The sequence below is a fragment of the Antechinus flavipes genome, chromosome 4 (assembly GCF_016432865.1).
Source record: "Antechinus flavipes isolate AdamAnt ecotype Samford, QLD, Australia chromosome 4, AdamAnt_v2, whole genome shotgun sequence".
In the NCBI taxonomy this organism is placed as follows: Eukaryota; Metazoa; Chordata; class Mammalia; order Dasyuromorphia; family Dasyuridae; genus Antechinus; species Antechinus flavipes.
Genome location: NC_067401.1, coordinates 425,053,970 through 425,126,058, shown reverse-complemented (window position 1 = coordinate 425,126,058; position 72,089 = coordinate 425,053,970). Strand labels below are relative to the sequence as shown.

The window sequence follows — 72,089 nt, the reverse complement described above, 5'->3', positions numbered from 1 at the left end:
TTCTTATATATCACTAATAAAATCCAACAATTAGAGTTACAAAGAGAAATTCCATTCAAAGTAACTGCCGATAGTATAAAATATTTGGGAATCTATCTGCCAAGGGAAAATGAGGAACTATATGAGCAAAACTATAAAACACTTTCCACACAAAGTCAGATCTAACCAACTGGAAAAATATTAAGTGCTCTTGACTAATCAAGCAAATATAATAAAGATAACAATACTACCTAAACTAATCTATTTATTTAGCACTATACCAATCAGACTCCCAAAAAAAATTTTAATGACCTAGAAAAAATAACAACAAAATTCATCTGGAAGAACAAAAGATCAAGACTTTCAAGGGAACTAATGAAAAAAAAAATCAAATGAAGATGGCCTAGCTGTACCAGATCTAAAACTATATCATAAAGCAGTGGTTACCAAAATCATTTGATATTGGCTAAGAAATAGACTCATTGATCCGTAGAATAGGTTAGGTTCACAGGACAAAATAGTCAATAACTTTAATAATCTAGTGTTTGACAAACCCAAAGACCCCAGCTTTTGGAATAAGAATTCACTATTTGACAAAAACTGCTGGGAAAATTGGAAATTAGTATGGCAGAAACTAGGCATTGGCCCACACTTAACACCATACACCAAGATAAGGCCTATGATCTAGGCATAAAGAATAAGATTATAAATAAATGAGAAGAACATAGGATAGTTTACCTCTTAGACCTGTGGAGGAGGAAGAAACTTGTGATCAAAGAAGAACTAGAGATCATTATTGATCACAAAATAGAAAATTTGATTATATTAAATTGAAAAGTTTTTATACAAACAAAATTAATGCAGACAAGATTAGAAGGGAAGCAATAAACTGGGAAAACATTTTTACAATCAAAGGTTATGATAAAGGCCTCATTTCCAAAATATATAGAGAATTGACTCTATAAGAAATCAAGCCATTCTCCAATTGAGATGAACATAAAATTCTCAAAGAAATTGAAACTATTTCTAGCCACATGGAAAGATGCTTCAAATCATTATTAATCAGAGAAATGCAAATTAAAACATCTCTGAGATACCACTACACACCTGTCAGATTGGCTAGGATGACAGGAAAAGATAATGCGGAATGTTGGAGGGGATGTGGGAAAAGTGGGATGCACTGATACATTGTTGTCCAGCCATTCTGGAGAGCGATTTGGAACTATGTTCAAAAGGTTATCAAACTGTGCATATCCTTTGATCCAGCAGTGTTACTACTGGACTTATATCCCAAAGAGATACTAAAGAAAGAAAAGGGACCTGTATGTGCATGGATGTTTGTGGCGGCCCTGTTTGTAGCAGCTAGAAACTGGAAACTGAATGGATGCCCATCAATTGGAGAATGGCTGAATAAATTGTGGTATATGAATATTATTGTTCGGTAAGAAATGACCAGCAGGAGGATTTCAGAAAGGCCTGGAGAGACTTAGATGAACTGATGCCGAGTGAAATGAGCAGGACCAGGAGATCACTATATACTTCAACAACAATACTGTATGATGATCAATTCTGATGGATGTGGCTCTCTTAAACAATGAAATAAACCAAATCAGTTCCATTTGTTCAATAATGAATAGAACCAGCTACATGCAGTGAAAGAACTCTTGTGTGTGAACCACTACATTGCATTTCCAATCCCTCTGTTTGAGTCTGCTTGCATTTTTTATTTCTTTCACAAGTTAATTTTACATTATTTTAAAGTCTGATTCTTCTTGTGCAACAAAATATCTGTATGGATATGTATACATATATTGTATTTAACATATCTAACATGTATTGTTCTACCTGCCACCTGGGGGAGGGAATGAGGGGAAGAAGAGGAAAAGTTGGAACAGAAGGTTTTGTAAGGGTCCATGCTGAAAAATTACTCATGCATAGATCTTGTAAATAAAAAGCTATAATAAAAAACAAAAATAAAAAGCAAGAAGTAAATTGATATAATGATAAAAATAAGGAAACTCATTCTGAGAAGATAGCAGAGTAAGTCAGAAATTTCTCCAAAATTCCTCCACAAACAGAAAAATGAAATGAATGAAGAGCAACAAAAATAAAGGGGTAAAGCAATTGTCTTCCTAAGATAATTAGAGAGATCCTCAGGAAAGACAGGGCCTCCAAGGGCTGAGATATGGCATGAGGGAAATGTAGACACCTCCAGGCCTACTCCACTGAATACATAAATAGCTGCAAAGCAAGACACTTCACTTCACTCAATGCCTCAAGACATTTCACAACATCGAGATATTGCCCTTTTTGGGTTCTTGAAAATCACGATGTGATCTAAGAGGTTAGGAGGTGAGAGGGGAAGAATGTAGTGGGAAGGAAAAGAGAAACATAAACAGTCAGAAAGAATTGGACTGATAAGAGAGACTGAGAAAGCTTATTTCACCATGTCCAAAGGTCTTCTGACCTTTGAAATCCTATCATTTGATCTTTTTACAAATGACGGAGTATAATCAAAAAGCTGCAAGAAAATTCTTCTGATAGACCATTTTTATTTTCAAGAACTTTTCATTCTAGTAGATTTCCAGTTACAACCAAAAAAAGGCTCAATTTTTTATATTTTGTTTTAATTAAGTATAAGTACTTGGCTTCTGGATTTTAAAGAAAAGTGATAAAAACAGAGACAGCAGCAGATCACCTACTTTATGCTAACAAGGTAAGCTTACTGAGACAGTACCTGCATTGTGAATAAATGTTTATATTATTTGGTTTGATTATATAGTGGTTTGATTTCTTAATATTTGGTCTCTTAGGAATGAAAACAAGCAGTTATGATTAGGACTGCTCAGTTTTAACTTATTCTGCACATCAGGGTTATAGCAGGAAATAGAGAATTTCACTAACAGGTGAAAATACAATAGGAAATCATTGTGAAAATATTCATCTGGAAAGAATGTCTGAGTGAAATCACAGAATCAGGATTTCTGCGATTCTCTAGTCACTCTAGGGTCCTATTTTTCTCTCTAGAGTTCTTATGGTGTTTTCACTTGGGATAAGTGTTTCTGCTGGGCTTAGTTGAGTTCCAAATGTGTGCTCTTCTCTGTGACCCTTCTCTCAAAAACTGGAATTAATTTTCTCTGAATCCCCAGTAAGCTCTCTTCTCTAACACCAGATAACTTCTTCAAGTTGTCTCCTTGCTGCCTGTGTATTTGCAGTTGCCTAGAGAGAGTTCCCTGTGTTCCTTGTCCATATGCCTTAAATGTCATTATGTTCTGGGGCCACTTTTCACAAGGAGACTGAGTTCTTCAAGTTATACTCACAAGGGAGTCAAAAAAAAAGCAATACGAGGACATTCTCAAGGTCTCTCTTAAGAACTTTAGTATCAATTGTGTGACATGAGAGATACTAGCACAGGACCACCCAGCATGGTGTGCCTTCATAGAGAAGGTGCTGGGTTCTATAAGCAAAGTAGAATTGAATTAGCTCAGAAGAATTGCGAGATGCTCAAAGTTAGAGATTCTACCCCAAACATTCATTTGTGTTCATTATTTGTATGTGACCTATGGAAAAGCATTCTGAGTTCGTATTGGTCTGATCAGCCACAGATACACTGTAACTAGTCTCTTTACATAGTGATGTCATTTTGGTCCTCATTGAGTATGAAAGAGAAAAACCAACCAAATGCTGATGGACTCAGATTTTTAAAGAGCCTCCAAAAGAATTACAAATGATACTATCTCTTCAGTTCAGAAAAAGCTCCCTTACATTTGGTCAAGGCATGATTTAATAAGGTTACATATCTTTGCACTAATTAATATGTTATTCTCATTAATTGCGTTATCTGATTCCACTTTCTTTTATTAGAAGGATAATTAATTCTGTTATCTGATTCCACTTTCTTTTATTAGGAGGGTAAAGGACTTACCGCTCATGTTGTGATAAAAACTCCTTTTTTTCTTGGACAGAGAAGTCTTGCTTAACCCTAACTTAGGAAATCATGGCTAAACAAGTAGCAATCATTGGAGCTGGTGCAAGTGGTCTGATCGCTATCAAATGCTGTTTGGAAGAGGGACTGGAGCCCATGTGTTTTGAGAGAAGTGATGACATTGGGGGTTTATGGAAATTTACTGTGAGTATATGGTCTCCCTGAGGCTCCTCCCTGAGATTTAATAGGTTAATACATTTCTGATCTTGTTGGATTGTCTACTTTGAACTCTTTAAATGAAGGTCCTTGTCTGTACAGTCTATAAAAATAAGTCTGATTTCTAAATTTGTCACTTACTAGCTAACTGAAGAATTGACCTTTCCAGGGTTCAGTTCCCTTATCTTAAAATGAAGTGACTGGACTATATAATGTCTAAAGGGTCTTCTAACTCTAGCATTCTTTGATTTGGGGATTCAATACAACAGTAAGTTCAGTATGAATTAACAAATAGATGGATAAGTGACATGCAAAAAAAAAAAAACCTAAGGAGATTTCATAAAGTAATAAGAGAAGCATAAAATCCCAAAGGAGGGAGATGATAGTTAATATTTAATGGTAGATAATCTTCCATCCAACAGTTAAACCCTAGAGTTAATCTTCACTGGACAGGTCAAATCTGTAATATTATCTGCAAACCTCTGCTATTAGCCAGGCATTCCAGTCATCAGACTTTCCTTGACTCAGTGCCTCATCAGACACAGGATGGGGAATTGAGTAGACTGGGATCTCCTTGGAGACAGTTTAGCAGCAATAGTAATAATAACAAAAATCATATATTAATATTTTACCTAGATTTTATGCAAAGATTTGGACTACTAGATGGCATATTAGAGTATGTAATGGACCTAGATTTAGGAAGACTCATCTTCTTCAGTTCAAGTCTGCCTCAGACACTTCCTAGTTGTGTCACCCTGAGCAAGTCACTTAACTCTGTTTGCATTAGCTCTTCACTTGTAAAATGAGCTGGAGAAGGAAGTGGCAAGCCACTCCAGTATCTCTGCTAAGAAAACCCCCAATGGGGTCACAAAGACTCAGACATGGCTGAAATGACTGAACAATACTAATCATATGTTAATACTAATAATAGCTAACACATATGTAGTACTTTAAGTTTTGCAAAGTGCTTTATTATTTTATTTGATCCTCACATTTCTGGGAGATAAATTCTACTATTATTCCTCATTTTACATATGAAGAAACTGAAGCAGAAAGTGACTGAATAACTTTTTCCAGAGCCATATATCTAGAAAGTATCTGAGAAAGGAAATGAACTCAGGGCTTCCTAACTCCATGGACAATGTTCTATATTGTATTGCCTCATGTAATACATAAACTTCAAAACTTATAAAGTATTTGGATTATAACAAGTTTATAATATAAGAAAAAAATTCACACAAATAAAGAGTGAACATCCTTTCCTGGAATTTTTCTCTGTTTCCAGGAGACAATATTGAATTCTGCTTTCTCTCTAAAAGCTGACTTTTCCACTCTAGGAAACCTCTGGACATGGAAAGACTCAAGTGTACAAATCTGTGGTGACCAATGTCACCAAGGAGATGAGCTGTATCAGTGACTTCCCCTTCCAGGAAGATTATCCCAATTATATGAACCAAGCAAAGTTTTTGGAATATCTTCGCTCCTATGCTAAGCACTTCAACCTTCTGAAATACATTCACTTAAAGGTAAGAAACCTTAGATGCTGAGAACTGAAGGAACAGATATTACTTCAGTTAGCAGAGCAACCAAGTCATGTAAAGGAAAAAACTGAGGGAGCTCCTGCCAGAATCTCTCTCCATATGAAAGAAGCAAGGAGGACAAAAGGGAAGATGGTTCTCTCAGATTTCTTGTAGGATTCATGCTCAAACTGAATCATTCCTCACCCCCTCTTATTAATTATTTTCTCCCAGAAACCAAGAGTATATATTCAATGCAGGCACTTCCCAACATATCCTCTCTCTCTTGATTTTTTTCTTTTTTCTTTTTTTTCTTGCTTGGTAGACCAGAATTGTAAAGTTTTTATACCTGCAACCCCTTTTCACCTGAGAATTTTTCCACAACCCCAAATATAAAGATATAGAAAAAGATATACCCATCAAACATTTACTGATAATAAATCATAAAAAATGATTTTAAAACAATACTTTGGCATATATACAATTTTATAACTTATTAAAGATGAAAGCAAATTTGCAAATTAAAAGGTGAATTGCTTGTTTATTTTTACATAAAGAATTCAATCTTGGTGGAATATTTGATACTATAGTACACAGAGCATTCAGAAATCTTTTACTGTTGCCCAATTTTTCACAATCCCCTTCCCCATTCAGTTACCCACAGTTTAAGAAATACAAACTTTGGTGTAGAGAACTGAGCACTGAATTCAGAGTGAGAGGATGTGGTTTCAAATTCCAATTCAACTATTTTCTGCCCCTGTAACTTTCTACAAGTCACTTGACCTTTCTAGACCTCAGTTTCCTTAACTATAAAATAACATCCTCTAAAAGCCCTTCAAGTTAGAAATCTATGATCCTATTTATAAATCTTTTCAATAGATACAAGATATCTTTGGTAGTAAACTAGAAGAGATGCTTGTCCTAGGAAAATTACAAAAGATCTCTCCCTTCAGATTTTCAGACAGAATATGCTAGGATTTGGAAGAATTAAAATCAGGGCTACTAGAATCAGGTAAACTGAGTGACTTTGGACATTTACCTTATTCAGTAAGTCACCACTCTATACAGGGAGAGATTTTGATTTCGATTTCTTTCCTTTCAGTAAAATGTCTATAGGAGATGCAGAACTGCTAAAATACTAAAAGATGGGTCAGCTAAATAGCTCAGTGTCCTGGAGTCAAGATGATCTAAGTTCAAGTCCAGCTTTAGAACCTTACTAGCTGTGACCTTGGGCTTAAAACAGTGAAAGGAAGGAAGGAAAGAAGGAAGGAAATGGAGAAAAAGAAAGAGTTTATAAAAGCATATATGTAAGGAAAAGTGCTAATAAATGTTTAACAACTGACTCATGTTTAAAAATTTACTCTTCCTCTAAAAAAAAGGATATAGTTTAAAATTTTAACATGCATTACATTTTCTCCATTAGTTTTTTATGTCTAGATAATCAATAAAGCAATGTCAAACTCTAATTTGCTACCGTTGCCAATTTCCTAAGTGTAAATGATCACACTGAAAATTTAACATTTAGGAGAGACAGCACAAGCTGCCTGCAGCACCACCTTTCTAGTAAATCCCTTTTTTTTTTTACTGAATCCTTGAAGGCATGAAATATTTACATGTATCCATCTCTCAATGTGGCTGTTTTAGTACATTTTCCCTCTTTAGAACATTTAAATTTTTCATGGATATTATGACTAGAAAACATCAGTCAATCTCATGTTTGGCACCTTTTTTTGTATCAATTCCAGTGTTTCGTCCTGAGATCTTACAGGAAGAAGGTGTTTCTGTGCTTCCTTTCAGACAACTGTGCACAGTGTGACAAAGTGTCCAGACTTCTCTGCCACTGGCCAGTGGGAGGTGGTGACAGAGAAAGAGGGGAAGCAAGATAGAGCAGTCTTTGATGCAGTCATGATCTGCACGGGGCATTTGTTGAATCCTCACTTCCCTCTAAAATCCTTTCCTGGTAAGTCAATTAGTGTGGTCTGAGCAGAGGCTATTCTGCCACCTTTTCTAGAGAAAAGCATTTCATTCACAAATATTTCGACCATAGTCATAAGCAACTCCAGAGGCATCAAATACCTCCTGCAGGGTACACATATCCACAATATTTCCAAATACTGCTTGAATTAGACTAAAATGTAAAATTGGGAGATGTTTTACAAAATAAACACCAACAATAGAACATATAATATTAATATGTGCTATAGCAGGATTCTTGGGTATGGCTTAATGACCCATTTCTATTTAATACCATTAATCAATTCTATCATAAAATGAAGGTAGAATGTACCTATAAGGGCTTACAAAAGAATCAATTGTCTTTCAAATGTAAGACACTTCTGATAGTTATCATCATCATTGGAATAGTAGTAGTTGTAGGAATAATAATATTAATGATTCAGAAGTTCTGAATCTTTCCTATTTCCAGGGTATTTGTCTATCATTGTGGACATCTTTAGCCAAATAGACCACGGCAGGAGAGGGCAGTTCTCTACAGGAAAGATTCTCAATCATTCTGTATATACCACAGTTGTGTAGGTAAAATGATTAATTATTGAATTGTAGGAAAATGTATTAATTATTTCACTGTTTGAATCTAAGCAAGCATGGCAAGAAATCAGACTTAAATTGCTTAGAGATCAAACTAGTTTAATGTTTAACTTAGGACTCCAGGTTATGCTGACTCCAAAAAAACTTCAAAGAGCCAAAGACTGATACCTGGAATTTCTAATTTTAATTAATCTAGGCAAAATTTAATTAATGCATGTAAATTATTTGGAAACATTACATGTCAATCAATGAGATGATTATTCCTTTTCTTTAAATCTATACTACAAACAGCAGATGGCCAAGTAACTAGACATGGAGTAGGGAAGACCTGTATTCAAACTTTACTTCCAATACTTCTTAGCTATATGAGTGCTGAATGTGGGATTAGGAAGACTTGTCTTTTGATCCTGCCTCAGATGCATTAGTTGTATGATTGGGCAAGTGACTTAAAGTCTGGGGGGTCTCAGTTTCCTTATCTGCCTGCCTCACAAAGAGATCATGAAGATCAGAGAAGATAATGGATTCAAAGTGCTTTGTAAACATGAAAGCACTATACAATTATGAATTATAATTAATATACTATAGTAATGATATGTTAAATAAATGATTTTCTTTTTGGAGCTTTTAAAGAAAGGTTCTCATATTCTTTCTCTGAGAATTCCTCTTTGGGCCCTAAAACCCTACAAGAGTACCTTTGCAACTTTACAGAACTAGTTTATTAGTTTTGAACGTTGCCCCTTTTTCATATAAGCAGTGCTTAAACTATTTCTCCTCTTTGAGAACAACTGGCAATAATGCTAAGCCAACATCTATACACTATCAACAGAGTCTTTTAAAATTTGCCAGGTTCTTTAAAAAAAAAAAAAAAAACAACTATCAGCTTAGTCAAAAGACAACAAGACATGCGGGACAGGAAGCTGTCCCTCAGATCAGAAACACTGGCATTTAAGCCTTGTCACTCACATACAATAATGGCAAGACCTGGAAAACACTTTATCTTTCACATCTCAGGCAACTATTTAACACCATTAAATGACTGATTTAACAACTTGCCCATCAGTACAGAGAGTTTCCACAAGAAGAGTTCTAGATCAGAGGAGAAAGATCTGAACCAAAAAGAAAAAAAAAGTAATCAAATTTCCTTTGACAAATTCTTTATAGTTAATCCAATCTGTAAGCTGTAGCTTATTTTTTCCTCCTCACTGAAGTTGTCAGTTGTTTTGAATATACTGATTAAAGAAACTGTTTAGTGATATCATTGAACTAATCATAAGACTCAGAGAGTTTCTTATTCAATCTGTCTCATAATAAAGTTCATATTACATATCACTTTACTATTTACAACATGCTTTTTCACAACTCCCTGGTGAGGTAATTGGTTGATTAATAGGGTAAATATTGTTTTTCCCACTTCACAGATGAGAAAACTGAGGATAATGAAATTGCCCATAATTCTTGGATTACTACAAAAAGCACTGAAGCTAGAACTCAAACCTAGCCAGTTCTTGTGGTTCTAAGTTCCTTGTAATTTTCCTCACACCACACTATCTTGTGTGAAATTAAAAGTAATTAGGTTAGAGAGGATTCTGGTAAGATGGTGGAGTAGGTCAGAAAACTTGCAGCTCTCCAAATTTCCTCCACAAAAAATACAGAATGTTGCCTCAGAACAGCCAGAATAAACACCGGTAAAACATTTGTTCTTCTAAGACAATTTGAGAAGACTCCAAGAAAAACTTGATCTCCTGTGGCTGAGGCTGCATATGAGTAAAGTGCAAACATCTCCTGGGTGACTGTGCAGAATTCACAAAGTTCTGGAGGCAGCTAGGTGGAGAGGCAACCTCAGCCTTAGAAACTTTCATTTTGCAAACTGTGTTGTAGTCTACTGCCAAGTAGGGCAAGAGTGAAGGACCTTCTGCTGTGGAGGAATGCCAAGCACAGCTGTGCTGACCAGAGATACCTTAAGCTGGGCTGCAGAAGGGTTAGAAAAACATGGGGATTTCAGTAGTGAGGGATGAGGACCCTGTTGACTGTGAACATTTGCAGGACAGCAGAGTCCCTGGTTTCAATTCCAGGGTAGAGAGGACAGCTGTAGTTTACAGCCACTGCAATGAGTAAAAATCATTTACAGGACAGTGTGACTGGGGGCCCTAGCTGTGGCTTAGGAGAGGTGTGCCCAAGATTCCACCTTGAAGCACACTTCAGAAAATAACAATAAGGACATGAGACTTGGGGCATCATTTTCCATACTTGGGACTACAACTTGATCATACCAATGCTTCTAAAAACAAAATAAAACTAAACAAATAAATAAAAATGAGTAAGCAAAGAAGAACCCAACTATAGATAATTACTATGAGGATAGAAATGTGTATTCACATTCAGAAGAATATAATGGAGCTAAAAAAAAAAGGCACCCCCTTTTCAATGAGAATGTCAACTGATCCTAAGCACAAAGAGTTCTAAGAACTTTAATAAACTTTGATTTATTAAAATAAAGAACTTTTAAAAATAAAATAAGAGAGATTGGGGAGAAATAAGAAAAAAATAAGAGCAATCCAAGAAAATTATGAGAAGTCTACCAACTTTAGATAGAAAATCAAACACTTAAGCAAAAAAAAACTCCTTGAAAACTAAAATTGGGCAAGGGAAAGCTAATGACATTCTAAGACACCAAGAAATCATTTTAAAAAATCAAAAGAATGAAAATTAGAAGAGAAAATGAAAATTTCATGAAAAAATTGATCTGAAGAACAGATAAAAAAGAAATAATATTAGAATAGTCAAACTACCTGAAAATTACAATAAAAATAACTTTGATACAATATTACAAGAAATTATCAAGGTAAAGTGAACATGAAAAAATAGAAACAAAAATCCAACAATCACTACCTGAAAAAGATCCTGAGAGGGAATCTTACACGAACATTATATCTATCTAACTTTCAAAATGCTAAGGAGAAAAATTTTTTATATCATGGATTTACAAAAAGTATTACCCAAGACCTACCAAGTATCATAGTGAAGAAGTGTAGGTCTTGGAATACTATATTCCACAGAGCAAAATAGGTGGGGTTACAACCAAGGGTAACTTATCCAGCAAAATTAAATATAATCCTGGATGAAAAAAAATGTACTTAATGTACTAAAAGACTTTCAAGTCTTTGTGAAAAAAATTCCAGAACTTAAAGGGAAAATAAACATATAATACTGAGAAATATAAAGTAAACATTAAAGACCAATTATGAGCTATTCAGCAAAGTTGAATTATTTACTTCATATATGGGAAAATATTAGTGGTACCCTTATGATTGTCATCATTATTTGAATAGTTTGAAAGAAAGGCTTGGGCTAATCTGAGTATGATGAGGTAATTCTAAAACAAATAAAACTGTAGGGAGGGATAAAAAAGAATGATTATCATACAAATGAGGAATAAAAGGAAGAGTTGACACAGAAGAAGCTATTAAAGGGGAAGGTAGTACTGAAATCTTACTCTCATTGGGAATGGTTTAAAGAAGGAAGTGTGTGTGTGTGTGTGTGTGTGTGTGTGTGTGTGTGTGTGTGTTTGTATTATATATAAAAGTATGTCAGAGAGAGACAGAGCCAGAGTCAGAGAGAAGGGTATAAAAGTCTTCTAAATTCAGAAGGAAATAGGAGGCCAAGGAGTATGGTGGAGGGAGAGGATAAGTGTGGTATTCTTAGAGGGGTGGGGGGTGGGGAGGTTAAGAAATAGAAAGTCAAGTGAGTGAGTAGAAATAAAATAGAGGCATGAGGAGAGACAGATAAATAGGATAAATGGGATGAATTTACCCATAAAATGGAAATGGATAGCAGATTGAAAATTTGAATTCAACATCATGCTTCTTTTAGGAAATATTATAAAAATGAGAGACATATACAAAGATAAAAATAAAGGGCACAAGTAGAATTTATTATGTAAAAACAAGAAAGGATAGTAATCATGACCTTATACAAAGTTAAAATTAAAATACATTTAATCAAAAGTGAAAAATAGAGAAATTATACTGTCAGAAATATTATTCAGTATGGATTCAGACCATTTAAAATACCTTCACAGCATATAATATCTGCGTGTATACCTACCAAAATAGATACAGGAACTATATTAATATAAATATAAAACATATTTTATATGAATAAACTCAAATCTAAATAATTGAAGTAGTATTAATTGTTCTTTGATAAATAAAGCCAATACAATTTTTAAATGACAATTTTATTTAAATAACCTATTGATTTCATTTTATCCCAATTAAATTACTAAAAGAAAATTATTTTCTGTTTTAGAATAAAATAATAATAAAGTTCATTTGGAAGAACAAAAGGTCAGAAACTTAAAAGAAACCAGGAAAAAAAAAAGATGTAAAGAAAGAAGATTCAGCAGTATCAGATCTTATAAAGGAAAATACTGTTGAAGTATCAAAAGGATAATTTCAATTATTTTAAATCAAAATTTTCTTGTATAAATAAAACCTATGTAGCTGAGAATAGAAGGAATGTAGAAAATTGGGAGGAAATTTTCATAGACAGTCTCTCAGATAGCATGTGATTGGGGAATACTGCTGTAGTACACAGCAGAGAACTAAAGAAAACTAACAGGGAAGCACAGTTGGAAAGCTTTGAAAACAATGTATAATATTTATTACTTAAGTTTTCTTGAAAAGGAAATTTATCATTTTGTATTGAATCCTCTATTATTATTTACTGTGTACATGGCAACTTTTTTTCTTTTCTCATTCAGTATTTAAGTTTAAATTTTTTTCATTAGTTTAAAAGTTAGTCTGCAAGTTGAAAATATTGACATTTACATTTTGATAGCTATCATAACTTTAATAGTGTAGAAATTCTTTTAGAAGAATAATTAAACTAGGAAGTCACTTTCCACCCCACGCTCAGCAATGGGCACACAATTTGAGCTCCTTCACCATCCAGCCCTAAGTAATAGCCTCTGCAGAAGTGGCCTCATGTTGCACAGGCTCTCAATCTCTGAGACCCAGTACCCCAGCATCATAGCCTCCTCCCTGCATGATAGTATCCAAGAGTGTCTCTTCATCCATGGTTAATTTGGGGTTCAATTTAGATCTGCTTGGGCAGAAGTACTTGGGTGAAGTAGATAGAGTGCGAAGCCTGAAAGTCAGGAATCTCACCTTTCCAAGTTCAAATCTAGCCTCAGATAGTTAGGAACTTTGTGATCCTGATCCTACTTAAGTGTTTGCTTCCATTTTCTCATTTATAAAAGAGCTGGACAAGGAATCGACAAACCACTCCAGTATCTTTGCCAAGAAAACCCCAAATAGAGTCAGGAAGAGTTGGATACAAGTGAAAACTACTAAGTAACAACAACAATTAGGACCACTTAACCCAAATCCCTTTATAAGGTACTTGACCCATTTGTGACAAAATTGTCCATTACTGCTCTATTGCACAGAATATATATTTGATTCATCATGTCCAACTTAGTACTTTTTTGTGCTTCCACTTGCTTCCACTGATATAGTTCCCAAACTTAATTATGCCTTTTCATTTTCTCACAGGAATCAACAAATTCCAAGGACAGATCCTGCATAGTCAGCAATACAGGAGTCCAGAAGATTTTCAGGGCAAGAAGATCCTTGTAATTGGTCTTGGGAATACTGGTGGTGATCTTGCAGTGGAATTGAGTCGTGTGGCCTCTCAGGTACATTCACCTATTTATAAGCCCTCTAACTCATTTTCCTGACAAGTTTTTGCTTTGGGGTTGTGAAACATACAAGATAATTGTAATTTAAAATGAATACACAGTGACCTAAACTCTGGAATTTCTTAAAGACACATTTAGCTCCAAGCTTTCTGAATCACAGCAAGTCTCCAGTTGCAGAATGGATGTCTCCAAAAAGCATGTTAGAAAAAGCTATTGATACTGGCATTAGGTAGTTTTCAGAGAATGCTATTTTTTTTCCTACTCTCTCATTCCAAGACAAGAAAAAGATCAGAAATTTAGATTGTCCTATGAGCCTAAAATCAAATGTCTAAAGATCTGAGTTCAACTTTCAGCTTTTACTACTAAAACATTAGGATTTTAGAGTAAGAATTCGTTTATAATCCTATCATTTTGCATGTAACATTGAATCTCAGAGAGATTAAAAAATTTGTCCAAGGAAACACAAATAGTAAGTGGCAAAGCCAGAATTCTACTCAGTTGTCTTGGTTCCAATTACTATGTATATATTTTTTCCATTTCACAACTTTGTTTCAAAGCAACAAAAATGAAGATGGAAATCAAAATGAAAAGATTGGACTAAATTGCTTTTAAGGTCATTTCTAGCTCTAAATATGATGATCCCACTCAATTTATACTCATATATAATATCTAGATACACAAAAATAAAATTATATACATATACATAAATTTCCATGTAATTCTATTAAATATTTTCCCAAATGTGGTGTTCTCTTCTTTTTTATATAATATATGATGGTTCTCTGTGAGCAGGTGTCTTGGGGAAGTTTTCTGGAGGCAGCCTTAGTTTCAGTTCAGAGTAATAATCACTCCAAATGATGCCAGGTGTTAAAGTAGTTCTTTATTGTTTCTTCCAAAATAGCCCAGTTAGCTTTCGTTGGTTCTGAGAGCTCTTGTTGCTAGCTTCAGCCTCTCTCTGAATCTTGGTCCTGCCCGACTGCAGATTAGCTTCTCAATCTCTGGAACTGAACTCTCACTCTGTCAGTCTTCCAAAGTGACTTCTGGCTCTAGCTCAACTCCGACTCATGGCTTCTTCTTCTGTCTGAACTGACTTTCACTGACTCACTGAAGCTCTTTTTATGCTCGGTGTAAAAGGTTGACTCTTCCTCCCAGAGTGGGATTATGGGAAGTGTGAATTCACAAAGTTACAAAGTTAACTTTGTGGATCTCCCGTTCTTGTGAACTCCAATGAGTGAGCTCTAATGGATAAACTCTTAAAGGTGCAAACCCAAGCTCACAAGCATTGCTTCCATCAATTCCACTGAATTGTCACCTTGTTTCAAGTTCTGGCTCATAAGACCCAAATCATCATTTTATTAGTAATAGTTCTCATTTATAAAGTGCTTTAATAGGTTAAAAAAAAAAAGAGGGGCACATGGATGATACAGTGCATAAAACACCAGCTCTGAAGTCAGGAGGACCTGAGTTCAAATCTGGTTTCAGACACTTAACATTTTGCTAGCTGTGTGACTCTGGGCAAGTCACTTAACCCCAATTGCCTCAGCAAAAAAAAAAAAAAAAAAAAAAAAAAAAAAAAACACCCATATTCACACTGCTAATAGGTGTCAGGACCTAGAATCAAATCCAAGTCTCCCAACTCAAAGTTCAAACAATATTTCTACTACACAACACTATATTTCAGAACTCTTGAGAATGAAAGGTAGAAATATTAACACTGTATACCTTAAAAGTTACATTTACTTTTATGATGCTAGACCAAAATACATATGTGTGTGTGTAGACAAAAAAGGAAAAGTGGTATAGGATAAAGTGTTTTCAGTTATTCCTTTTCAAGAAATCAGGGAAAAAAATGTGTTGGGAGAAGAATTTGCTAGTAAATGCTTAACAGCCAGCTCTCTGGGGGCAAAAAATGTATGCAGGACACATTTTTAAGTTTAATCCGCATTATTGATATTTTTCCATCACTTTATTAAGTCTAAACAATTGGTGAAACAATAAATAAAATATTAAAGCTTTCAAAGACAAACTACTGTATGGATTATATGTGGAGGAGTAATAAGGAATAATGGATACTTTAACCATCATGTCTTACCTTTTAGGTGTTTCTCAGTACCAGAAGTGGTACCTGGGTCACTAGCCGTCTTTCTAAAGATGGCTACCCTTCTCTTATGATTATCCTTACAAGATTTCATCAGATGATTTCATGTATGCTGCCTTCATCAATGAGAAACTGGATTCTAAGGAAGCGATTTTCAAAATGGTTTAACCACAAGAATTATGGACTGGCTATTCCTAAGGGGTAATCATTTTAAAACACAAAAATTTATTTGTAGAAAAGTTTTAAGTAGCATGACATAATAGGAAATTAAAATTTATATTAAATATCAATATTTACATGATGTTACTATAATTATATTGATCAAAAATACTTGGAGTCAAAAACCTTTAGGGATCAAAAACTTAAAAAGGCTGGTTGGGAAGTTTAGAAGGATACGTGCCAGGAGAATGATTATTGGCTTCATATCAAGTTGGAAAATCACAGAATTTAAATTTTCTTTAAAAGGGACTAAGATATATTGATTCTAGAAGTAATATATGTATGCAAACCAAAGAATTATATATCCCTTGGTAATTAACAGGTATCAAAAATAAAATAAGAGAAATCAAATATTATTAGGAAGGCAATTTGGTACAGAGTTAATTGGAGTAAAAAGATGAATATTCAGTTCCTTTAACCTTATCTCCTTGGTCTTGATTTCTTCATCTATAAAATGAGGAATTTAAATCAGATGGCCTTTAAGGTCCCTTATCATTTTAGATCTATGATCCTATAAATAGAACTGAATAAAGAGAGTATGAATTTCTAAGAAATTGTCTAGTTAAATAGTCAACTATTTGTAATGAGCTCTGTATCACCCAAATGAGAATGTCATCAAAGGAAATGGGAACATTTTTACATATTTTTTTTAATTATAGCTTTTTATTTACAAGTTATATGCATGGGTGATTTTACAGCATTGACAATTGCCAAACCTTTTATTCCACTTTTTTCCCTCCTTCCCCCGATTCCCTCCCCCCTTCCCATGGCAGGTTGACCAATATATGTTAAATATGTTAAAGTATAAATTAAATACAATATAAGTATACATGTCTTAACAGTTATTTTGCTGTACAGAAAGAATCAGACTTTGAAATAGTGTACTATTAGCCAGTGAAGGAAATCAAAAATGCAAGCGGACAAAAATAGAGGGATTGGTAATTCTATGTAATGGTTCATAGTTATGTCCCAGAGTTCTTTCGCTGGGTATAGCTGGTTCAGTTCATTACTGCTCTATTGGAACTGATTTGGTTCATTTTATTGTTGACAATTTTATTGTCACGTCCATCAGAATTGATCATCATATAGTATTGTTGTTGAAGTATATAATGATCTCCTGGTCCTGTTCATTTCACTCAGCATCAGTTCGTGTAAGTCTCTCCAGGGCTTTCTGAAATCATCCTGCTGGTCATTTCTTACCAAACAATAATATTCCATAATATTCATATGCCACAATTTATTCAGCCATTCTCCAATTGATGGGCATCCACTCAGTTTCCAGTTTCTGGCCACTACAAAGAGACCTGCCATAAACATTTTTGCACATACAGGTACCTTTTCCTTCTTTAAAATTTCTTTGGGTTATAAGCCCAGTAGAAACACTGTTGGATCAAAGGGTATGCAGAGTTTGATGACTTTTTGAGCATAGTTCCAAATTGCTCTCCAGAATGGCTGGATGTATTCACAATTCAACCAACAACGTATTAATGTCCCTGTTTTCCCACATCCCCTCCAACACTCTGCATTGTCTTTCCCTGTCATTCTAGCCAGTCTGACAGGTGTGTAGTGGTATCTCAGAGTTGTCTTAATTTGCATTTCTCTGATTAATAATGACTTGGAGCATCTTTTCATATGGCTAGAAATAGTTTCAATTCCTTTGTCTGAGACTCTACTTCTGCCTGTGTTTGTTTTTACCATCAGGATCTAAACAGATATTCAGTTAGCTAATCCTTGGGAAGATCTTGGCATTATCTCTTTAAGAAATATACAATTAAAGTGGATGCCTTTGGGACAGTTGGGGAATGGCTGAATAAATTTTGGTACCTGAATATAATGAATATTGTCCTATAAGAAATGATAAGCAGACTGATTTTAAAAAGAGACTTATATGAATTGATGCTAAGTAAAGTGAGAACTAAGAAAACGTTGTACACAGTAACAAAATTATGTGATGGACTTTTCAACAATGACATGATCCAGGCCAATTCCAATGGACTTGTGATGGAGAGAGTCTTTTGCATTTAGAAAGAGGACCATGGGGACTGAATGTGGATCATAGTATTTTCTCCTCTGTTGTTGTTGTTGTTATTGTTTGCTTGCTTGTGTTTTTCTTTCTCATTTTCCCTCCTTTGATCTGTTTTTTCTTGTGCAACAGGTAGGGAGAAAAATTTAGAACACAAGGTTTTTGCAAGAGTGAATGTTGAAAACTCTTTTTGCATGTATTTTGAAAAATAAAAAGCTATCGTTATAAAAAAAAATTTAAAGAAATATACAGTTACCCTTTCCATATCACAGGAGTTAGAGATGTAGTGCCTCAGTGATCTGGAAAATCCACATAAAATGTTTTGGCTTTCCTTTCATACCAGAGGAGAAATCTGATTTTTTTTCTTTTTCTTTTTCTTTTTTTCCTTTTTCTTTTCTTTTCTTTCTTTTTTTTCCCCAGAGGCAATTGGGGTTAAAAGACTTGCCCAGGGTCACACAACTAGGAAGTATTAAGTGTCTTAGACCAGATTTGAATTAAGGTCTCCTGACTTCAGAGCTGATGCTCTATCCATTACACCACCTAGCTGCCCCCTTATTTTTCTTTTATGTATCATATTGTAAAATTTGGGTTAGGTATTTGATCATAGGCTTGGTGTTTTCTGCTGGCCTTCATGCATTATCTTCAGCTTCTGCAAAATTCCCCCAAATTCCCATTTAATTTCTCATGCCAATCTGCAAGATTATGATAGGGAAAGTCATGATGCAGAAGTGATAACTGTATTCCTGGAGAGGGATTTTGTTTCTAAACTTGTAATGAACAAAGTTCTGAGGGTTTACTGTTAGAAGTAGGAAAAGAAAAGTTAGCTACATTCATCTTAGCCTATGGAAAGTTTACTAGATTGACTATTCATACAAATTTTACTACAGATTACATATATGGAGAATACAATATCCTCATGTAGATAAGCAACTTAACACAGATTTTCATATATCAGTTAAGTGTTTTACTCTCCTCTAGTGCTTAGCACAGTTCCCCAAGACTTAGTGGTGTGCCTGGCACATAGTAAGTACTTAATGAATGTTTATTGATGGATTGATTGACCTAAATACAAAATCAGTAAGTGGACTTTTTTCATTTCTTTGTTACCATACCAAAGGCAAACACCAAATTTTATTATAAATGATGAACTGCCAAGCTATATCCTTTGTGGTAATATCATTGTTAAGCCCAATGTGGAAGAGTTTACGGAAACTTCTGCCATTTTTGAAGACGGGACAGTAGAAGAGAACACTGATGTGGTGATTTTTGCTACAGGATTCACATTCTCTTTTCCCTTCCTTGAAGAACCTACAAGAAGTCTATGCAGAAATAAGATCTACCTATACAAATATGTGTTTCCTTCAAACCTGGAAAAGCCAACAATGGCTATCATGGGCCATATCAGCCTTAAAGGAGCACTCTTTCCAGGCATAGAACTCCAAGGAAGATGGGCTACAAGAGTCTTCAAGGGTAAAGATATTCTCTTACATTTCAAAAACTCTTTAAAAATTACCTAATTCCAGGGGCAGCTAGATGGTACAGTGGTTAGAGCTCCAGCACTTAAGTTGGAAGGACCTGAGTCCAAATCTGACTTTAGACACTTAATACTTCCTAGCTGTGTCATCAGGGAAAGTCATTTAATGCCAATTGCCTCAGAAAAAAAATTGATCTAATTCTACCTAGTAATCACCACTTTCCTGACTATCTAAAACTAAACACATTTTGGGGTCCAAAAATATACAGAGAATATATAGAATCTTCACAGGCTATGGCCAGGTGATTTTTTCCATTAAAAAAAAGTCTTTACATAAAATCTTTGAAGCAATATGACTTTTCTGTGGGTCATTATCTTGGCAAATTATATGTTTTTATAATCCAGATATAACTGAGTAGTTTTAAAGGATTTTTTGGAATATGCGTGATGCGTGGGTCTGAGAAGAGAGGTATGTTTTGTGTCTATAACTGTAGAAATGAAATCTTACTTTGGTAGAAACCTAAAGAGTCTTTCAAACAAGGCAGTTCTGTTTTTAGAAAGAGGCAGGATAATGCAGTGAGAAGAATACTGGATGTGGAGTGAAACAAACTGGATTTCTATCCTGACTTATTTAACATGGAATCCTAGATTTAAGAATTAGAAAAAATCTTAAATAAAAGCCAAACCCTACATTTTATGGATGAAAAAACAGAGTTCCAGAGAACTGAAATTACCTGCTCAGATTCACACATCTACAAAGTATATGAGCTGGAATTTGAGTCTTCTTAATTTCAAGTCCAACCCATTCCAATGTCCTATGTCATTCTTGTGTAAGCTGGAGTAAATCACTTCATCTCATCAGGCTTTAATTTTGTCACTTAAAAAACGGTCTAGATGATCTTGAAGGTCCTTTCCATCTCTAAATCTATGATCCTAAGGTTTTCTATTCTCTCCAATGAATTGATGTGATGTCCTTAAACTTGATCAAGATCAAGGTTCATAATAGTAATGAGGGGTCAGATGGGAATGAATAGAATCTAAAGACTAGACAGTATAGGACAGGTGAAAAAAAAAGGTCCCAACAGCAGGAGAAGGAAGTCTGGGTAGGTGATTGAGGTTTTACAAAAGTGAAGCTTTAAATGGAAAGTTAGGCAAAGTGATATTAAGTGTCAGGGGATAGCTAATGATAATCAGCAAGATTTTGTGTTGACAGGGGAGAGCAGGCAAATAAATTGCATCCAGGTATATCTACTAGCAAATAACAGACAGACAGGGGACCAAATAAAGTAGACTAGCTAGCCCATAATCCTGAAAAAGATTCTTCATTACCAAATAGGGACTCAAAATGAGATTGGAATAAAAGATGGAAGATATTGATTATGATTATACTATACAAGGCAAGAGTCCAGGAAAATGAAGTCAGGGTATAAATCATAAAAGGGCCAGTTTATGGTCTCATCTGATTTGCCTCTTAAAAGTAATTATATTTAGCACGGGGGGAAAAATTGTCTTTGGAATCATTGTTTGATTTCAAATCCTGCCTCTGGTGTCTATTAAATCTTATGACAAATATTCCAACTTCTCTAAGTCCCAGTTTCCTCATCTATAAAGTGAAGAGATTAGATTATATTCCTTTTAAGGTCCCTTAAATCCATGGCATTATTTTATAATCAATGTTAACTGTTGCACAAACTTTAGGGATAATAGTTGTGTGGGCCATGTTTTGCATGATCTAAGAAATATTGAAACCAGAAGGCTTTTAGTATTGACTAACTTTCTCTTATGGAAAATTTATACAAAACATAGGGAAGAGTCATCCAGGATGAGGACACATGAACAGTGTGACTTACCAGAGTAAAAGGAGTGACCACATTGATGAGATTTACTGATTCATTAAAGTATTCAAGTCTAGTCGCTTTAGCAGACATGCTCTGGGCAATTGTGTGCAATTAAGGAAAAGTCATGCATTTTATTCTTGTCATAGGATTGTGTAAGATACCTTCAACAAATCAACTGATGGCAGAGGCTACTAAGAAGGAGCAGCTTATTAAAAGGTATGAATTAAAAGTTATGAATTCAGTGAAATAAAGGATTTTCAAACATTTGTGATAAAAAGATCAGAACTGAATGGAAAATTTGATTTTCAAATATAGGACTCTGGAAAAACATAAGGAGGTAATCAGAAAAGTGATATAGGAACTTAATAAGGTTTGTCTGTTTATATTCCTACTTGGGAGGATGATACTTGTAACTCATTAGAACTTTCTATTATTATGGTAATTAGAAAAAATATATTTTGATGATTGTACTGCTGAGAATAGCAAAGTCGTTCACAGGTGGTGATTCCAGAACATTGCTATTACTTTGTATACAGTACATTTCATTTTGCTTGAGTTCATGGAGAACTTTCCATGTTTTTATTTTTTTCTTCCTGAGAGCATTCTGCTCATCATTTGCCACAAAACAACAATATTCCACAAGTGTGAGCTGATTATGAAAGAATAATATCTTTTTAAATTATAAAATTAAGGGGTGAGAAAGGAATATACTGAAAGGGAAAGGGAGAAGTGGAATGGTGCAAATTATCTGCCATAAAAAAGAGACAAGAAAAAAACTTTTACAGTGAAGGAGGAAAGGGGGAGAAGGTGAGAAAGTAAACCTTATTTTCATCAGAGTTGGCTCACAGAGGGGGAACATAACTATTTAATGGGAGTATGGAGGGCTAAACTGCCCAGCAGAAAAATGAGAAGAAAATGGGATATGAGATTAGAGGGAGGGTGATGGAAGAAAGGGCATATTAGGGGAGGGAGTGGTCAGTATCAAAATACTTTTGGGAAGGGACAGGATGAAAGGAAATAATAAATAGGAAAAATATAGTTAGCTGTTGTTGTAAGAAGAGTTTCTAAGCAAGTTTCTCTGATAGGGCCTCATTTCCCAAACATGAGAACTGAGCCAAATTTATAAAAAATAAGATTCATGCCCCAACTGATGAATGATCAAAAGACATGATTTATGCCCAAAGGGCTATAAATTCATGCACAGCCTTTGAACTAACAACACCACTACTTGGCATGAATACCAAAATAGATTCAAAAATACAAAAAGGAAATGTGTCACATATGTACAAAAAATATTCACAACAGTTATTTTCTCAAGGCAGAAGAATTGGAAATTGAGGGGATGTGGTGTGTGTTTATGATGGACTATTGTTGTTCTGTGGCAAATGATCAGCAGGATGCTCTCAGGAAGAAAAAAATAAAAACATGGAAAGTTCTCCATGAACTCAAGCAAAATGAAATATACTGTATACAAAGTAATAGCAATGTTCTGGAATCACCACCTGTGAATGACTTTGCTATTCTCAGCAGTACAATCATCAATGACTACTCTAAAGGATGAAAAATCCTACCATACCCAGAGAAGGAACTGATTTGTGTCCAAATACAGATTGAAGTATTCTCTTCCTCCCTCCCTCCTTTTTCCTCCTTCCTTTCCGTTCCTTCTCTTACTCCCTTCCCTCCTTTCCTTCCCCCCTCCCTCTCTCTCTCTCTCTCTCTCTCTCTCTCTCTCTCTCTCTCACTCACTCTTTCTTAACTTAATTTTTCTTGAGAGTTTTTATTTTCATTAGGGTAAGAGATCTATTTTTTTCCTACAACTTGACTTTTGTGCAAATGTTTTGCATTTTAGTGGGTAGAGTACCTAGAACTCAAAAATTTTAGAAGCAAATGTAAAAAAAAGAATTTTTTTATTTTGAATGTACCTGAGGGGAAAATATTAAAAAAGAAAAAAAGAAAAGAAAACCCCAAATGGGGTCACAAAGAATTGAATATGACTGAAATGACTGAACAACAATAACAAAGTCCACTAACAGATGCTTTCAAAGATTATGTTAGCATATTCTGAGGGACAGACTTCCCACTTACAGAAGTCATTGTGAGTTGCCAGGGTATTACATCAGCAGTATGGAATCTCAGAGTACCCCAGACTAGAGAGGCCCTAGTTAAAACATACCTGGAACATTGTATTCAGTCCTGACCAATACATTTTAGATAAAATGTGGATAAAATAGAGAATAGCCAGAAAACAGCATCCAAGAGAGTGAAGAATCACAAGATTGCCTATATGACTTTCACTTGAAGGCAATAGGGATATTTCAGCCTTAGGAAGAAGAGCTTTAGAGGGAAGGTAAATTGGGACTTAAATTATAAAACTATGAAATGAGAGCAGGCACACTTGCTCTTTGTGTACCAAGAAAGACTTGATGGCCACAGGAAATGAGGCTTTAATCACATTTTAATAAAGCATAGACGGTGTGGGAAAAAACAACACAGAAAATACAGAAACAAATGGTAAAAGGAGGATTCAGAGGCAGATGGTGTATAGGGTAGAGGAGGAAGGCAGGCAAAAGTGGGAAAGAGAATGGGAAAAGGTAAAGGGGACAGAGAATCTCTCACATAACTATGGATGAGAGTTGGGAGCACTCAGCAATATGGATCAATGGAGGGGGAAAAGGCTTTGGGGGCATGAGTTTGAAGTCTCATTTTTATAGTTTTCATGGTGAAAGAGACTACTTCTTATCTGTTCCAGCTTAGTTATACTGAATATACTGAATAACTATTCATTAATATATCCATATCTTCTCAGAGCGGTCAGTATAACTCCAAAGTTAACATGTTCACAATCATCTCAAAATCAGCAGAACTATTTGATGTTTTACAAGTCTTACTGAAGAGATTTAAATCCTGTCTGAGACCGACAAATAACTAAAATGCCTTAACAGCAAGGCCAAGATCGTTTCCCCTGATTCAGTATACATTACCAGGATGTAATTTTTGGTTAATGTAGGTTACAGTTTGCAAATTATTGTCCTTTGATCTTTGAGAGAGTCTGTATGTGAGTTCTAGGTTCTCCTTAACAATCTTACTTCCTGGTATTGCTGGGTTATACTGGCTATTTGTGAACTGATTACACTGACTGGTGGCAAGGGAGTGGTCAGGAGGACCAAAACAAGTTGGTACATTTTTAACAGTGAAAGTGATAGCTGTTTTTAAGGATTTGAAGGGCTGTGGGAGAAAAGGATTAGATTCTAGACTCCAAAAAACAGAACTGGTACTATTGGTAGAAGGCACAAAAAAAGTAAATTTAAACTTAATATAAGAGAAAACTTCCTAATATTTAGAACTATCCAAGAATAGAATGGACTTCCATAGAAGGAAGGGAAAGAAAAGGAAACCTGTATTTTTTTTAAGTACCTACTATGTGTCAGACTATGCAAAGTGCTTTACAAGCATAATTTCATTTACTCCTTTTAACCCTATAAAGTAGGTACTATTATTATCATTATTTTATAGTTAAGAAAATGGAGATAAATAGATGTTGGCCCAGACTGAGCTAGTAAGTATGTGAGACCAAATCTGAGCTCAGGTTCTTTCCTTATTCCAGAACCAGAGCTCTATCTACTGCATTACCCAGCCACTTTGGATCTCCTCCCTGGAGATCTTCAAGAAAAGACTGGATGTTGTTGTTGTTGTTGTTGTTGTTGTTGTTGTTGTTCACCCTTTGTTCTCTAAGAGGACCAATGATATCACAAGAGTAAATTGTACTTATGTGAGGCAAAGTTGTATCAAAATCCAGTGGCAAGACAAAGATCAAGATGACTAGTGATGGCTGAGAATGCAGTGGGTAATCTTGGCCATTCTAAATTAAGCTTTATAACAAGTCTCAATTTGTCTGAGTCCCTGCCTATTAAATGATTAAAGAATAGGTGATAACAGAGGACAAAATGGATCAATATCCCTTTACAAAGATGTCAGGCTGAGAGAGGTAAATCCTCAGAGTTTGGGCCAGAACAAAAAACAATTGCCATTGTCAGAACCTAAACAATGAGCCACAGTGTTGTTGTTACTATTGCTTTTCCTCCTTCGTTCTCAAAGAGAACCAATGCCTATTTGTAGGGCAAAATATAAGTTCTTTAAAGGGAAAGACTATTGTTCATTTTTTTCTATGTTCAAATTCTGTCTCTGACATACTAGCTCTATAACCCTTAAAAAAAAAAAAAACCACTTAATTTCTCAGTAACCTAGGCAACTCTCCAACAAATGTAGAGAAATTACATATCCACATTGATGGGGTTAGGGGGGAGGGGGTTCTTTATATAGACATTCCCTATGTTTATGAAATCACTTTCCCCTATCCAGTATTTCTATTTGCCCTATATATACTCAGTGCCTTGAACTTGTTAAGTCATTTAAAAATACTTGTTGGGTAGATTGTTATTTTATAACAAGGATTCTTGTGAGTGTGGGGTAGAATTAAGTGACTTCTGAGATCCTTTGTAACATACCTAAATCTTGTATTTTACAAAGCAACTGATTCTAAAATTAAGATCCATTCCATTTTCTAAATTCTTATGTTCAAATCTAGCAAGATTTGAATTAACATTTTTCCCATCAAAAGCAAATTCTTGCTTTATTTGAAGTTAAATAAAAAAATCAGTATTTGGAATTCAAAAATACCCATCAAAACCACACTTTGGATTTTCTAGGAAGTCTTATTCTTCTTTTTGATAGTGATTGCACACAGGTTTATGTCTACAGGGGTTGTGCCATGGTTTCCTTTTATTGTCCTGACTCAATTTCCCCAATGGTCCTGCCTCAGTTTCCCTGAATTGTTCTGCCTAGATTTCCCTGATTTCAACCCCCATTTTTTGCCCACTGAAACTGAGATGATTAGAGCTGTGGAGATCTGACATTCCAGAAGATGAGTCCAGATGTCCTATCTCAGATACCTGATTGGCATTGTTTATACCTCTAAATCCAGACTTCCTGGCTCTAAGGTGGACGCCTCCTTACCTCCCAGTTTGTAAGAATTTGTGGTCCTACCCCCCAACTGGTCAGAACTGGATTGATGGTCTCTGTCTGGAGACTCCCGCTCTCAGTGTCCTGACTCTGCCCCTGCCTCTGTCTACCTGAGCTTAGAATTATATATATATCATTGAGAACTCACGTAGCTGCTGGATGCTTTGGACATCAGCCCTGGGGGCATTATGCCCCCAGCACAATCTCTCCCTTTCAGAAATCCAAATAAGATATTAAAAACTCTCTAATCTCTATCTTGCTTCAGTTTCTCCAGCATTACATAGGAAGAATTAGTTTCTACTTCATGTTTACAGTGGTTGAATTTCCTCTCATACTGAATTCAGATTCCTAAATCAGCACTTGAAATTGCTCTAAAGAGATTAACCTCTTTGCCATTGTCTCTCCTACATTCTACCTATCCCCATTTCTCAAAATAAAATTTTCTTCTTACTCTCTCCAACAAAACAAAACCAATTTATCTATTTTTTCCCCAAGAAAAACTTCCTCTTCATGTTTTGGTTCTTGTGTAAAACAAGTTGAGAAGTTTGGGAAGGAACTGAGAAATGACAAAGGATTTACCATTTTCCTTCTTTTCACTAAGGGGCATCATTATGGATCCCACCAAAGAGAAAATGGACTATATCACCTACTTGGATGAACTTGCTATATGCATAGGAGCAAAGCCCAGCATTTTATCCCTCTTCCTTAAGGATCCCAGGCTAGGAAAGGAAGTTTTCTTTGGTCCTTGCACTTCTTATCAGTACCGGCTGACAGGACCTGGGAAATGGGATGGAGCCAGAAATGCGATCTTGACTCAATGGGACCGGACCCTCAAGCCCTTACAAACTCGAATTGTTGCTGATTTTTCTGAATCTTATGCTGTGCCTCATTGGCTAAAGATCTGGGGTGGAGCATCTGTACTATTTTTTGCTGTTTTGCTTGCTTACAAATCTTCACTTCATGTAAGATTAGTTGGAATTGGTGAAATAGGGAATAGACTTTCCACTTACCTAGCCAGTTGTGATGTTCTCTTCTTTAAAATATAATGGTTTTCTGTGGGAGCAGGTTTCTTGGGGAGATTTTCTGGAGGCAGCCTTAGTTTCAGTTAAGAGTATTAATCACTCCAAAATGCAGCCAGCTGATAAAATGCAAACATTTATTTTCTCCTTCCAAAATAGCCCAGTTAGTTTTTCTTAGGGGCCTATCTTTCTGCTTGATTCCAAGAGCTCTTGCCGCTAGTCCTTTGCCTCTGTTCCCTTCAGCTTCTAGCCAGCACAAAGGTGGAAAAATGGAATGGATTGACTCCTCTAGCTCAACTCCGAATGTCTCCAGCCAGCACCAAGGTGAAAGTTGGAATGAATCTGTCTTGCCTCCGAGAGAGGGCTTCTGGCTCTCTTTCCAGAGAGAGGGTGTCTGTCCCAGAGTGCTCTCTGGTCCTAAGAGCTTCTTGCTTATACAAGCTCTTTAAAGGTGTGAACACAAGCTTTGTTTCTATCAGTTCTACTTAGTACCTTGTTTCAAGTTCTGGCCCATAACATCTCCTCATAGGATCAGATCAATCATACTGACCCATGCTAAATTAGATAATTATTGTCTCTATCAACTCTAATGACTTAACACTTTGTAAATATTCCAACAGCCAGTAATTGGCAAGTGCAAATAACATCTATGCAACAAGAACTCTCTTCTACTTCCTCTCCTGTCTACTTCCTATAACCTTTACCTCAGGGCAACAAGTTTATAGAATGGTCCCAGAATAAAGAGTCCTAGGATTAGATGGAACAATTTGATATCGTTTTGCTGATGTATTTGTTCCTCCTTTTCTTTGCTGACTGAGCTGACTTGAGATGCTTTCTTGATTAGTTTGTTAATCCCCATAATCATTTATCCTTGAGCCATATCCCCTTCCTTGACTTTGTCAACCCGCCCCCCCCCCCAGTTGAGCCAAGACTCTCAGTTCTGACCTTTTCCATTGTTCTTATACCATTAAATCTATAACTCAGAATGGGACAGGATTGACAAGAAAATGTCATTTTCCCCCTTTGATCTATTCTCTGATAATTTGTATCATACTATTTCTCCATCCTCCATTTACTTGCTATATAGTTTCTATTTTCTTGACATGACTAATTACCCAACAATCCATTAGGCTATCACAGTAAGCTACACAAATATTTTTGCCTGATTTTTGAAATAATTATCTTTGTAGACATTCAAGCTATAATAGCCTCCTTATTGACCTCTCTACCTTCAGTTTCTTCCATTTCCTTTCTATCTTCCACAGAACTGCTCCCTTGCTCAGTTTAAAGAACTGAGCCCAAGATTTAAGGCCTTCAAAAATCCCATTTTACCCTAATTTTCCTGTCTTATTTTATATCAAATGACATAAGATAGCCAAAGCATTTTGCAAACCTTAAATTACTATGTAAATTTTAGCTATTATTAGATTTTAGATTACTATCAGTTAGATCAGAAGATCTTAACTTAATATCCAAAAATTTGGAACTTTTTTAACTTACGAAATTTATTTCAACATAATTGCTTAATTTATAATCCCATGTGTTTATTTTATTCACAAAAAAACATGATTCTGGTTTATCAGACTGCCAGTGGAGTTCTATCACACACACACACACACACACACACACACACACTCACATCAAGAATCCCTGTTTTAGGTATTCTGTCTTCCACTCAAATTGAACTACTGTTTCCCAAACTTGGTACTCTATCTCCCCTTCCATGAATTTATGTAATCTACCTGCCATCCCTGAAAATAATTTTTTTCTCATTTCAGCATCACTGTATTTTTGTCATCTTTCAAAGCTGTACTCAGGGATCTTTCAAAATTGTACTCATTTTTTAGTATTATGTATGGTATGTGTATGGAGAGTTTCCCAAGCACTGTACTTTATTGGCTAAGAAACAGACTTGTTGATCAGTGGAATAGGTTAGGGTCACAGGACAAAATAGTCAATAACTTTAATAAACTAGTGTTTGACAAACCCAAAGATCCCAGCTTTTGGAATAAGAATTCACTATTTGACAAAAACTGCTGGGAAAATTGGAAATTAGTATGGCAGAAACTAGGCATTGACCCACACTTAACACAGTACACCAAGATAAGACAGGTTCATGATCTAGGCATAAAGAATGAGATTATAAGTAAATGAGAAGAACATAGGATAGTTTACCTCTCAGACCTGTGGAGGAGGAAGAAATTTGTGACCAAAGAAGAACTCAAGATCATTATTGATCATAAAATAGAAAAATTTGATTATATCAAATTGAAAAGTCTTTGTACAAACAAAACTAATGCAGACAAGATTAGAAGGGAAACAATAAACTGGGAAAACATTTTTACAGTCAAAGGTTCTGATAAAGGCCTCATTTCCAAAATATATAGAGAATTAACTCTAATTTATAAGAAATCAAGCCATTCTCCAATTGATAAATGGTCAAAGGATATGAACAGACAATTCTCAGACAAAGAAATTGAAACTATTTCTAGCCATATGAAAAGATGCTCCAAGTCATTATTAATCAGAGAAATGCAAATTAAAACAACTCTGAGATATCACTGCATACTTGTCAGATTGGCTAGAATGACAGAGAAAGATAATGCAGAATGTTGGAGGGGATGTGGGAAAACTGGGACACTGATACACTGTTGGTTTGTGAATTATGAATTGTGAATACATTCAGCGATTCTGGAGAACAATTTGGAACTATGCTCAAAAAGTTACGAAACTGTGCATACCTTTTGATTCAGCAGTGTTTCTATGGGGCTTATATCCCAAAGAGATCTTAAAGAAGGAAAAGGGATCTGTATGTGCAAGAATGTTTGTGGCAGCCCTGTTTGTAATGGCCAGAAACTGGAAACTGAGTGGATGCCCATCAATTGAAGAATGGCTAAATAAATTGTGATATATAAATGTTATGGAATATTATTGTTCTGTAAGAAATGACCAGAAGGATGATTTCAGAAAGGCCTGGAGATACTTACATGAACACTTCAACAACAATACTATATGATGATCAATTCTGATGGATGTGGCTCTCTTCGACAATGAAATTAACCAAATCAATAGAGCAGTAATGAATTGAACCAGCTACATCCAGCGAAAGAACTCTGGAAAATGAGTATGAACCACAACATAGAATTCCCAATCCCTCTATTTTTGTCTGCCTGCATTTTTGTTAATGGTACATTATTTCAAAGTCCAATTCTTCTTGTGAAGCAAAATAACTGTATGGACATGTATACATATATTGTATTTAACATATATTTAACATGTATTGTTTTACCTGCCACCTGGGGGGAGGGGGAAGGAAGAAGGGGAAAAAGTGGAACAAAAGGTTTTGCACTTGTCAATGCTGAAAAATTACCCATGCATATATCTTGTAAATAAAAAGCTATAATAAAAAATATTGATTATCACATTAGAATCTACTCAAGAAAAATATTAATATTCTTAGCTCAACTCCACCTCCATATGGAAACACCTTTATTTAGACCTAACTAATGAAAATCACTTGGATTTAAATTCATAATAAAGCAAACACAGTTTAATTAAATTAGAAAAATCAGTCAGTTGACAAACATTTATTAAGTACTTAGGGTTTCCAAGTTCTGTGATAATATCAGTGGAAGAAAGAAATTGCTCAATCACTCATGGAAGTCACTTAAGAAGCTGGAGGCAATTCTTGAAGTGTACTGGTTCCACATAAATCAGCACTAGAAGGATAAAGATTTGCCCAGATATTCTAGTGCTTGGCATTTGCGAGACAAAAACCATTGTCTAACCTACTTTGGCCCTGAGGATAGTACCAAACCTAACCCACATTTTAGCCCCTTATTTTCCCTCCTTTTTTTCTTTTTCTAGTCATTTAATTTATCTTCAACTCAACTAATCAATCTGATCTCCATTTCTATAAAGGGTACCAAGTATCCTAAGAAGAATGGACAAATGAAGGTATACTAGAAATGTGCTGGTATTGATAGTCACTGAGAAATACCATTGAGAGAAACCTAGGGTCCTATCTACTTAGATAAGCAAAGCCTGTATTGACTTAGATTTACTGCTTCCATCAATGCTCACTGCCTTCTCAAATTATCTTGTATTTATATACCAACAGACATACATAAATATATATACATTATATATTTCTGTATACACACACACACACACACACAAAAATATACACACACTCACACACAGAAACATATTGGATGCCTTCGTGATTTTTAAAGAGGACCACAGGCATTTTAAGGTAATATCTTGATTTGAGTGTGAATTGGATTTAAGTGCATCAGATTTGCATAAAGTTTTCCAGAGTGATCAAAGTCCAGTGGCAAGACAAAAAGCAAGACGACTGGTGATGGCTTGGGATGCAGTGGACAACCTTGGTATCTTTGATGCTTGACCAAGCTCAAAGCCTTCCACAGTACCAGCTTCAGTTGTCTTCATGGCCATTAGAACAAATTATTCTCATCTTCCCATTCTGCCAGAGAACATCTTCACATGCTTAGGTTAGACATCGCCCTAACTCACTGAAGAGTTTAAGACCTGTCATTTATCCTCAACCTGGTTAGTCCATCTGCGGTGTGGCTACTCCAAATGCTACAGCTTCTTGGAGCCACAGGTAAACTGGGTAAAAGCTGCACACTAAAGGCAGATGAACAATTCTGAAAAGGGCTGAGTTGCTAGTTCTCTCTGAACATTCCATATAGCCTTCAGCTGTAGATATATATTCCATTAATGTATATTACAGCCATGATATGATTTAATAACATAAATTACTGAGGAAAAACAAGATGAACAATAATAATAACTTCAGTAGGTAACCACTGCTCTCTGTTCATAAGATTTTCCAAACATAGTTTAGCTGTTCCTTGAAACAGATATACCATTCAACTCCCAGCCCACACCTGAAACCTTTCCAGTTTGTTAAAACTTAACAGTTTTTTAATTCTACTAGTGTCGTTTTTGAGAATTTAAAAATCATAACTAATCCATACCACAATGAGGTATTAGAATAGTACTAGAGTAGATGTTATAAATATAATATATAAGTATGCATATATATATTTAATTGTACACCTAGACTATATATACATAATATGAATGAAACTCTAAATATGTATATATATAAACATTATTATCTATGTGTGCATGTGGCATATATATATATATATATACATACAGTATACTGGAACTCCAACCAGAGTAAGCCTGCAATGTGTATTGCTCAGACTAAAACCTAGGTCAATAATTTGTAGATCTTAAGTCAAAAGGATAACAATTAAACCTTTCCCTGAATTAGACCCCTTTGGGAGCACAAAAAGATTACAGATATCCAACCTGAGTTGTTCCATAGTTTCTAGAACACAACACTCAATACCCTTTAAAAAAAAAAAAGGTAACAATGGAAATCTATAATACATAAAATCAGCCTAGATATTTCCTCTGGGAGTTTGAAAAGTCAAGCCTTAACATTAAGTCCAAACTCAGAAAGAAGGCTAAAAGAATGAACCAAAAAAAAAAAAAAGAATCACACTATAAAATACTATTATGACAACAGGGATACTTAAGATACACACACCTAGGGTGAGAGAATTACTCCAAAACATCTACAAGCAAAGTCTAAAGGAAAAACAGGCACAAACTCAATTCGAATTTCTAGAAGAGACAAGGCAAGGTTATTTATTTATTTTTTTAAAATAAATGATGAGAACACTAAAGGAAAAATTGGAAATGAGAAAATATAAGAAAGAATTTTGAAAGCAGTTTAGCTTAAGTGATACAAAAATTTACCCCAGTTTCAAATTCCCTGAAAATTAGAATAAATAGAAGATAATGACTACCACATAAGAATTTTTTTAAAGGCAAAAGACTGAAAAATAGTATAAAGTATATGACATTTTGTAATAAAAAACTGATCTGGAAAAGAGATCAAGGAGAAATAACTTAAAAATCATTTAATTACCTAAAATTCTAGATATTATATTTCAATTTTTTTAAACTGCCCAAATCTCTTGGAACCAATGGAAAAAGTAAAAATAGAAACCAATAACCAATCACCTCCTTTAAAAAATTAAAAACTATGGTCAATAAAGGAATGTGTTTTGTTTAACTATACATGGAAAGGAGATGGTGGGAAGTAGATTCATATTAATTGAAAACTAAATTTTAACTTTAAAACTATTTTTAAAAATAGAGGATAACCTTAACAGCTAATTGGCAATGAAAAGGATGTTCTGGCTCATCAGCCCATATCTAAATTATTCGAACAATCATAGGACAATCTATTTCATTTGCCTTTATAAAAATGAACAGTAGAGGCATCCTTGAACTACTGGAGCATAACTTCTTCTTGCCATATAATCTAGAAAATTTCAGTCAGCTTTTATATGATCAATGGACCCTCCACCTGGTATAGAATCAGCATCCAATGCTTTACCATATGGAAGCAACCAAATGACATTCAAAACCTCTTCTTCAATTCGAATTTCAGCTAGAGAGTGATCAGCATTGAATAGTTGAGATGCACCATAGGTCTTTGATCTATGGTGCATCTCAATTATTCAGTGCTGATTCATAAAAATCATTTAAAAATGCTTTGGATTATAACTGTTAACATAAAACTGAATTTCATCCACCTTCTTACTGAGCCAAGAATCCTGCATTTCTCTAAGTTTTAATTGTACCATACTTTTGATGGAATTGAATACCTTCTTGGCTTCTTAGAAATGGATGAACTATTCTGCTGGTATATCATGTGGAGTTCTCGTTTTTTATTTAGCAGTTTATGAATTTCCCCATCATTTTCATTAAACCAAGTCTTGATGTTTGCAAATGTTCTGACCTAGATGAGTAAATGCAGTGCTGTTTACCAAATCTTTGAAAGTTGTCCACTCCTTTTCTGCTCTATTGTTGTCACCTGTATGATGGTTTAATTTATCCTCCAAGTTGGCAACAAACTGCTTGTTTGCTGAAAAGATTACTTTATTGAGAACTCACCTAGAACAAGCACTCACAAGATGGTCAGAAAAAATGATACAAGGACATTCTCAAGGTCTCACTTAGGAACTTTAGAATTGATTGTATGACAAGTGAGACACTGACACAGGACCACCCAGCATAGCACACCCTCATCAGAGAAGATGCTGTGTTCCATGAGCAAAGCAGAATTGAAGTAGCTCAGAAGAACCATTAGATGCACAACGCTAATGTACTACAAATGTTCATGGGGACTATTTGTGTCCAACTTGTGGCAGAACATTCCAAGCTCATATTGGTCTGATAAGCCACAGTTGGATACACTGTAACACAAATTTAACATACTAATGTCATTTCAGTCCTCTTTGAGAATGAAGGATAACAACCAACCAATCACAACAATATAGAAGATACTAAATTTAGACCAACTTCTCAAGCCACATATCAAGATAAGGTCCAAATAGATAAATATACAAGTTTATATAATAAACAGATTAGAAACATATGGGAAAAATTACCTACCACATCAATAGGTAAAACAAAAGATCACGACTAAACAAGAAATAGAGAGGATCAGAAGAGATAAAATGGGTAATTATACATAAAATTTAAAAAAGTTTGCACAAACCCAATACAGCTTTGATTAAAAGGAAAATATATGAAAAGAGAAAATATCATTGCAGAAAGTTGCTCTGATAAAAGTATCCTTTCTAAGAGTTAAGAAACTGATTCAAAATTATAAGAACAATTCCCCAAATGACAAATTACTGAAGGATATGAACAATTCCCAAGAGAAACAACCCAAACTATCTCTGACCATAATAAACAAACAAAAAGCCTTAAATCACTGCTAATTAGAGAAATTCAAGTTAAAGCAAAATGACAAAAAAAGGAAAAGACAAATATTAGAAACTGGCACGTTGATGTGCTGTTAGCAGACCTGTGAATGGATACAAGCATTCTGGAAAACAATTTGGAATTATATAAAAAAAGTTACTAAGCAATATATGTCATTTAGCACATTTATTCCACTTCTAGGCCTATACCTAAAAGGTCCCATATGCACATAAAATATTTATAGCATATATACAAATAAATATTTGTAGAGAAAATAACTGGAAACTAAAGTGATACCCATCATTTGGGAAATGGCTGAATAAAAATAAATTATGATAAATAGTTTATAAATGTAATGGCATAATGTAATATAAGAAATGAGAATATAAATGCTTTCAAAGAAACATGGAAATGCCTATGTGATACAAGGTAATACACTATAACATCAATGTTATAAAATAAGACAATCTTGAAGACTTTAATTGTTATAGAATAAAATAAGCAGAACCAGAACAATTTGTGTAATGACAACAACACAGTAAAGAAAATTAACTTTGAAAGCTATGAGAAATATGATCAATACAATGACCATCTGTGATTACATGGAACCAATGATGAAACATGCCATCCACCTCCTGAAGGAGAAATGATTTAGAGAGCAAAATGAAATATTTATAGATATAAATGTATGTTTGTATGAGTATACATATATGTGTGTATGCATATAAAAATATAAATATACATATTTATGTGTGAGCATATTTCTTTAGCATAGCCAATGAGGGAATGTTTTCCTTGACTGAGTACTTATTACAGGAAATCTGTTATTCTTTTTCCAATGGAACAAGAGTGGGAGTAAAAAGAAAAAAAGATTTTCTTTAACTTAAAAAATATATACCTATTTAAATGAATTTACTTGTTCTAATAGAAATAACGTATGGTTTTTAAATGGTTCTTAAAGACCTAATTAGACTCGGTAAACTTTCCCTATAATTCTATACAAAAATTAACAGTGTCAAGATTTATTCATAGCTAAATTTCCAATTTAAACCAACTCTCCTGAGTTAATCTCCATTCTCTAAAGCATTGTCACTGCAAAAAATATATCATCACTCACTCAGGGCCTTTGTTCAGTTCTTCATATATCTTGCGATATAAGATAAATCAGCAGACAATTTCTAGGACTAGAATAAACCCTAAAAATTATGACACCTGACCACCTTTCTTGAGGAAGTGAAGATTCACTTATTTATACTCCTGCACTTTTTAATCATATGCAGTCATGTCCTTTTGTAGATAATGTCAAAAAGATAAGGACAGGAACCAAACTTATAAGGATAAGGATAGGGAACAGGTTTTCCTTATATAGGGAATTCCCTGGTGAGGAAACTCTCTTTAACAATACAAATAAGTATCTTCTCTGTAATTTATTGTTTAAAAGGATTACCTATATAGCACTGAAGTTACCTGACTTGCCCAGGATCACAGAGCAAATATGTGTCAAAGTTAGGCCTTGAACACAGACCTTCCTAGTTTTAAGATTAACTCTCTATCTACTATACCATACTACACTATTATATAGGGAAGGATAAGGAACAGAGATTGAAAAATATTTTACTTGATTAAATCAGGATGTATGTTTGATGAATTCTCATGCAACAATTGGTTTTATCAGGCAAAAAAGTTACCTTGTACAACTTAATGAACAAATTTCCATTCTGTAGGCACAGCCAATACATTTTCCTCCCTATACAACCTCTCAGTATAGATAAGAGCCTACACTAATGGTCCTGTTTCAAGTGTTTAAAAAATCTTTGCTCTGTTTTTCCTAAGAAGCAAGTACAATGTCCATGTTTCAAATAGTTATTGAAACATGTACAAAGGTCAACCTGTTTGCTTAGTTATTAATTTCAGCAAGAATTGGAAAGATCTCTGTGAGAACTAAGAACTGGCTTACAGTGTCCTCTCTGTCACAGACTAACTGTATGATCTTAGGGAAGTTATAACCTTTCTCAGAGATTGAGCTGTCTTATCTTAAAAAATGGAAAGGACAAATTATATTGACCTCAAAAACTCCAAGTTTAAATATCTGAGTTAATAAGATATAATTTATCCTTCAGACTTTGGGACCTTAATGTGGTAAAGTATCTTTGTGCTTTTTAGAGGTGGGACAGTAAGGTTTGTTTAATCTAGTGATTTCAGGCCTTTGCTTGAGCCAGAAATCATCAGAAAATTCTCCCTCAAAATTTAAACATTGAATGTGCTTCAGTTTAATTTTTCTGATGAATGTGCCTACTATTCTTTTGAATAGGAAAAAAAGGAGCATTATAAATCCAAAAAAGTCTAAATTCATTTAAGTGGTTATTAGCTTCTGATTCTAATATTCCAATATGAGCAAACTAATGGTAGGGATTTTCCCTTATATTTAGTTTATCTAGGTGGCATGTATGTTTACATGTGCATATGTTCCTTCCTCCAAGTGAGTGTATGCTCCTTAAGATCAGGAACAGTTGGATTTTTGTCTTTGTCTTCCTGACAGTGACTGTCACATAGCAAGTGATAAAGGAATAGATTGATTATTCTGTTTCTTATTTCTGTCAAAGGACTATCAATTGGGAGTCACAGTACCTGTGACTTGCCCTGCCACTTAATATTTTTATGAGGTTCTTACTTGGACTGGACAAGTCAGTTTCAGTTTCTCATCTATAAAAAGGAGGGTGTTGGAATAGGTGTTTCCCCCAGGTTTTTTCTGACCTGACTGAGCTTGAGAGCAAAGTGCTGTCTATAACACTAGACAGCCCTTCTTTTTAAAGGAATCCTGCTCCATCTAGCGGCCACATGCAACTCCACAGAAACTCCAGTTTCTCAGAAACCAAAGATAAAGAAGGTTGGAAAAAAGAGAAAAGGGGAGGGCTTTCCCTCATTATCCAATCCTATCATTGACTTCTAAGTCGTCACTTACCCTCCAAGTGGTGTAGGAAGTTTTAAAGCTGGTTCCCTGAACAACTGAAGAAGACACCCTTTCTTTTGTGGAGGCTGCTACGCCTGGTGCATGTTGACATTGTGATTTTTAAACCAGGTTAACCAAAAAGCACTTTGACAAGAGTCTTCATTACACTTCTTTTTTTTTCTGTCAATTAGCAATATGTGCCAGGCATTGGAAGTTTTGATTTTAATCTGAGTTTTTAGTCTTTGAATTTAAAGAAATCAGAAATAATACACAAGCAGAATACAGAACACCGAATACTGTATAACAAGAAGGTAAGTGCTTGGGAAGTTTTCTTAGCGATGGGTTAAAAAAAAATTATTATTTCATTAGGTTTCTTATCTGCTTTGTTTTACTGTATGTACAAGTATATCTAGAAAGGAGGGGCCAGCACAGCTTTTGTCAATTCCACTTAAAAATACAGATAGAACAAATGAGAAGAATAAAAAAATGGAAGCAAGGGAAGCCAAGATGGCAATGTAATTCTCTGTTGGAAAGGAATGGCTGGTTGAAAATGGGGATCAGTGAAATATCACAGAAAAGGAGAACTATGGGAGGAGTTCCTGTTTCTGACACTCTCTGTGTGAACTTGAGCAAGTAGCTTAAAGTACTTGGCTCTCAGTGCATTTTATATGGAAAGTAGTTTGAGAGATGGTAAAGAAGAATTGAAGTAGACAGTCTGTGAGATTCTCCATTTCTGCTATGAAAAGAGGCAGTTAGGCAGATGGGCAGAAAAAAAGTGGCACAGTAGCTAGACAGCTAGTCTAGGATCCTTGAATTCAAGCCTTATCTCTAACACAAATTCTGTGCTTCCATGCAAAACACTTAAGTATTTGATGCTAGGCAGTTCTTGAAGACTTAAGCTAGAGAGAAAGTGACAACTTGTTTAGTTTCCCTACCCAGGAGTTCTCAATATCAAAAAAATCAAGATTCAGTCCCTCTCCCTTTCCCTTTTCCTCTGTGTGTATGTATGTGGGTGTGTGTTTCTGTCTGTCCTGACTGTTACTTACCATGACCTTTAGCAACTATTTGGACCTCAATTTTGAGCCAAGCCCTGCTTCCAGCTCAGAACCCTGTGTACCTATCCTTTATAAAACTAGTCCTGTTTAGAAATGTGCTGTACAGAATATATTATCTGCCTTCCTCTCTATTGTTCAATTAATTCAAGATAAAAAGGTACAATTTTCCAGATTGTGCTGCTCATATCACCCTTAAGAAAATCAGTAAATGATAAAATGATGTGCACACCCTCCCCTCTTCTGAATCCCAGAACAAGAAAGCATTAAAAGCAGGAGGCAATTAAATGGGCTTTTACTCAATCACATGTTAGCTAATTCTTTCTAAACTTCCTTTAACATTTTTATCTGAGATCAATCTCTTGGTCAAGATATGATGACTTGAAACTCTGCCTGAGTTTCAATTTTTACTAAAAATTTGTTTTGTTGAGGATATTTATCCCTGGTATGAGACTGCTACAGAGAAAGTCTACTAGTATTCCTGACCTGGAGGATCCACCAGGGACTTTTGAGAACCTATCTGAGACCTTTAGAACAGAATACAATTTATGTGGGACTGTCTGATAACAGTGTTGAGTCAAATAAAGGGCAAGTTTAAAAAGGATAGAGTCTCAGACTTCTGAGGAATGGGATCTCAAAATCAGATTTAGATTAGAAGATCAGGGAAACCTCTTTCTGTCAGCTTTGCCCTGGGTCTTGGCCAGGCTGAGATATTCTGAGGACTCAGAAGAATGCTAAAATCTCCATTTACTCCTTCCCAAAGAGCATCATTGTATCTTTGGATTTTTTTGCTAAAGCTAGACAGGACTTTACAAATTCTTTTTGTCCCTACTACACAGGAATTCTGATAACTCAGAGAGAAAGATACAAATCAAGGTGTCTTAATAGGATTAAGGACAGAATTATAGACTCCATAATATCTCAAGGGCTTTAAACCATGTTAAACATGACAGTGACAAAGTGCCAGTATGGTATATCATTCACCTATAAGGGCTAAACAGCAACAACAACAACAACAACAACCTGGTTTAGAAAAAAAATGGCAAATTTCCAAAATCAATTAAATAATTATGATCATTATGTATTGGGAGGAGGATGAGGGAAATGGAGGAAAAACTAGATTCAGAGTTCAGAGATCTGGGTCCTGGGCTTGGGTCTGCCATAAGTAATAATTTATATTAATAGTTCTTTTTAATGTAACTGATTTTAAGGTTAATAAATTATATATAAAGTACTCTTTGTGACAATCTTACATCACAATTAAATGAATGAAATGAGGTAGAGTAGACACAATTTTTACATAGACAGTTCTGAGATGGGAATTATATGTTTTTCTCATTTCCAGAGGAAGAAATTAATACTCTTGAGTGCTTGAATAACATTCTCAGGGTTACAGAGGTAATGAATCATGCAAAAAATAAAAGAGGATATACTTAAAACTTCATGAAACTCATTTGTTCTATGTCAAAAGCTTCTTTCTGGCCCTGGGGCCTTATAAAAAAACTAATTCATCTTTTTTTGATGCAGGAGACCATGGTCAAGCGAGTCGCAATAATTGGAGCCGGTGTGAGTGGCCTGACCTCCATCAAAAGTTGTTTGGAAGAAGGCTTAGAGCCCACCTGCTTTGAGAGAAGTGATGACATTGGGGGATTGTGGAAGTTTACTGTGAGTGTAATCACTTTCCTTATTGTTTAAAAGGGAAGATCTTATAGCTAAGCCCTCAGACATCATCAAAAGATTTTTCCTAAGATTAAAAGGGATGCAGTGCTAAGCTCATAGGCCTCAGTGGAAACCCCCAATAGAAAATTACCTAAAAATTCATATATATATACTTGAAAAAAAGACTGACTTTCATGCTCCCTATCATTTTTTCCTCTCATATTTCTGTAGCCTGTCTTATTTTGTTAATAAGTTTTATCAATGTTTTCTTAAAACAATACTACCATAATTACAATTCCCTACTGATTCCGACCTGAAACTGAAGCCTTTAATTTGTGATGAAGAAAAATATTTAAGAAAAAACAATCAATTTTATTAATTTTTCTCACAAAGTATACAACTTTTTAACCATTTCAGCTCAATGTGGGGCTGAAGGCAGCTCATTTCTTTATTCTTCAGCTGGAAGATGGACTATTATAATTAGCCAGAGTTCAATTTACTTTTAATATTGTTTTAATTTATGTTATTATATCATTGTGTCTATTGTTACTCTGGTTCTGTTTACTTCATTATGTATCTATTCATATAATTCCTTCTATTTGTTTAAATTGCTCACTTAAAAAAATATTTTTACTAGGTAATAATATTCCATTACATTCACATACTATAGTTTATCCAGCCATTCCCTAATCAAAGACACCCACTTAGTTTGTAATTCTTTGATGACACTAGAAGCACTGCTATGAATATTTTGGGGATACATTGGATCTTTTTTTTTTTTTTTACCTCATGTGAAACTATTGGATAAAAAGGTTTGAACACCTTTGCTTTTCCCTTTCCTATAGGAAACGACTGGACATGGGATGACCAAAGTCTACAAATCTGTAGTGACCAATATCACCAAGGAAATGTCATGTTATAGTGACTTCCCCTTTCCAGAAAATTTCCCCAACTACATGAAGCATACTATGGTGATGGAGTATCTTCGTTCCTATGCTGAACACTTTGACCTTCTCAGATGTATTCATTTCAAGGTGAGATACCCAAGAAAATGAAAATAAAGGAGATTAAATAGCATCTTTGTCAGCTGGGAAGAAAATGAAAACTGTGGATGAAGAAACTGAATGTATTTTGTAATAATAATAATAATAGCTAACATTTATAGGTAACTGCACTCAAAGAGGCAGCATAGCATAGTGGACAGAAAATTGTCCTCAAAGCCAGGAAGAGTGGGATGCAAGTCCTCTTTTAACATACACTGGCTCTGATGTTGGCCAAAGATCGCAAAAAGGAACCAGGCATGAGTGGGCAGCAATATTCTTTTCTGCCTTCAATAACCAATTTTAATGTAATTGAAAAGTTTTTACAAAGTAAATAAAAATACAACAAAATGTGAATAATGTAAACTTTAGTTTTCTAGGTCAACATGTGGCCTGCAAAGCTCTATTTTTGTTGGAATTAGGGTGTTTTAGACAACTCTTTATAACTACTAGATGCAGAGAAAATGTTAAATTGAATTGGTAGAGGGAATTTCTTTACCTGGAAGGTCCTTAAACTAATAAAATCACAGATCCAATGCCTCCCTCAAGCAAATAAGTAACTCCCTCAAAAAAAAAAAAAAAAAAAAAAAAACTTGACTGTTTCCCAAATTTTCAGATATAATTTCTTGTTTTCATTATTTTTACTCTTCTTCCAAATTTCTTAATCTTCTTTTATCCTGGTGGTAATTTAGTCAAAACTAGGACATGTGCCAATATGTCTTCCACTTCTTGGTTTGTTTGTTTTGTTTTGTTTTTTTCTCTTTTGGAGTGGTTGATTTTCAGATCTTCCCATAGAGAAGATGCATCTTCAGAAGAAGGAAATAGACACTTAAATTGAAGGGATTAAAAAGATCTCTCCTAGGAGTTCCTAATCTGATCCCTGGAAGTTCTTTTCAAACTCTCATTTGGAATAAGTTTTAGCATGTAGATAAACTAACCAGAATTACCAGCAAACTGAACAAATTGTATATATCAGCCAAATCATCAACTGTTCCAGCTATGCTAATTAGCAGAAAGGAAGCTTTATTTCATTTTTTTTCTTAAATTAATTTTTTTTTACATTTTTCTTGATACTTTTTGAAGTCAGTTTCCCAGTGTATTCTACCCAATATAACCTTCATTCATTCAACTAGTATTTATTTATAACAAAGAAAAACAAGTAAATCTGGCTATATAACCTAATCTGATAAAGTATTCAGTATAGTGTTCAAAGAAGATAGTTAAGTGGTTGAGGACTTCAATATAAAACTACAAATTCTGCCTAGAGAAATGTTTTCTCCTAAATACCCTGATATGTGAGATACTCTAGGTCAACTTCATTGTTGCTCACCCAAGTCCTATTTGTCTGGATGGAATTTTCAATAATAATCTGTCCACTGTGACTTAAAAAGTTGCAGATCTAATGTTTGGAGCTTCTTCTTTTACACACACACGCACAAACACAAACACACACACATACACCATGTGCAAACCCATCCATTCATGCTTACATATACATACATACACATACATATACTTGATTTTTTCCCAATAAATAACAAAATTTTTTTTATAAAAGCTGGATAGAACCTTAAAGGTTATTTTTTTCATGCTAATTATAATAATTTTTTAACCTTTCTTTTTAAGTTTTGAGTATTTGGAGACTTCTCTTGAATTGATTCCATTGTATAAAGTGTCTAGCCCTGGATTCCCTGGAGAGAGGTCTTTGTGCTTCCTTTCAGACCACTGTAAGCAGTATAACCAAGCACCAAGACTTTGCTGTCACTGGCCAATGGGACGTGGTAACAGAGACAGAAGGAAAGCAAGATACAGCTACCTTTGATGCAGTAATGATCTGCACAGGACATTACCTGAATCCCCGCTTACCTTTGGAGTCCTTTCCTGGTGAGTTAGCTGGTCAGCAAAGTTTAACATCTATTAAATGCTTCTCCTTATATACCAATATATCAAATTAGACACCCAGGATGCAAAGATAAATATGAAATAATCCCTGTCTTCAAAGTATCTTATACTAAAAGATATTCAATTCAGTAAAAATGTATAAAGCATTGATTATGTGCAAAGCACTGTGCTAGGCCCTAGGAATAAAAGATTTTTTAAAAAGCATAAAGTCAAACTTATATTCTGCTAGGGGAAGATATTGTGAATACTTGGGACAGTAAACATAAAATAGTTTCAGGAGGCCAAAAGTACAAATAATTGAGAGAATCAGAGAAAACATCAAATAGTAAATAGTAACTAAGCTATATTGTGAAAGATGCTGGAGATTAAACTGGAATAGAGAGTGTATGAATGAGCCTAAAATGGAATAAACCTGGTAGGTATGAATCATATTATAGTGGATTTTAAACACCAGGCCAAGACATTTGTATCTCATCAAATTGGAGTCACATAGTTAAATCTTTCTTTTAGAATGAAGTTTGGCAGCCACATGGAAGGTTAACAGACAAGAGACTAGAGAGGGCTGTTATAACAGTAATATATAATAAAGCCTAAACTAGAGCAAAGATTTGTGAATACAAAAGGGGATGAATGTGAGAGATGTTGAGAAGAAAGAATCAGAAATGCTTAGCAACTGATTGGATATGGTGAGTGAGGAAAAGTGAGGAGTGAAGAATGACTCCAATGTTGAAACCTAGGTGACTGAAGGATAATAGTAAATTCTACAATAAACAGGGAATTTAAGAGAAGGATTATGATTTGTTTGGATTTTGGTGTTTGGGTTTAGGTTTTTGGTGGGTTGTAGAAAAGATAATGAATTCTATTTTGGACATATTAACATATCCATCATTAACATGTTGGGTAGTATCATATAGTCCCAGAGATTCCCAAGCTTTTATAAATTTTAGATTTCTTCTGAAAAAAAATGTCAATAGAAAAGATTCATACAGATAAGTATCCAAAGTAAATAATCATGCAAGAAAAATGCTTCACACTAACCCAGTAGAACATATGCAATTTTAAAAAATTCCACACTTGAATAATAACAAATTTGAGCTGAGATAATCACAAAATCTCAAAATCTCTGGGTTAAAAAGTACATCAGATGATAAATAAATTGGAAGAGCATAGGATAGTTTACCTCGCAGACCTGTGGAAGAGGGAGGAATTTATGACCAAAGAAGAACTAGAGATCGCTATTGACCACAACATAGAAAATTTTGATTATATCAAATTGAAAAGTTTTTGTACAAACAAAACAAATGCAAACAAGATTAGAAGGGAAACAATAAACTGGGAAAACATTTTTACAATCAAAGGTTCTGATAAAGGCCTCATTTCCAAAATATATAGAGAATTGACTCTAATCTATAAGAAATCAAACCATTCTCCAATTGATAAATGGTCAAAGGATATGAACAGACAATTCTCAGACGAAGAAATTGAAACTATTTATAGACATATGAAAATATGCTCCAAATCATTATTAATCAGAGAACTGTAAATTAAGACAACTCTGAGATACCACTACACACCTGTCAGATTGGCTAGAATGACAGGGAAAGATAATGGAGAATGTTGGAGGGGATGTGGGAAAACAGGGACACTGATACATTGTTGGTGGAATTGTGAACACATCCAACCATTCTGGAGAGCAATTTGGAACTGTGCTCAAAAACTTATCAAACTGTGCATACCCTTTGATCCTGCAGTGTTTCTACTGGGCTTATACCCCAAAGAGATACTAAAGAAAGGAAAGGGACCTGTATGTGCCAAAATGTTTGTGGCAGCCCTGTTTGTAGTGGCTAGAAGCTGGAAAATGAAAGGATGTCCATCAATTGGAGAATGGTTGAGTAAATTGTGGTATATGAACGTTATGGGACATTATTGTTCTGTAAGGAACGACCAGCAGGATGAATACAGAGAGGACTGGCGAGACTTACATGAACTGATGCTGAGTGGAATGAGCAGAACCAGGAGATCATTATATACCTCAACAATGATACTGTTTGAGGATGTATTCTGATGGAAGTGGATCTCTTCAATAAAGAGAGCTTTAATTGATCAAAGATGGATAGAAGCAGCTACACCCAGAGAACGAACGCTGGGAAATGAATATAAACTGCTTGCATTTTTGTTTTTCTTCCCGGGTTATTTATACTTTCTGAATTCAATTCTCCCTGTACAACAAGAAAACTGTCTGGTTCTGCACAAATATATTGTATCCAGGATATACTGTAACCTATTCAACATGTAAAGGACTGCTTGCCATCTGGGGGAGAGGGTGGAGGGAGGGAGGGGAAAAATCAGAACAGAAGTGAGTGCAAGGGATAATGCTGTAAAAAATTACCCTGGCATGCGTTCTATCAATAAAAAGATATTAAAATTAAAAAAAAAAAAAGAAAAGTACATCAGAAGTCATTTAATTCAATCCAAACCTAAATAAAAATCCTCTATAATAAAATCCCAACAAAAGGAGGCATCTGACCTTTGCTTAAAGGCCTCCAATTTAGAAGAGGGAAAATACCAATCTGAGCAGCTCTCTTCAATTATTGATATTATAAAATAATTCACAATAGTATTCCTTTGAAAAGAATTCTCGAAGGCATATGAATTTAAATTAGATTTATTTTTAGCTGAGTTTCAGGAATATGTCTGTTGTGTAAAGCCAATTATATGCCTAAATGATATCATACATTGGTACTATAGAGCTATACATAAAAGATTTCTTTAAAAAAACTTGCCAGTGGTTAGCCATTAAAGCAGCATTGACCCTTTAAAGTGGTCACTTAGAGAAACTATAAATTTATTTCAACAGTATCCTGACTGCTCAAAATTAATTTCCCTTCCAAAAATTTTTAAAGCACCTACTATGTACTAGGAATTATGTTCAATGCAAAGAAAGATAAGAAATGAAACCAGGTCTTGCCTTCAAGGAGCATATATTCTAAAGGATGGAATACCATGTACACCAGAGGCTTAAACAGAGTGTGAGCTAGCTCATGCCCTGTGAACATCTTTGTCATACTTAGATAGGTAAATATTAAATTTTTAAAAAGAGAAAATAATTTGAGTTAGGGAATATTAACTGAGGAATAAGGAAAGGTGACTCTAGTGGTACTTGAGCTGAGCCTTGAATAGAGTTGAGGATTCCAAGAGACAGTAGTCAGAGTATTCAAAACATGAATTTAGAGAAATCTTTTGCAATTTATCTTCCACCCCTGAGGCATATAGGCTTGTTTTTTTTGTTTTATTTGGCTTCTGGAAGAGTGGAAACTAAAACAAAACAAGAGTCTGATGAAGGATGTCAGGCTTCAAAGATAGTATTTTCTCCATTAATCATTTAGTGAAATCAGCAATCCTGTATCTGTACCTTAGTTTGTCTCTACCTTTTGGGCCACCTACTCAAACACTAAGTTCTCCCTTAGTTAAACCCCACCCTCTGATTTTCTTACAGGAATCAACAAGTTTCAAGGACAGATCCTACACAGTCAAGAATACAGGAGTCCAGAAAGTTTTCAGGGTAAACGGATCATTGTGATTGGTCTTGGGAATACTGGTGGTGATATTGCAGTGGAACTCAGTCGTGTGGCAGAAAAAGTAGGTACAGCCAAGGCAATATCTCTTATTGTTACAAGGGCTATTTTCATATATCTGGTGGTGGTGGTGGTTGTCAAGTCATTTCAATCATGTCTGATTCTTTGTAATTCTTTTTGGGAATTTTTTTGGCAAAGAGACTAAAATGTTTTGCCATTTCCTTCCCCAGCTCAGTTTACAGTTGAGGAAACTCAGGCAAAGTTAAGTGATTTGGCCAGGGTCACACAACTAGCAAGTGTCTGAAGAAAAATTTTAACTCAGATCTTTCTGACTCCAGGCTTGGCACTCTACTCACTGCACCATCTTGCTACTCCATCTGGTCATTATTGGATTGCATAAATCATGGTCAACATAAAATCAAAGAATAGCTATTGTAGGCATTCCCAGCCCTTTCTAAGCAATAAAAATTCCCCACTGATCAAGAGGTAATGTCTTCATTGTCAGGTTGGGAACATTTCACTGATGCAGTGCACTTGATGATTTCCAGTCAAGTGGACTCTTCTCTTCCTAATTTTATCCAGAAAAAAAAATAAAACGTTGAAAGTACTTATTACCTTTAGGCTACTGAGATATCTAATCCATGGAATATGAAGATGAATATTCAAATATAGATGCAACTAAGTCATGTCTGTATATCTTCTAGGAAAGAGTCAACTTAGTCATGGCTATTAGTTATCTATTCATGTTGCCCAAAGAAGATAAATAATAATGTTAAATGTCAGATCAGAATTATATTATTACAGATCCTTTCCATTATATATAAATTATAGGCAGCAATAGAATATATTGTTGTTATTATTGTTCAGTTATGTCTGACTCTTTGTGACCCCATGGATTTGTCCATGGGGTTTTCTTGGCCAAGATACTGGAGTTTTTTGCCATCTCTTTCTCCAATGTTTTCCCATATTATAGTTGAAGAACTGAGGCAAAGAATAGTTGTGATTTTTCCATAATCACATAGCTAGTGTCTAAAGCTGAACTTGAACTCAAGTTTTCCTTATTCTAACTCAGTATTCTATCACTGTACTCTCTAGATGCCCCAATAGAATGTATATATGTATGTAGGTATGTGTGCATGTATTATGTATATATGTATCTATACATGAGTACACATACATAAAAATATACACATATATTCTATACATACATTTATTTTTAATGATATTACTAATATATACATAATGTATACAGGGATTAATATTCAGCAATAAGCCTTGATTTGATAGTAAATACATATATCTCTCAAACCCTGTTGACCTTTTGCAAGTATTTGTAAAACTGCAGACTAGGATTAAGAAAGTGAACTATTGCAGTTTACTTAGAACAAACTAAAGATAAAGAACCATAAAAAGAATAAAATCATGACCTTTGCTTCATTAACATGGTCTTTTAATCACAATCCAGCCAACTTCAGTAAGGAAATTGATGAATTGGCTGGAAAACAAGCCCTAGTGAATTGCTCTGAAGACAGCTATAGTCCGTACGGTGCTACCAAAAAAATATATCACCTTCTAGCAAATAAAGACATTAAAAATGTAATTCATAGCTTTTGAAAATGCTGGTCAAAACCTTCCTTTTATAATTTAGATCATTTACTTTGAAATATTGGGGAAATATTGGAAATATTCTCCACTGACACAGAGTACAATACCTAAACATAGAAAACTGTGTTTATGAATTGCTTTGTAGAAAATAGTTGGTACCTGGAAGCCAAACTAGGCTAGACAATGAGTCACTCCACATTTAGATAGAATAGCTTCAGAAGACAAATTGTATTAGGCCCATATTTAGAGCCTTTCTCCAAGTCTGCCTCCTGCTGGCATAAGCTTCAGTAATTCAGGGTCATCTTCATGACAACATGAAGCTTCGGAGTAGGAATTTAGTGAAGACTTGAATTCAAATCCCAGATCTGATATTTACTATCTTTGGGACTATGTACTGATGTTCTCAGCCAAAGAGTTTTCCTCCAAAAATCATCTTGTTTCTACTGTATGGAAGTAAAAAGAGGGAGAGGTATGATGTGGACAAAAATGTCCTACTTGCTTAGATTATAAGCTCTTTGGGGACAGGAACTATATCAGTTTTCTCTTTATATTCTAAACCTTTAGCACAGTGTAAAGCATCGACACAAAGTAGATGCTTAATAAATGCTTTTAAATTTCTGTTTAATTGAAGTGATAATCAATTTGAGCCTCTATTTTTTTATCTGTAAAATGAGAGAGATGGCTCCCAACATAAAATCTATGATCCCATGAGGATACCATATTCTATAAAGAGTCTAATTCCTGCAGTACTTATGTCACAGAGATATTATAAAATTCAAATGTAAAATTAAAACCCTTAAATAAATGTCTATTATTGTTGTTGCTGTTATTACTCATATCATGTCACTTTTCTCAATGTAGTTCAATGAAGTTCAGAGAAAAATAGTTCTGGAATAGATCACTATCACATTATTCTCTTTTTGTACTTATTACTATATTCTGTTATATTCCTAGAAGTATGATTTCACAGATGAAAGGAAATTAAACTGCCCAAAAGCAAAATAAAAACTGAATACTATGAAATAATGACCAAATTTGGGTCCTAAAGAAAATATATGAGAAGATCCCTTCTCCTGCTTCTTTGTAGAAATGGGGAGTAATAGGTGGGGAACATTGGTTTATAATGTCAATTTTTTAAAAATTTGTTGGTAAGTTTCCCTCCTTCTTTTAATTTTTTTTTTTTTTTACACAGCATTGTGTAGAGCATTGTTTAGAGTTGGGGGAGCAGGATACATTGGGAAATGTGTGTGACATAAAATAATAGATACCAATAAAAAAAATTTAAGCAACATAAGCTCAGGTCAATTTTATACAATGCAAGGCATTATAAGTCAACCATTGTGATCTGAATTTAACTGAATCACTGGATTCAGAGATGTGAGTAAGTGATGTACTTATCCACTGTATTAGATGATGTCAAGAATTGCTGAGTTCAAATCCTACTACAGGCACTTATTATCTGTGTTCTTGGATAAAGCACTTAACCTAATTGTGCCTCAGTTTCCTCAATTGTAAAAATCAATGGCCTCTAAAGTGTTTTCCAGATTAAATTCTAAAATCCTATAAATTTGGACCCAATTGCTTATTTATTAGGTGTCTGACACTGAACAAATCAATTTACCTCTGGGCCATTTTTGCTTTCCAGAAGCAAAAAAAAAAAAAAAAAAAAAAGTGATAGTAATCTGTGCTCTACATACTAATATTGTTTTGCTAATCAAATAAAAACTGCTATGTAACAATAAAAAATTTTATACAATGCCTGAGCTGACCCGTTTTTATAGAAAAATGTTAGATAGATCAAGATTATTTATAAAGTAGTGACTGAAGTGCCAATTCCATTGATAGCCATTGTAAAATCCTTCACTGGATTCCCACAGTATGAACAGAATTAAGGGAAGACCCTTAATCATTGGATTAATGATATAGACGAGGTTTGTGGGAGGATATGGACTAGCATGACACAGGAAGAAAAGGCATACCCTAATTATATGGCATTGGGGGTGGGAGAGTCTACATCAACAATCGCACACAGAGGCCCATTTATTTATCTCTGCAGAAATCCTTCAACCATGTTCTCAGCAGATAAGTATCTGCTTCAGCATCATTAAGAAAACTAGAAAGCAATGAAGGAAACATATCACATCAGTGGGGAAAAGTACAAAAATCTTTAAATGACACATTTATCCATCCTGCCTTACCTTTTAGGTGTTTCTCAGTACTAGAAGTGGTGCCTGGGTCGATAGCCGTCTTTCTGATGATGGCTACCCCACTCATATGATTCAAACAACAAGATTTCTTCATCTGGTTGCACGTTCCCTACCTTCAACCATCGTGAACTGGATGGGGAAGAAGCGCATGAGTAAATGGTTTAACCATAAGAATTATGGATTGAGTAATCCAAAGGGGTACTTTATTTTTTATTTAATGAAAATCTAATTTATGAAAAGAAATCATCTAATTTCTTAAATTTTTTGTGTGAGGGACCCAAAATTTATGCTCACATTCGATGTTTTCATAATGTATGTTTCTATATGTTTCTATTCAAGTTCAGTTCTGCCACTTTGAAAGTAGTGCTAAAGATTTAAGATAGGCCTCACCTAGTTGAATTTTATTTTGAAAGAGATTAAAGTAGTAACTTGGGAAACTGAAAACTAATGAGAGAAAAAAGTAAAATTTGCATATATAACACAAGAAATAACATCAAGAAATTGAAATTTATTTGAAGGCATCCTAAGCTGATTGACACAAAATGTGCATTATATAGAAAGAATTAATGAAAAAAGATGGTCAATCATATCTCATTGGGTTTCTACAGTCATATGCAAGATGTTCCCAAAGTCTTGATTCAGTATAACTCACAACTGCCCCAAGATTTATGGAACATCTTGTCTTTATAGCTGAAAAGGACTTTAGAGACCCTCTGGGCAACCCCATTATTTTATTTGAGACAAATGTGACCCAGAAGAAGTGACTTGGCAAAGATTACCACTTATGAGATCAAGACTCAAGATAAAGTTCTCTCCAAATTCAGTGACCTTTGCACTATATATACACATATATATGCATATGTATATGTATATATGTATGTATCATCTTGCCTCCAATTTGAAAAATTGGAGGTATGATGTGATAACAAAAATAATAAACATATTTTAATATACATCTAATTTTAAAGTACACACTGACAATAGCAGAATGTTCTTGCAGTAACAATGGAATTTCTTAAGAATCACATTTATCATATACTTGAACCAAAAAAATTTGGTGGAAACACCAATCTCTGCATTCATAATGGAAGTGAGGGAAGAAGAATGGTCCAAATGCAAGTGTTTGTTTTATTTATACCCTTAGGATATAAAATATGCAGTAATTGAGTTTAAAGTGGACCAGTATCATATTAAAGCAATAATTATTGGGAACCTGAAAAAGCATAGTATCAAGAGTGGGATTTATACTTTAATTTTAATTCAAAAAATACACTTTTTGTTTGTAACATGTTATTTTTTTAGCCACAAATACTATATCTTTCAATGTCCTGGCTTTTTGTACCCGAGTTGTATGATTGAGTGTTAAAGTCTCCAAAATTACATCTTTGAGGGCTAAGAAAAAAAAAAAAAAGCTTCTATCTATAGTCTTTTAATCATTCATATCAAAAGAATAGGTTAACTGATATTAATAAGTCAGAATCAATTTTTCCCAAAAAATGTTTTCTATTAGCAGTAGGAAAACAAAATGTACTCAGGACAATGGCCTAAGTTTTACCTATATGGAGCTATCAAATGTTTTGGCTAAATTAATTAATCAATTCATTCAAAACAATGTGTGGCTGTTATTCACTAAATTAATCCGTTTGTTAGTTGAATATGACTGGATACTTATTTGTGTATACATAGAATTAAAGCACTTGCCTTTTCTGTACAATATAGGCGACAACAAAAGAGAATTGCAAATGATGAATTGCCCAGCTATATCCTATGTGGTTCTGTCACTATGAAAATCAATGTGAAGGAGTTTACAGAAACATCTGCCATCTTTGAAGATGGGACTGTGGAGGAGAACATCGATGTTGTGTTTTTCGCTACAGGATACACATACTCTCTTCCTTTCCTTGAAGAGCCTATGGAAAAATTCTGTAAAAACAAGATCTTCATATACAAATTTATCTTCCCCTCAAACTTGGAGAAGGCAACTCTGGCTCTCATTGGCCATGTTGGTTTGCAAGGCTCCATTATAGTAGGCACAGAACTCCAGGCCCGCTGGGCCACAAGAGTATTCAAAGGTGAGTAGATTCTTTTAATCACCCAAATTCCTAAGTGGAATTTCCTAGTTGGAAAGTTAAAGCTTTCCTGTGATCTTATACTAAAAAAACTTTTATAATCAAAGGAACAAAAGGCTAATGGCAAGACAAAATTTCAAAAACAATTAAATGGTGTAAATATTATGTTAATAAGCATTTTTCCAGCTTGAGGATAAATTGTTCTCTCAGTCTCAAAGTCACCTTCCTATACAATTATGGAATAAATTGTATCATTTTATAGTTGTGTCTTACTCGTTGTGACTCCATTTTGACGATTTTCTTGGCAGAGAGTGGTTTTCCTTCTCCAGATTAGGAAAATGAGGCAAACAGGATAAGGTGACACCAAGGATCACACAGCTAGTAAGTGTCTTAAGGCCAGAGTTGAGCTCAGGAAGATGAGTTTTCTGCACTCCCTCCCCAGCACACTACATTATGGCACCATCTAGTTGCCCATGGAATAAACAGACAGATAAAACTGCTCAGATCAGGACTCTGTTAAACTGATAATATTACTCTTGTCTGTTCTAATAATAACAGCCATATTTTATCTCATTTGATTCTTACAACAACCCTAGGAAGTAGATGCTATTATTATCCCCATATTACAGATGAAGAAACTAAAGATGAGAGTCAATTGTTTAGGGTCACATAGCTAATAAATGTATGAGATAGATCTTGAACTCAAGTTTTCCTAACCCTAAGTTCACTACTCTTTCCCACCCCCACCACCTACCTGCCTAAAAGGAAAGCAGTTACTCAAGCAGAGAGCTTGATCTGAAAAGTTTCAGCTATTATACATAAGTGAAAATATTTTTGAAGCATCAAAATATTCAGTAATTCAAACTTCCTATATTTCATCTCAACAAAGTGCTTGGCACATAGTAAGCATTATGTAAATCCTAGCTATTGTTATTTTTTTCATGAGGTTTTTACTTAATTCATTATTATGATATTTAGCACTCTTTCCCCCCAACCCATTTTCTTAGGAGTACTCTTTCATGAAAATACTGGAAGAAACATAAAATACTGATTTCATAGAAAGGGCCTGGTGTCTTGGATTCTTAGGACTTTAATTCTGCTTTCAATTATACTGCTTACTAATTATATAACTTTGGAGAAATCATTCCTCTGAGACTTTTTCCCTTTAAATACATAAGGATGGGGTTGGACTAGAGTCATAGAATCATTGATTTTAGAGGAAAAGATATTCCAGACCATGGAGTCCAATCCCCTCTTTTCTCAAGAGGACCCTGAGATATAGAAATGACTGCCCAGAATCACATTTCTAGTAAATGTCAGAGGCACGATATATATACTCCTAAGTCCTTCTGATTTCAATTCTTTTTACCATACTCTTGTCTAGATGATCTTTCTACAGTTCAGCCTAGCTGCCTTCAACATTCTGTACAGTTTACAGATATTCAAAACTGCTATATTGGGAAAAAAAAAAAACATTTACCACTCCCCAAATTTGTCACCCTCAGAAATGTCATGTGAAAAACTGGTCTCTACTAGCCAGATATAAATATGCCTCATTTACTTATACTTGCATAATAACATCTGCTAATTACAACATCACATCCTGACATAGCCACCACCAGAAAGTAATGCAAGCTTTTTTAAGGGTTCATTTGCCCTTAGTCCTAGATTCCTTTAAAGAATAGAATGATTGTCTAGCAAGATTAAAATCTCAGTTGAGATGATACAGGAAAGTGAGTGAAAGCTCAATCTTCTGACTTTCTCCAGGCTCAGCAGCTTGGGAAGAAGTGCAGAGAAATGAAATTATGAGGGCTTTGGGGGGAAAAGGTTAGGAATGACTTAAGATTAGATAAGATAAGCAATGCAAGGGTGTTAGTTTGTAAATCATTAAAGCAGTGAATAGGTGGGTTAAAGGCCATATGTAGAACTCATGAAGACTGAATGGCAAAGACAGAGTTGAAAAAGATGGAGGAATCAAGGGTTAGGAAGTCACAATGAGAAAAAAGAATGAATTTAGCATGAATGAGAAAGCAGGAAAGGTAGAATAGGAAGTCATGATTTGAGAATGAAACTTCAGAGTTAAAATTGATTGCCATTGATTCTATGCTAATTTTCTAGAACTAGTCTACTAAAGTAAAGGGAAGAAATATCAATGGTTTAGGATTATTTTCCTAAGGTGAGATAATTTTTTGCATATTTTTTCATATTACGTGTGTGTGTGTGTGTGTGTGTGTGTGTGTGTGTTTGTAGGAAAAGACTCCATGTAGGTTCTTCAATGAAGGGGAAGGTGTAATGTGAGTCCTGTAGCAATGATTCCAACGACTAGAAATTAGGAAACCTCATACAAAGGCTTATGCATTCACCTAATTAGGATGCAATTTAATTCTTTTTCTACAATCCCTGCTACCAATTCTACTTTATTCTATCAAAAGCTATTATTTTCATATTTCCTATGAAATCCTTCTTTGCCTTTCTCTTCCCTCTTCTCTGCCCCTCTTGTGCCACACATTTTATACTAAGTGTATATTTTCTGTGTATATTATGTAAAGTCAAATAGAAATGAGGGTCACTAAACTGTACATTAGCATCTCCACAAGTCACATATTAACATGGAAAACCAAATATTATTATCTTTGTTCTGTTGTATTTTTATTTATTTTTGTTAAATATTTCCCAATTACATTTTAATGTAGTTCAGGCCCACTTCTGTGTATTACAGTAGTTGGGGGCCTCATTTTTGATAACTCTGCTTTACACAACAGTGTTATAGAGTTAAGGTTTGTTGGGGTTTTTTTTTTCAAGCAAAGTACATGTAATGAAGTGCTAGCAATATTGTGGAACTCTTTTTAAAAATGAATTTCTTTATGTTTTGAAAAAATAAGTACTCCCATCTAATATAACAGTAATGCATGCCCCCCCTTCCAAAAAAAAGCCATCTTTTTGAAATTTCAGAATTCAGATTATTTACTGGTGAGCTCAAGTTTATTTTATAATAGGAATAAAATGTACTGGGAATTCTTAACTTCCTCCAGGACTTTGCTATTAGCTCAGCATAATGAAAAGAACATTGTATTTATCAGACTAAAAGCTGGGTTTAAAACCCAGCATAATACTTATTAGTTGTATGACTTTAGGCAGATCTTGTTTTCTCATATATAAAATGGGTGTGATAATATCACCTGATATGATAATATTACCTTTTCTTGAGTTTTATTGAATCAAGCATTGGAAGAGATATGAAGATACCAAACCTAAAAATGGAAGTAACTACTTCTCACTTGCCAAAGTCCTAGCCAGCCTAGTCACTCCAGAGATGTTGCTAGTCAGAAATTTTCCTCTTCCCCACTTTATTCTTAATAGTACTTCATTTTCAATTTATTTCTATGCATCATTTTGTATTGTAGTTATTAGCACATAAGTCATAATTTCTAGTCCATCATTAGCTCATTGAGAGAAGGTAATATGTTATATCTAATCTGTGTATCAATTTATCCATCAACAACCTCAGTACCAGGCACTGTACTAGGCAGTACAAAAGAAGTAGAACTAGTGTTGTATCAAGAGAGACAACATGTACACATGCAACTAGCTACAAAATAGATAAAAAGTAATAATTCGGAGTCAGAAAGACTCAGCTTCCTGAGTTCAATGTGGCCTCAGAGATTTATTGTGTGACCTCAGGCAAGTCACTTAACCCTGTTTGCCCCAATTTCCTAGAAATGTTAAGACGTTTAGATGAAGAAGAAGTATATTTCTCCCATCACCTACCAGTGCTCATTTTATTAGTGGATAATTAATAAATGCTATTAATTTTAACTAAACTGAAGAAAAAGTCAAGTATCCATTATAGCTGATATCAAATCCTTTTCCCCCCAACAAAGGACTGTGTAAGATCCCTCCGTCAAACAAAATGATGGCTGAAGCTACCAAGAAGGAACAGCTCATAAAAAGGTATAAGAATAATAATTGTATTTATATTTACACTTAAGTAATACTTTAAGGTTTACAAACTAGTTTCCTCTTAACATTCCCCTAACATAAGTGGTACAAAGAGAACTAATTCTGTTTTACAGATAAAAAAAAAAAAAAAGACTTAAAATGATCAATCACATCACTTGTTCATGATTGTATGGAAAATGACAAAGCCAGAATTTGAACCAATTTGAATTTCCAATATACAACGTAATAGGCATCACTTAGCAGAAAAATTCTACAAATAACAATTGAAAAAATAATGGCATCGATAATATTATATTATTGATAAAAATCTAATTGTAATAATTTATAATATGATAAAGAGATCAGAATAAGAAGGACATTTCCATATCCTGGTGAATGTCCCATAGAAATAATGTTGTTGTTGTTTTTTAACTAATACCAAAGAAATGCAAGAAATACCAATCACCCTCCAACTCCCTTCATTTCTTCCCTCCAACTCCTTCATTTCATTATGTATTGGTATTTAGATAACATCCCCCTTCTCCTACTGTATTTAAGTCATTCCTTTGAAAAGTATTGGGATTACTACTATTTCTCCCCTAGACTCTGCAGATGTGATTTGGGGAATTATAGAATCAAGCAAAATCTCAAAGATGGGTGGAATTTCAAAAGCCAGTAATCTAATGAAGACTTGAATGAGAATCCCTTCTGTGTCATACCCTAAAAGTACCTTACAAGTCATTATTCAACTTTTATTTGAAGATATTCAGTGGAAAAAGAGCTTACTGTCTTCTAAGGCAGCTCATTCTATACTGTAAGAGTGCTGAATCTAAGTTTGTTCTTTCAATCTTTCCACCTATTTCTCTTGATTCACAATTCTGGGAGTCAGATAGAATAAGCCTATTCCTCTTTCTTAGGAATATCCTTCTTATTCCTACTAAGTATTTTCTTCTCTATCCTGACCATCTAATCTCATTCATTCATTACCTGATATGGCATTAAGACTTTTAATCAATGTTTGCCCTCATTTGAACATTTTCTAGTGCCTTAAACTGAGCACATTACCTCAGATTTGGTTTGACCAAAGCAGCACAGTGCCATGATAATTTCACTGGTTCTGTAAGTATACTTTTCTTAAAGCAACCTAAAATTGCATTCTTTGTTTCCCTATCACAATTGACTTACAATTTTTTTTTTATTTATTTGGACCACATGTGTGATTCATTCATATTGAGAACTCCCAGTGAGAATATTTCCTTGATAAATGTGAACCAATATCTGCTGTATTACTTATAACCTTAGGGATTTGCTTAGAGCAATGGTTCTCAAACTTTTTGATCTCAAGACTCCTTTACACTCAAAAATTATTGAGGACACTCCCCAAGAGCTTTTGTTTATGTAGATTGTTTCTATATTTATTTAGAAATTTAATTGTCTTAATATTGGGGAAATATTTTTGATCTCAAAGAATTCCTGAAAGGTTCTCAAGGAATCCAAGAGTTCCCCAGACCATATTGTGAATCTGGCGGTGAAAGAATTTTTCCCATTTTACAGATAAGGAAATTGAGATTCAGACATTTAATCACATGAGTAAATATTCATGGTCACCCAACTAATAAGTATTAGAGTTAATATTTGAACTTAGGGCCAGTGATCTTACCACTAAACTGAGAGTTCTATAAGTTGGAGAATTTGTCTTGATCTTAATATTGCCAATTAGCACATAACTTTTTAGGAACAAAGCACTGAACATATTGAAATGTACCTATAAATGGATTTTACGAGTATCCTTCAGATACATCATAGAAAGAACATGTTGATCTGTTTAGTATTACAGTTGTTACATTAAATGATGAAAATATGAATAATCATTGAACCATCAAATGTTATTCAAATGCCTATTACGTACTAGGGATTTTGCTAAAAGCTGAGGATTCAAAGAACTAAAAGAAACAGCCTCTGACTTTAAGGACCTTAATCTCGAAGAGATGTGTATACATAAGTATGTGTGTGTATGTATATATATAATTATGTGAAAAACAAATATGTAAATACAAGATAATGGGGGAGAAGGCACCAGAAATTGGAAAAACAAGAAAGGTCTTACCTAGATGATAAGCTTTGAGTTGATCTTTGAAATGACCTTTGTGATGCATTCTAAGACCACATTAAGTTTTTTTGTTTTTTTTTTTTTTGGCTGCCATACCACAAGCTAGCTTTTAGTCCACCAAAACCCCCAGATCATTTTCAGACAGAATACTTTCTAGCATCTTTTACTTGTGAAGTTGATTGCTAACCCACTTTGGAAACAGATGAATTACAGAATTTAATCTTGTTACCTAAAGTTTATTAAAACTTGGCAATAAAGTCAGGCTTTTGTAGATACCTCTGAGTTTCATCCCTTCATGAAGTGGTTCACCTATGGGAAATAGCCTACTCATCAATTTGGCATTCCAGGTATAATGATGTTGTGTAATAAAGCATAAAAGTAGGGGAATAAGAATTAACAAGAACTATAATGTGTATCTTTTTCCTTTTCTCTCAAAGAGGTGTTATTAAGGATACCACCCAAGGGAAACAGGACTATCTTACCTATCTGGATGAACTTGCGACATGCATAGGAGTAAAGCCCAACATCTTGCTCTTGTTCCTGAAGGATCCCAGGCTTGCAAAGGAAGTTTTCTTTGGTCCATGTACATCTTACCAGTACCGTCTGATGGGTCCTGGGAAATGGGATGGAGCCAGAAAGGCTATCATGACTCAGTGGGACAGGACACTCAAGCCCTTACAAACTCGAGTCATTCCTGATTATTCTGAATCTACCTCAATACCATATTGGCTAAAAGTCTGGGGGCCACCTGTTCTATTTGTTGCTGTTCTGCTTACTTATAAATCCTCACTTCAGCTGCAATTGACGAGGATTACAGAAGTGGGGGAGAGAATTTCTACTTATGTAGCGAGCACTATGAGAAAATGAATGTGATAAATCAGTTAGACTACCAGACTAATAAGAAATGGTGACACACAGGCCTCCTCCCCATCTGTTGGATAAATTAATTCAATTATTATAATTATTTAGTGCTTCCTAAGGGCCAGGCACTGTGCTAAGCATTAGAAATACACAAAGAAAAAGTCACTGTTTTCAAGAAGTTTATAAATAGAGGAGACGACATGCAAACAGCTATGTACAAATAAGACATAGACAGGATAGACTGGAAGTAATTTTAGATAGAAGGAACTAGCATTAAGGGAGATCATGAAAGTCTTCTTTTAAAAGATAAGATTTTAGCTGGGACCTGAAAGAAGCTTAAGTAGCTAAAAGATGGATGCAAGGAAGTAAAGAGTTCCAGGCATGGGGGACAGACAGTTAAAAATGCAGTTAGGAGATGTAATGGTATGGGAGAGAAGTAGCAAGGAGGTTAGATGCACAATCATAGAACCCTGGAGAGGAGGGAAATAAGACTATAAAAAGTAGGAAGGAGTCAGGTTAGAAAGAGCTTCAAAAGCCAATTAAAGGATTTTTTTTTACATTTCATCCCAGAGGTAACAGGGAGTCACTGAAAGCAAGTGAATGGTAGGAGGGTGGATGGGGTGGGGAGGAAGAGATTGACATGATCAGACCTGAGCTTAATAAGCGGAATTTAACAGCAGAGTGGAGAATGAACTGTAATGGTAAGATCTGAAACAGGAAGAACCAGTAGAAGAGTATTGCAATACTCCAGGTATGAGAGAATGAGGGTCTGCACAAAGGAGCTGGCAGTGTTGAGAAGAGAAGATGGGGAATATGTAACAAGAGGTGTGACATGAAGGTAGAATCAACAGGATTTGACAAGTGATTAAATACAAGGGAGTAAGAGAAAGTGAGGTCTCAAGGATGATCCATAGGTTGGAAACCTGGATCTCTGGAAGATGTTAAAATCCTCAACACTATTAGGAAAGTTGGCAAAAAGAGGGAGCTTGAGGGAAAAGATAAGGAGTTCAGTTTTGAACATGTTGAGTTTCAGATATCTATAGGACATCGAGTTTCAAACACTTTAAATTGTTTCATCACAGCATTATATGAACAGCCTATTGACACCCAATTATGGGGGGAAATGTTAATATAATGCAAAATTAAATAGGCACTGACTCTTAAAAATCTAGAAAAGGTCTAAGAATATTTCCTACCATTGAGCCTGAGGAACACTTGACAGCTTTAAAAACAAACAAACAAACAACAACAACAACAATCCAACTGTTTTGGACTTTTCCCTCTTGGATCAACAACAAAGAGCTGCATTTTTTACTTGCAAGTTCACCATCTACATCTTATTTTAATTCTCATCAGAAAGCTCACCAAAGAACTTCATCTACCTACTAATGCAGGTATCTACACCTATTGTAACAAGCAGTAACACAATAATCATCATTTGCTAATACAATAAAATCTCAGAGAAAGGAGAGATTCAATTCCATAAGCATTTATCAAAAATGCTCACTCTATACAGGACACTGTAGTAGGTGATGGGTTTATGAAGATTGTTTCTGTCTCAAAAAAAGTTTATGTTCTGAGCAGAGAAAATGTAATGTATTGATTCTGGGGATATAGAGAGAAGTAAATGGAAAGCAGTTGTTTTGGTGAGAAGAGATCACTAATAACTAGGGAAATTCCAAAGTACAATATGATGGATCCCTGAAAAAGGCTAGGAATGCCAAGAGGTAGAGATGAGAGAACCAGCATTCTAGACATAGAGAAAGCCTGTGCAAAAGTTTGAAGGCAGAAAATAGAATGACACATATGGGAAAACATAAATAGGTCATTTTGAAGGGAAAATGAAATTCATAATTGGGAACAAGGTGAAATACTTCTATACATAAGTTAATTTGGGGAATTTGGATCTAAGGAATCTGAATCCCTAAGATAAGGTTGAGTTTAAGCTCCAAACCGGGGTCATTTTTTATTTCTCCTTCCTTCATCCCCTTTATCCTGTCAGTTCCCGAGTACTACCGGGTGTTTTCTCCCTTAGCTTCTTTTACATTTATCCTTTCTTTTACATTCCTTTTACCATCACTATAATTCAGGCCTCTCAACTTATGACTGAACTATGGTAATCACTGAACTAGTTTCCCAGCCTTCAGATTCACTCTAATAATTCTACAAACCACTTCTAGATTAATGTTCCTAAAACAAAACTTTGATGCTGTCATTCCCCCACCTAAAATCTTCAATGGTTCCCTATTATCTAACATTTTTTTTTAAATCCCATCTATTATTCAAGACTGGCATTATACTACTGGCATTATTAGTATATCTTTTCAATTTTACTACTTGTTATTAGTATTCCACAGTATTTACTCTAACATTCCTTAAAATTCATTAGTTTATAGACTTTCAAAGAAACCTTAGGCATCATATAGTACAACCTCTTCACTTTCTAGTTGAGGAAATGGAAGCCTAAGTGACTTGCCTATAATCAAAAGGACAATTAGTAGCAAAGTTTGAATTGACATATAGATCCTTTAACTCCAAATCTAAACCTTCCCAATACTCCTTAGTCCTTTTCCTCTGCCCTTTCCATTCTTCCTACTTGGAAAACCCTTCATCTAACCCCATCCCTATTCATTTCTGTCTAAATTCCATTCAACCTAATTCAAGGTCTATAAGGCAGCATAGGGGGAGAATCACTCAATTTAGAATCAGGACCCAAGCCTTGGCTGTGCTATTTCTTAATTAGTAGCCTTGAGAAAATCATGAAATCTCTGGGGCAGTAGGTTTCATCTTCAATAAAACTAGAAGGTTGTGTTACATAACTTTAAGGTCCCTTCCAACTTTAAATCCTATATCCCTTGCTAAGAAGGATCTTTCCATACTCTGATCTCTTAAAATGCTTAAATTGTCCCATTCATTTAGCACATCATTTAGTTATTCTAACTTTTGCTACTTGTATATTTTTCTTATTACAGTAAGGATTTTGTCTTTTTAAATTCTGTATCTAGGGCAGTGCCTGGCACATAGTAGTCATTCAATAAATATTTATTCAATAATTATCTATGGTGTTTGTCAGCTTGCATATGAACATATTTGTCTTTTCTATTATCACAGAACTCATCAACACTATCTATCCTCTTGATCTTGAGTCTACTATTAGATCAACCACTGAAAAAATTGTCAGAGCTAACATTACATATAAGCAAAATAAGAATTATGACTTACAAATTGGAGCAGGGGTCACCAGAAGGTCTTCCTGTCCCCAATATTGGTGGATTTGAAATAAGCAGACCTGGGTTGGAATCTTACCTCTACTACTTTTACTACCTGTGGAACCTTGACATAACTTCCCTAGGCCTCAATTTTTTTCATTTATAAAATAAGAGAGTTGAATTACTTCATTTCTAAATTCTCTCCCAGTTCTAAATCATAATTCTCCCTGCCAGACTACTTCGGTGCTTGAAATTTCATGATCAGTGACTTATGGTTAATATGCTTTTTTAAATTAAAGGTTAAACAAATCTAGAGATTTTTGAAGTTTTGGACTAGATGATTTCCATAGTTCATTGTTGTGATGTTCTTTTTCTTCTTTAAAATATATAAGATGATGGTTCTCTCTGGGAGAAGGTAGGTTTCTCAGGGGAGGTTTTCTGGAGACAGCTTTAGTTTCAATTCAGATCAATAATTACCCCAAATGCAGCCAGCTGGTAAAAATACAAATGTTTATTTCTCCTTCCAAGTCTTGTCTCTTTCCTTGGGCCCGGATAGCTAGATTCTTAGAGGCCTATCTCTCTGCTTGGTTCCAAGAGCTCCCCCCGAATGTCTCCAAATCCAAAGGTTTGTCCTTCAGCCTCTGCCTCTGCTTTCTTCAGCCTCCAGCCAGTACAAAGATGAATCTGTCTTTCTTGCCTTCCGAAGTAATTCTCTCCTGGCTCTAGCTCAACTCCGACTTGTGGCTTCTTCTGACTTGACGCTCTTCTCTCCATGTAATTTGGCTGAATTCTGTCTGAGAGCTTCTGTCTGTATCTTATATATGAGAGAGAGGAATTGTGGGATACTAGAGAGAGGAATTATGGGTTTCTTCCAGAGTGCTCTCTGGCCCTAAGAGCTTCAAGGGAGGTGTGAATTCACAAAGTTATAAAGTTTACTTTGTGAATTTCCCATACTTGTGAACTCCAATGAGTAAAGGTGTGAACACAAGCATTGTATCAATTAGTTTTACTTAGTACCTTGTTTCAGGTTCTGGCCCAAAACATCAACTCTAATGAGTTAGCAGTTTGTAAAGATTCCAACACATTGAAAGTTTTAACATTCTAAGAATTTACTCATCATAGTCTGGGTATCCAGGTTCTTGTCTTTATAAGGTCAGCAAGTTGAATTTTAAAAACCAATTATTAAATTCATCTGCAATACAAGGTAAAATGTTATTTTGACTAATAAGAAATAACTTGTTAATAATAATGCACATATCTATTGAGCTTTAAGATTTATAAAGCTCATGCTCACAACAATTGTTGTTGAGATCGAGACTGTAAGTTCAATTACGCCCATGTTACAGATAAAGAAATTGGCTCAGATTCACATAAAATTTCTAAAGAGCAGAACTGGGATTGCCAAATACTGTTATTTTGTAATAAGGTAATGTTTCTTCTCATGTGTTAGTAATACAATAAACCTCTTGATTTGACACTCATTTATGTTTGGTGTTTGTTTTCATAGATGTATCAACTAATTCCAACTTTATTATTTGCTATCATTCAACAAGTATCTATTAAATTCTTGCTATGTGCTAGAAGAGTGCATTTTCACTGTTCTAGGTGCTGGGGATAGAAGGACCAAAATATTATGGTCTCATCCATTAAAGAGTACCTGTATGACTTTAGACAAATTCAAAGTCTAATAACCTTGTTGGTTCATCTTCAGAATTATGTGGTTGGACTCTTAATGTCTATCTCTTAAAGTATTATATCTATGCACTTATCGTCCTATGAACTGTTTATAACTCATATACACTGTTAGGTGACTGCTCCCTCTGATGGTCTCACTCAGAATTACATCCCAATTTGATATACATCTCATAAAATGGTATTGACTAAATGTTGGAGAGGGAAAGGACAACTGAGAAAGGAATAATTCGCTTCCACCAGATGCTAAGGTACCAAAGGCTTGTAGTGTAGGATTTGAGGGACTGGTTGTATTTTAGGATAACACTATCCTGAAAGCATTTTCTATTCTGGATATGATCGTGGAATCACACTGTTCATTAAGGATCTCAGAGGACATTTATCTAGTTCAACCCCCTAATTCTTAAGACGAAGAAAGTGAAGTCCAGAAATGTTGAATTCCTTCCCAAGGTCACACAAGTGACACTATGAACAGTGGGATTTGAACCCAGTCTCATGAACTGTACATCAGAGTTCCTAATGTATCATATTCTAACTTTGTATGGTACCTTAAAATTTATACATGTTTTCTCATACTTCTCACAACAAGCTTGGGTGGTAAATGTGACCAATAGTAATTACTTGAAAACTTCATTTTGCAGAAATGGATACTGTAGCTCAGAGATGTTAGTTGTTAACCTTAAGATCACATACAAAAGTAGTTGGGAGAGTCAGGACTCAGACTTTAGAAATCATAAGGTTGTAGATCTATAAAGGCCTCAGAGATGATTGGTTTCAATCCCCTCATGTTACAATGAATAAAATGACTTGCCTATGTACCACAGGAAATAAATATAAAAGATGGGATTTGAACCTAGGTCCTTTGATTTAAGAGCCAGTTGTCTTTATACTATGCTATTCTTGGTTTCTTTTTTACCATCATAGTGCATGGGGCACTGTGTGTAGAGTCAGGAAGATTCAGCTTTCTGAGTGCAAATCTGGCTTCAAAATACTTACTAAAGGTATTATCCTGGGCAAGTCACTTGACCCCATTTGCCTCAATTTCCTTATTTGTAAAATGAGCTGGAGAAGAAAATGGCAAATCACTCCTGTTTCTTTGCCAAAAAAATAAAAAAAAAAAACTAAAAGGGGATCACAAAAAATCAGATATGAATGAAAATCAATTAAACAATTACAACAACAAAAATCTCTTAAGTATAACATAACTAGAATTTAAAATGTAAATTTTAGTCATAGAGTTCATCTTCTCATGAATTCTTCTTATCATTCATGATTATTAATATTAAGGCAATGTTCATTCAATAGTTGCACTGAACAGAAGTGTGTATTGAGATATATTTTTTAAATCTATTCTCAGAGACAGGTACATGATTGATTTTAATTCACTAATGTTTTGTTGACTTCAAGTTCTTCCTGATACCCAGTTTTCTGAGAATTCAAAAAAGTATTTTAACTATCAGATTTTTAACTAATACTGTTAATAAGGTCTATGGACAGAACAGCTGGGGTCTAGAAACCACCAGGACATAATGGAGAGAATGTAAAGAGAAACAGGCATCCAACAAAATGTGAATAAGCAGATAAATTAAATTGAGGGTAGACTACTTGCAAAAATAACTGTGAAAGTGAAGATGTATTATTACATCATTTAAAGCAGAGTGAACTATTGTATCTGCATGTGAATATAATTAAGTATGTAATCATCTGTTCAAAATGAACTTCACAAAGCATGTTGGAAGCCATGCTAGAATGTCAGGTCATGAGTACCCACAATAGTTATTCTAATTAAGGTTCAAGAGTCTGAGTTCTTCACAAAAATAATGCCAATAATAATAAAATTAACAAAATAGAAACAAAATATTGCTTTGTTTTGTTTTTCAGTATGTAAATATACTTCTAAGAGTAAAGTTTCCCATGTATATTCATTTGTCACTAATTCCCTAATTTCTTCTGTCTTACCTATTTTGCATTTTAAATTTATTTTTAACATTCTTTTTAAAATTTTGAATTTCAAATTCTCTCCTTCCAGTCCTTCCTCACACAGTACAAAGGCAAGTAATATATCAATTATACTTGTGAAAAACATTTCCATATTAGCCAATATTGCCAAAAAAGAAAAAAGAAAAAAAAAATCAAGAAAAATAAGGTTTAAAAGCATCAATCTGCCATAAAAGTTCATCAGCTCTCTTTCTCTGGAGGTAGATAGCACTTTTTTTGTCACAGGTTCATTAGATTTATTTTGGATAATTGTCTTGATCAGAGACTTAGGTTTTTCACAATATTGCTGTCGCTTGGTGTACAATGCTGTGCTGCTTTTGTTTGTTTCACTTTCTAGGAGTCATTTAAGTCTTCCCAGATTTTTCTGAAACCATCTGCTTGTCATTTCTCATAGTGCAATAGTATTCATACAATCATATGATACAAACCATTCTCCAGTTAACAAGCAGTCCTTCAATTTCCAACTCTTTGTTACCACAAAAAGCTGTCATAAATATTTTTGTTCATTTAAGTCATTTTTTTGCTTTTCTTTGATTTCTTTGAGCTACAGTCCTAGTAATTGTATTGTGTCTAGTTTTGGAAGCACTTATGCAAGACCTCAGTGTGATCTTGAATGAAATGGACTTGAAAGTCCATTCCAGTTCTGAAATTATGATTCGATATGCTTAAAAATAAGTTTAATCTGTTTAATTTATGTAGAAATCCAGTGATGGTAAAGCACAAGCATTTCCCTTGTATTATTAACATTTTAAATGAATAATAAAAACCTGATACTTTCCTGTAGAGGGGCAATAATTTTGAACTATTCTCTTTGATTTGATTTTCTAATCATGCTAGAGGAATATGTACTGATTCATGCAATCTCTCCTACTAGCTCTTGATTAAAAAATGTTTCTAAGATAACAATCTAAGTTCAAGGACACAATCTGTGGGCATGAGACAAGGATAAATGTTTGTTGGGTTGGACTGAACAAAAAGAGTCTGGATTTGGAATAAGAAAATCTGGATTCAAATCTTGGCTATGCTACTCACTACTTGTGTGACCTTAGAAAAACTGTTCATTTACTCTGGTTTCAGTGTCCTCATATGTAAAATCCTTTCCCGTTTAAATTATAATTCAATGATCTTTCCATAGCTTCAAAGAACTATGTTCCATCCCAATGAGCTAAAAAGACACATGGTGAATTACTTTAGACTCTTCCCTATGAACTCAATTCTTTTCTTTTAAATTATAATATCTAATTCAATTATCCATAATTAGTACCTACATCCATTAATTAGACTACTTTGTTGATAAGAATATGGAAAATTTTGAATGGAGACTAAATTCTATGTAGCACTTGTTTTTACAAGTCCTGTTCATTTAAAGATTGACCTATTTATTATTCATATTGTTCGATGACATATTCATAGGCAGAATAGTGCATTCTTCCCCTAACGTCTTATTTCTCTGTTGTCTCTTCATGGAGAAAAAATGATTTAGGGGTTCTTGAAGACTATATCAATAAAATATAAGCTATGGCAAAATTTGCCATATTAGAAAGGCATTAACTGTTTGGTGTCTGAGGACCTGCTTAGCTTAAAAATAAAAAAAAATAAAAAACTCATCACCAAGAAATTTGTCTCTAGATGATAATTATTTGGATCTAATGATGCATCAACCCACAAATCATATCCCTGGTGATGATGTTTGGTGCTTACTGTAGTCAGAATTCTCCAACTTTTTTCTTGATGATGAAGCATGGTACATATGGAGCATATGTGGATAGGTGGATAGAGTGCCAAGCCTGAAAGTCAAACGACTCATCTTCCCAAGTTCAAATCTGACCTCTGACACTTACTATGTGACCATGGGCAAGTCACTTCACATTTGCCTCAGTTCCTCATCTATAAAATGAGTTAGAGAAGGAAATAGCAAACCACTCCAATATCTTTTCTATGAAAACCCCAAATGGGGTCACAAAAAGTTGGACATAACTGAACAGTAGGACATGTGCTTTCTGAGTAGCCTACTAGTTTTTGATATCTTTCATTTCTTCTCCACTACTTCTATCCCCCGTGCTCAACTTTGCTTTAAAGTCACCAAGTGTAAAGCTATCATGAGATGGCTAAAGCTAATTCTTCAGGGATAGGTTTCCAGTTTTGTAGGATCAGTTAACTAATATTACTTGTTCACTTTAGGTCGGTCAGGGTGAGGAACTGATTAAAACTAGTTACATATGCACAATTGATATAAACTACAATATCATCTATTCATTTTAAATTTTAGCGATACCAGGTCTAAGAACTGTTTGGTTGCACCTTCCTTGCCTAATAGAAAAATTTTCTTAGGAAATCAAATAATAAAGTAGGTAGACTAGATCAGAGTCCAAATAATAGAGTAAATAACAGATTTCTGCTAATGAAAAGTAATAAAAAGAAAACTTTAATTCACCAAAAAGAAAGTCACATCAAGCAATGTAGCTTTCTTCTCTTTAATATCACTATAATCTTAAAGAACCCAAACTTAGCTTTAGAATAAGAATCCCTTCTTCCCTGGACAGTATTAAAAAGATATTGATAAATTCTTACTCTCTAACTCAGCCTCTTTTAGATTCCTATGTTTTCATTTATTACATCATTTCTCTTATGCATTTAATCAAAATTTTGGAATATACTACAATACTAATATATGAATTAATCTCTCTGGACCTCAGATTTCTTATCTATAAAATGTGGGAGTTAGAATAAATAATATTCAAGATCCCTTCCAGCTCTAAAATTTGTGAATTAATGATGCTATTATTGGTTTAAATAAATTTCTGCTCAAAATAGGTTTTACTCCTTAAGAAAAAAAACTTTTTCTATAGACTTTCCTCTATTCCTAGGATTCTTGTTATTTTCAATCTCTTAAGTTGGACTGTTCTGCCTTTGTTACTAGATTTGATATCCAGCTTACTTCTGAACCCTGCAGAGCTCTGCAGTCTTTTATCTGCTGACTCCAGACTCATGACTACATTATTTCCAACTGAGGACACTAATTCCAGAAAAGAAGACCATCTTTTGTACTTCAGGCATCATAAAAATCAGAATCACCAATTAGAACTTGTAAGAATTAGATAATTTAGCCCTAGGTCATTTTCATAAAAGTGATTTCTGACCTGCTAGAGAAAATAAAATATAATTGTCTGCTTTGCTTAGGATAGGGAGGTAAGTAGAAGAGTCACAACAAATTGATGTCCATCAAAACTATTTTTAAAAATGATGTCCAAAATAGGACCTTTTTTTCAGTGGTTAAAAAAGATACAAGTCAAGGGAAGAGCAGCAGGACTCTATAGAATTTTTCATACTTAACTCCTTAATTCCCTAAGCCTCAAATCCATAATTTTGTTTCTACATTTATTTCAAAATTACATAAATTCTTCCATTCTTTCTTTTATAGTTGTTCATATACTGAAGAAATTAAGATAGCACAATGGCCAGTTTTCACTCAGTTGAGCATCACAGTATTACAATAAAAATTATCTTCAATATCAGTCACATATCAGTCAGAGTTAAATGATAAAAACAAATTAAAAAATTACATTGAATAAGGAGGTAGAAAAATTAATATTTTATCCCAGTTCCAGTAGTTAACTATTATATGGCATTGAGAAATTCCTTTAAACTCTTCATTTGCTCATCTATATCCAAACCTCCATTTGTTTATCTATAAAAGGAGCATAATAAAAACTGTTCTACCTGCATATTATTATGTTGAGGAATTTTTAAAAAAAGATAATGTATTATGACTAGCATCAGGTAAAAAGCCTTTCGTTTGTTCTAGTTCTCTTCAGGGTAATCAGGATGTTTGGTAGGCACATGTCAAAATGTTTTTCTGTGAATTATCAGAACCATGAACAGGGATTACTCTCTGTCAACTTAAGACTCCATTTCCATTCCCTCCTCAGTTAGAAGGATGATTCAGTCAAAAACTGATGTGCCCATTGAAGAACCACATCACTTCTTTCTTAGATTTGATTTTAATTAACTCCACAAAAACTAAAAGTCATGGTTATCAATAGTTTGATAACTTTTGATGAACATAGAATAAAATGTAGTATCACAAAATAAAACTATTTAATTAAATTTCAGGGCATTGAGGTGGTGCAATGGATAGAGTTCTGAACCTGGAGTCAGGAAAATGCATTTTCCTTAGTTCAAATCTGGCCTCAGACACTTACTAGCTGTGTGACCCTGGGCAAGTCACTTAACCCTGTTTGCTTCAGTTCCTCATCTATAAAGTGAGTTGGAAAATGAAATAGTAAACCACTCTAGTATCTTAACCTCAAACGGGTTCACAAAGAATAAGACACAACTGAAATGACTGAACAACAACAAATTATATTCCAGATCCAACTTCTGCAAAGTAAGAAAAATTCCATTAGAACTAGATGTTTCTTCCTAGTCACAGCCACTATAGCCAAGGTCTACATCAAGGGAAATCAGCATCTAATCATAAACATCTAAACTCCCAGCTGCAGCACAAAACATAGGGAAATGGTCTAAATTCACAGTAAACAAAGAGAATGGAATCAGCATTTATATAACATCTACTCCATGCCAGGGATTGTGCTAAGTAGTTTGAATTATTCCCATTTTACAATTAAGCAAACTAGGGAAAATAGGTCAAGTAACTTGTCCAGAGTCATACAACTATTATGTGTCTTAAGCTTGATATGAACTCAGATTTCCTAACTTCAGGCCTTTTTGCCTCAAGGAGGTGTGAGGCTTGAAGTTATGATCAATATTGTAGCATATACTCACATAAAACCACATCAAATGACTCCTGAATAGAAATATTACT

General features: G+C 34.5%; 1 protein-coding gene across 1 annotated transcript; it reads left to right on the top strand.

Annotated features, from left to right (window-relative positions):
* Window positions 1-38,395: 38,395 nt before the first annotated feature.
* On the top strand, window positions 38,396-65,055 carry FMO4 (flavin containing dimethylaniline monoxygenase 4). Its single transcript, XM_051998956.1, has 9 exons — window positions 38,396-38,657; window positions 40,926-41,063; window positions 41,903-42,091; window positions 43,819-43,981; window positions 47,496-47,638; window positions 51,385-51,584; window positions 53,106-53,458; window positions 57,337-57,406; window positions 59,942-65,055. Exons 2-9 carry the CDS (start codon window positions 40,932-40,934, stop codon window positions 60,369-60,371), a joined length of 1,680 nt encoding a protein of 559 aa, XP_051854916.1. The 5' UTR covers window positions 38,396-38,657; window positions 40,926-40,931; the 3' UTR covers window positions 60,372-65,055.
* The last annotated feature ends 7,034 nt before the right edge of the window (window positions 65,056-72,089 follow it).

Excerpts from the sequence above, each read along its gene's own strand:
- FMO4 (XM_051998956.1), top strand. The coding sequence starts at position 40,932 with ATGGTCAAGCGAGTCGCAATAATTGGAGCCGGTGTGAGTGGCCTGACC. Across the intron at positions 41,064-41,902 it reads GGGGATTGTGGAAGTTTACT|GAAACGACTGGACATGGGAT; the intron begins GTGAGTGTAATC and ends CCTTTCCTATAG. Across the intron at positions 43,982-47,495 it reads ACCTTTGGAGTCCTTTCCTG|GAATCAACAAGTTTCAAGGA; the intron begins GTGAGTTAGCTG and ends ATTTTCTTACAG.